This window comes from Benincasa hispida, chromosome 4, assembly GCF_009727055.1.
Source record: "Benincasa hispida cultivar B227 chromosome 4, ASM972705v1, whole genome shotgun sequence".
Classification (NCBI taxonomy): domain Eukaryota; kingdom Viridiplantae; phylum Streptophyta; class Magnoliopsida; order Cucurbitales; family Cucurbitaceae; genus Benincasa; species Benincasa hispida.
The window spans coordinates 6,435,719-6,507,125 of NC_052352.1; the positions used below are offsets into that span (position 1 = coordinate 6,435,719).

Genomic DNA, 71,407 nt, shown 5'->3' on the forward strand with positions numbered 1-71,407 from the left:
TAAAAACAAAAGATATTAATATTTCTTAAAAATAGAAAACCTCGGAAAATTCTAGTATTACAACGCTCTAGATACAATTTTTCATATTACCTTCCATTTATTGAATGTTTAAAAAATATATATTTAGAAATTACGTGGTTGCATAAAATAAAGTAATATATCATTAAATGACATGTGATATGTTGGATGAAAGGAGTATGTATTACGATTCTACTAATTCTTTTTTCAAAAATAAAATATTGCAAAACAAGAAAGTTATCAAATAACTAAATGCAAATAATTTTTTTTTATTTTCAGTAATAACTAGAGGTGTTCAAAAAACTCGATGACCCGAAAAAACTGATCAACCCAGTTGGGTTGGGTTGGTTCATGGATTCACCTAATATAACTCGAACCAACTCAAATTTATTATTAACTTTAAAATATATTTTTTATTACATATAACACAATTATTTATACATATATTGATTTTAATTTTATTTAATTTCAATATTTTTTTAATAATTTATTCTTCAACTAAAAGTAGTTTATTTGCACTTTAGAAATAAAATTTTCACTATATAAATTGAAATTGAATTATTAATCTTAATTCAATATATGAAAACAATTAAATAAGTTTTTTTACATATTTATGTTGTGCTTCTTTTTTTAACAAAATTTTAAACAAATGATCCGAATAACTGAATTTAGGTCTAAAAAGTTTCCATCCCAATTCAACCCAACCCATAAACATCCCTGATAATAACAACGTAAGAGATGTATAGTATAAATTTTAAAAAAAAAAAAAAAGAAGTTATTATTGCAAGTGAATATAAAATCATAATATATTTAAAGTATAGGTTATGATGAAGTTGGTTGTTGTGTATTGTTCGGTGTTTAATGTTGGGGAGAAGAAAAATAGCAACCACGAGATGAAGATGAACATCATTAATTTATTTCAACTTCCAACACTAATGATTAGGGTTGTTTTAATTTTGTCCTTTCTATATAATTTAACATAGGATGGACATCTTATCTGAAATTATATGTTCAAGTCCACCAACTCAATTAACTACTTTATTTTTTTCACAGTGGTCAATTGAAAGTTACCTCTCTTCATTTTTGGACCTCATAAAACTCAAATCAGAATTCTCAATTCAAATTCCAATACATTTCAATTGGAAGGGCTCTGGAGCATCTTTTCAATTCCAATTTGGATTTGAAAAATTTTACATTGAGATTTTTCAATTGGAGTCTACCACATTCAAAGAATCGAAAAAAATAAGCTTCATGTTATCACTTCGAAATTGACGACGATTTTATTTTTTTAAGTCGAGATGAATGATGAGGAGTAGGATAATCAGTATTAGTCAATATTTATTTAGGGGTTAATTTAGATCAATTAGTTTTCAATTAGAATATTTAGTTGGGGTTTTTTTCAAATATAAGAAAATGAAACAAATTTAGAAATATAGTAAAATTTCACTGTCTATCGCGATCTATCTAAGATAAACGGTGATATTTTGTTATTATTGGTAAATACTTTCAACAAATTTCACTGTCTATCGTGATCTATTTCAGACAAATTACAGTATCACAATTTCAATTTCTATTTTTTTTTTTTTTTCTTTATTAGTGAACATTCTGATTTGTACTTATTAGGAGAAAAAAATGAGAATATTATGGTATACTTGTGCATGACGTAAGCAATTAGGCATGACTTCAACACCCTACCACCTCATACATCATAATTCTTTACATAATTATCTTTGGAAAATACATTTTTAGCCCCAAAATTTTAAAATTTACATTTTAAATTTTTATACAAAATTATATAATTTATTCAAAAGCTCAATCATTGAACAATTCTACCAAAACTCATAAAATTTCAAGAAAAGGAAATTGTATATAAAAAGTAAGAATTATCACATTTATTCAACTTCAATGTAAAATTAGCAATATTTGTTCAAATTTAGGGTGCAGTCATGAGAATAAAAAAAATGATATTATTGTTCTCTAATCTTATATATCATCCCAAATTTTAAGGTTATGAATTTTCAAAAATTGATAGTTCGATCTTCTAGCACACGATCATTTAAAATTTAAAAATAATATGCACACCATTGTCGTCACATTATTAGGTCTTATTGACTAAAATCCACTCATTATTGTACTCATGGCAGTATCAATGCCGCAAGCTAAAGGCAATTTAATTTTAAAGTTTGAAAAAATAGTAAAGTTGCACCTTAGCTCTACATTTTAATATTTCTTTTTTGGAAAACAGTTTCTATATTTTAATTTACTTTCAATTTAGTCTTAATTTTAAAAAAAAATCAAAATCCCAAAACAAAGGAACTAAAAAACATACATATGAAGTATAAATTTAAATCCGTAAAGGTATATTTTGATTGACTTGAGAAAAAAAGTATTTTTCAAAAAACTCATTTTTATTTAAATATTTTTTATAAAAACTGATTAAAATATATTGAAAAATTATTTTATGGTTGTCAAATACTTCAATTTCTTTCAAAATGACTTATTTTTTAAAATATTTGAAAGTGTATTTCAGATACACACTAAGATTTAGAAAATAGTACGAATGTCTTAGTCATTTATTCATTTCTTTAATATTTTTAAATGTATTATTCTCTTATATCTAAACTAATTTACTAACCATTCCAATCAATTAGTAAAAGACTAACATTTACCAAAATAAATATAGCTAAACTGATATAAAATATGTACTATCAATCTTAATGTCTAGTGTTTGAACCCCACCTCTATATTTGAGTATTTTAAAAAATAACAAGTTATTGCCAAAACAAGCGTAACTCAAAATATTAGTGCTTATAAACATAATTAAAAAAACAAAAACAAAAACAAAAACAAAAATTAAGGGGTATTTGGAATAAGGAGTTGGTTATTATAGTCATAGTTATTATAGTTTGGTTAATTTGTATTTGGAAGGAAGATTATTTTAGGTTGGATTATAATAGTATATGTTTAAAGTATAAGCTATTTTATTTTGAAAATGGAATAATAAACACTGTAGCAAAGAATAAAAAAATGATAAATGTAAAATAGTAAAAATTGTAACAAATAAGAGATGGTTATTATAATCTTAAGATAGTCCTTACCCCAAATGTGCCATAATTAGTTATCCAACAAGACATTTTATTAATCATTTCTTTAACGTTAGATATTTTATCCAACATAATATAAAAATTTGAATAGTCTGTATATGCACATTAAACATTGAAAGCTTAAATGAAGTTTTTTTTTGTACGAAAGACATATTCAGATTACCTCACCTCTCACAAATGTATGAAATCTAACATTCTATCTACGTCATATTATGTTACAGCATTTTACAACGTGTCGCATTAGGATGACCATGTCTACCATTGTCCAATGGTTATCTCTATCATGATCATTCATTTTTTCTAATTCGATATGTTATAAAATGTAGTAAAATGTTGACATAAATAGAAGGTTAGATTTTGTGCGTTTATGAGAAGTGAGTCGTCAATCATAAAGACATTCGGAAATGGGTCTTTCGTTTAGAAAAAATAAAATAAAATAAAATACTCAGCTTGAAAAGGTTTTAAGTTATGTTGGAGGGTATTATAGTTGAAATGAAATGAAGAGGATGAAATTCAGATGGGCTAAAAAGAGGGAGATTATAGAGAAAAGCAATGCACGTGGTGCGAAGAGAAGGTATGGGAAGAGGGTAAAATAATGAGACAACTTTCACTGTATCATCTCTCTCTCTCAAACTGTGGCTGTGGCCTTAGTTAGGCTCACCCGCATTAATCAATCTGGTTTTGTTTCCTTTGGTTTGTGCCACTTTCTTTACCTTCCTTTCCTTTCCCACTTCCATTATTATTCATCTAATCTAGCACAACCTTTGAGAGTTACACACACAGAGAGCGAGAGGCGGCCAAACGAGGATTATAACCCTTGTGAAGGTCCCTCTCATTCTTCTTCATTTTTCTCCTCTCTTTGCCTTTCCCTCTTCTGGGTTTGCTTTTTTATGCTCCCTCGCCCAGCCTGCTGTCTCATTTCGATGCCCCATTTTGGATCTTCTAGAATCTGTGAGTTTCCTTTTACTTCTTGTTCTATTCAGCTCCCATTTCTCTGTTTTTTGTGTTTTTGTGATGTCTGTGACCTGGGTTTGATTTCTTTATCTGTGTGGTTGTTGAATTGTTGGGTTTTCTCGGTTGATAAGATTTCAGGGTGAGTGAATGTTTAAGAACTTCATTTCTCTGTTTTTGGTGTTTTTGTGATATTTGTGGCCTGGGTTTGATTTCTTTATTTGTGTGGTTGTTGAATTGTTGGGTTTTCTCGGTTGATAAGATTTCAGGGTGAATAATTAAGAACTTGTGGGGTTTTTTTTTTTCAGAGGCAGGCTTCCAAACTGTTTAATTGTTTGTTTTGTGTTTTTGTTACTGAATCTGTGAATTTTCCTCCTCGGGTTGTTTTGTCTTGATTTGTAATGTTTGGGGTCTGTAAACGCCTTTGCAGAAAACATGGTTTCCTGTTTTGTTGATCTTTGAAAATGGACTTGACTATTAATGTTGTCCACTTTGGAGTTCCCTTTTCTTCGTTGGTTAATTGTCATTCAGATCTGAATTTCATGTTACCAATTTTTTCCCTCCCTTTAATCGATAACTGTTACTGTTCAATTCCAAAATTGAAGAATGTGCTGCAGGTTCTACCAACTGCCTAGTGATTGATTGTTTTTCTTTTATTGATTTCCGGAGTCATTTTCTCATTGCAAATCTTTCATAGATATTTCTCTCTTTAAGTTGAAGAACCTAGTTTTGTTACTTTATTGGGATGTTGTCTTCGTCCATTGATAGCCAAGGGGGAGTTTGTATCGACTAGTTCAAGGTTACGTAATCTGTACACGGGTTGATTTGAAAGAAAACAATTCTATTATCAGTTTGATTTTGAAAATAGTGAAGCACAATGTGGTTTCCTTCATATTGTCAACAATATGAAACTCCTAGCTTTTAGGAATGCTTTTAAAAAAGGTTTGAGAACTTAGATGCAACTTTATTTTCTAATTCCATATATAGAGATTTTTTAACTAAAACCATTAAGCATATAAGCTGTTCCTGTTCAGATCTATTTAGATACTGTATACTGAAATGAAAACCCTTAATTGTTCAATTTACTGGCCTCCTCTAGTGTAATGGGAGAAGGGAACTAGCATATCTTCTCAATATGGTAAAGAATTAGAAGTATTAAATGAATGAGGATGTCATGATGACCATGGGCTACCTGGCTATATTTTTTTTAAAAAAAATATCATGTAAAAGAGAATCAGGCTAACGTCATCACTTAAATGTTATTCTAAATAAGAAAAAGAATGTTTTTAAACTCAACTTCCAATCATTAGTTAATTCGCTAAAAGTCTACTGCAAAAATGGATTCCTCAACTTTTGTTTTGTTTTGTATCTAAGACAGTTCCAACCAGCTCCTGCTAGCTTGTTTAAGTTTTGTTACCCTTTGCTGCACTTCTTTATTCTATTGAGCACTCAAATAGTCCTAATATTCTGCAGACTCAATGGACTTGTAAGTTTTTGGGTGTCCTATCTCATTCATGGCATGGTGATTGAGTTGGATAGAGAATATTCACATAAAGTTGAAATTTGCATAGTTTTTGTTCTCCCTCCAAAGCTTAGGTTTGAACCCGTATGGTCATTTCTGAACCACATGTATCTGTTGGACTGAGCTATATCTATGTTGGCACAATTCAGGCATATGATTTTTGTATGATATAGGAGTAATTTGGATTGGAGAGTTCTTCACTTAAATATGAATAGTCTTTATCATCACTTGAATGTCACGAGTAAAAATTTGATTGCAAAACCTAAGGTTTGTTATTACAAATCATCTTTCGTCACAAACCCAAGGATCGAGGGTTCATAACTTTAATGAAATTGGAAGCTCCTTTTTCTGCGATGTATAAAATATCCTGCAAGTTTTTAGACAATCAAATGTTGGGCTGTTAGTTGATTAGGTGTTATTCTGAGTTTTGGTTTTGATGCATGCTGAGGGGTCAAGGGATTTTCTGAGGATAATATCATGAATATGTCATTTTCTTTGTACATCCTCATATTGGTTATTTATTCAGCTTCTGTCTCTGTAACAGATTGCAGAGGGGCATCAACCAAATTCTGGTTTTTTCTTTGACAAAAAAATGAAAATGAAGCTTGGATCCAAGAAATGGAAATCAATTGCCCCTCGTTTGAAAGGAAAATCACCATCTCCCTCTTTTTGTCTGTTTTCCAAAGCTAAGTCAGTTAACTATGGTCCAGGCAAAACACCAGTTTATCTAAACGTGTACGATTTAACCCCTATGAATGGTTATGTCTATTGGGCAGGCCTTGGTATCTTTCACTCTGGCGTAGAAGGTAATGTCACAAACTTCTCTTTTGCAACTACAAAACCAGTTGTGATCTGAAATTAGAAACTTAGTAATGCACCTTGTGATCTTATTCCTTTCTGAGAGTGACATGTATGCATTGTGCAGTCCATGGTGTAGAATATGCATTTGGAGCTCATGACTATCCGACCAGTGGCGTTTTTGAAGTCCAGCCTCGACAATGCCCAGGCTTTAAGTTCAGGAGGTCAATATTGATTGGCACAACCTGCCTTGATCCTCGTGAAGTCAGAGAGTTCATGGAGCAACGCTCTTCAAGCTACTATGGGGATACATATCACCTAATTGTCAAGAACTGCAATCATTTCTGCAGGGACGTCTGTCATCAGTTGACTGGAAAATCAATTCCAAAATGGGTAAATCGACTGGCTAAAATAGGTACCTTTCTATCTCATTCCCTCTTTAAAGTGATTTTCCAGCTGAAACTGATCATGTAAATGTTCATTCTATCGACTTGATTCAAAAAAAAAAAAAAAATCAGCTACACCACAATTTTCATTAGATATAAGAACCTAACATCTAACATATACTGTTGTAATACATCCATTGTCAAAAGTTCTTTAATCTCTGATTGGCTTGATTGGCTAGCTTCCATCATCCTACTGATTTATTTTGCAAGTTTAGTCAGTAACCGTCTTCAAACTGCCACATCCATTGTGGTATCATACTATCATGACATTTGGGTTAAATTAAATCGAATGTAAAGAGTGGTTTTTCATATTCACCAAAAGATTGACTAAAAGGGATCAACATTACAGGTTCCATTTGTAATTGCATACTTCCAGAATCCCTTAGAATATCCGCCGTAAGACACGATCCCGCATACCCTCCATACGAGACCGAGAAGACAAAGCTGAGGAATGCCTTCAGTTGCTTGTCTTCTATATCATCGCGGCAAAAGCAGCTGTCTTCAACTTCATTATTTTTACAGTCACCATTAAAAGGCTGGGAGTTGAAAAAATCCAGCAGTGAACCCTCATGCCTCAAAGGATAGGTGAGAAATATTTGTTTGTTCTAGATATCTTTTCTTGGAAAGAGAAGGGATTTTATCTTTTCGATTTCACATAATTTGTTGAGAGATGCTTGCTGAGTAGATGCAGGCAAAATCTCTGTTAGATGACAAAACCTACTATAGCCTTGCAGTGTAAATGTATGTCGATTTCTGGATCGTACCAATGAATGGTCCGTTACCATGCTGGTCTCTTGTCATTTCAATCCCCTCCCAACAACCAAAAAAAAAAAACCCAACAAAAATTTAATGGCAAATTACGAAAATCACCCTTAGAGTATGACAGTAATTACAATTATACCTTCAAACTTTCAATCGTAAAAATTGAGCATTCAAATTTATGTAAGCATTAAAATTGGATCCTCGAACTTATATAATCATAAAAAAAAAAAAAATTTGTAATAATTATATAGGTTTGAAGGATCAGTTTTTATTATTTGGGATTCAATTTTTACCACTATTGAAAATTTGAGAGTAATTGTAACTATCATCATATTTTAGAAATGATTTCTGTATATGCCCAAAATTTAATGTCTAAACTTAGAAAATTATAGCTAGGTCACTTTGAAATCATGGTTAGTTGGCTAATTTGGTATAGTATGATAGACATCTAGAAGAAGATGGACAAATAAAACAAAATAGAATGGCATGAGGAAGGATTCCATATGTTAGGTGTTATTTTATTTGTTTAGTTGTCCCCTTTCTTTTTTGTCATTTGTCTACTATATATTACCATTATTTGTTTAATAGACATATCATGTCATCATTCTATTCTAGTTGATAGGAGTGCTGTATAGAGTATTAATTTAATGTAAATGGTGTAATTGAATATTTTATTAAACAAGTTTTAATACTAAACAAACAAAATCCTAAACTAGTAATGAGAGAGAGACAGAGAAACCTAGGTTGGCTTAATGGTTGGCTTAATGGTCAATAAAGGCCATGAAAATAATAAAGGGGTTTAGAAGAAATAGGTTCATTGTCACTTACCTCAAGTGTAATGGCCAAATTTTTTAGACAACAAATGTAGTAGGGTTAGGTTATTACGTGACTCCAGTCATGATGTGTGTTAGCTAGCCCAAAACTCGTAGACAATGAATTTAAATTGATTACTTTTGAAGTTGTTTAGTGTTTAAACTAATATAATTATTAGTTTGATATTTGAATGATACAATCATCAAAGTTTAGAGATATAAATTTTAAAATTCTCCTTCATACGTGAAATAAAATTTTATAAAATTATCAATTTACACTTCTAAACTTTGGATGTCGTATCAATTACGCTCTTGAACTAATAACTATATTAGATTAAATCTTAAATTTTGTTTAAGTACACTCTCCAAAACATTCCATTTGGAAAAATATCTTATGAACTCTTATAATCGTATCAATTAAACATCAATGTATAAATTTAAAATCTCAATAAGACTCTCGTAAGTGTCTATGCATCAATTCTAACAATCCATTTTATAAAACCAATATTTGATGAAGTTTACACGTACAAATTGATATGTTGGTGATTTTCAAAAGTAATTATAACGAGTGATCTAAATTAAATTTTTATGGAAATTTCAGAGTTTAATTATTACAAATTATAGGTTTCAGAAGATATTTATTTAAAGCTTTATGATATAAATGGATATTTCCTCTTAATATTTTAAAGGGAGAAGAATCTCGTGTACCCACTGTATTGCTCAGCCAATCTGATTGAAAGCAGAACCTCACGAGTCACAAGCATCCCAAGACAAAGGTGAGAAAAATCCAAGGCAAGTGTGTTCTTTCGTCCAACTGTCTAGTCCTTTTCAGTTGCAAGACAAATTATAGAGAAACATTTGAGAACATGGGTATGGAATTTATAGTATGGTCATGGAGAAATAGCGAAGAAACATAAAATTGAATCTTATGAATAACCAATTTAACCAATTTGAGCATAGCTTAGTGATTTAGACGCATCTTCCACTCTTAAAAACGCAGTTCGTGATATAAAACGAAACAAAATGAAAAGAGGAAGTCGGCATGAGATACAGGGGAAGGAAAGAGGAATTCCAAGAGATCTCGATTAAGTTAAACTTGGCTCAATTTTCAACCTATGATTTCCTTTACTATCACTACATTTTGGTAAATAACAACATAGAATTCATGATAGAGAATGTTTATATAGAAAAAGTTAACTGAATCAAACACGGTGTCTCTAATGGAGTAAAGGGTCAAAACCCGACAACGATATTTCGCACAGGCAGCAGCATTTCATGATCATAAACCACCCTTTGTCTTGTGACAGAAGCTCAGCCTGCAGGATGTCAATGACTCTCAAGCAAATTTTGGTGAGATTCACACGTGAACTGAATCCTCAGCAAAACTAGAAACCCTAAATTTGATGAGAGATGAGACCCACACGTATGCACACAAGCTACTCAGCAAAATTGAAGTTCCCAAAAAGAATCATACAAAGAAGTTTATTTGAGACGATATTAGTTAATGAATGCTTGCACATGGTGGTGGTGGTGGTGATGGTGTTTTCCATATAATTATCATCTACAAGAATTTACAGAAGATGACATCCCAAATTAGCATTGGCGTGGTATACCTGCAGGAACACCAAAGAGATACCTCAGAATTCAAATTAATAGGCTGTTTACGCTTTTGCTTTCTCAAGGCAATTTGTCAACTCTTTCAAATTTTCATTCCCAAAATAAAAATTTTAGTCCAGGCATCAACATGTTACATCATGCTCAGACAAACACAGAAACTCGCCATCACACTAATAAGTAAAAACTCTACTCGAATATTATGTTTGTTATATAAAGTACAGGCCAAGAAACGCACTCTCTAGTAGTATCTAGTATAGATGGGTGGGTGCGTAACTTCCCCCCATCGTAACAGTGCATAAACCTGGACAAAACTAAAACTAAACTCGAACTAGTTAATTCAGTCGTCTTTCTGATGCAAAACACTACGGATGTTATTATTACCATTCAGAGCAGCAAGATAAACACGCTTCTCTGGGAGCCCAATATCCGAAAGCATCATATTTCCCTGCAGATAAAAACAGCCGCCATAACTTATCCAGCACATCACGCTCGAATAGGGTGCAAAATAGTTTGAGCTCTGAAAATTTTGGTTGCATAGGAAACTCATCTTGCGAGAACAATTAACTAGAAAGATCTCAAAGTTTTTCTCGTTGTCCTTGTTGCCTTTTGAGAGGGCATGTTTAAGATCTCCGATCACTCTCCTAAATGAATATAGTATAGTGCCAAAGAAGAAAGCATACCTCTTTCGCCATCAATCTTCTGATATTATTAGCATATAGCTTCGGATCATCCTTTTCTTCTGCTGATGGGACGTAGACAGGCAATCTTATTACCTCCATGTGATTTACAAATTGACAGAGAAGAAGTAAAAAATGACGGCCCTGCCAATAAGAATTCAAATATATTTTAAACTAGGATCCTGAAACCTCTACAAATATCAGAAGTGGTAGCCACGGATGAGTTGGTTTCATAAGTAATGATCATCAGAATGTAAGCCATATGAGAAACTTCAGAATCAGAATATTTAACGCACATACTCAAAATGAATTATAGCGTTTAAGAAAATACTACTGCACAACCCGATTGGATGATGTATGACTTCCATTTAGCAAATTCTCCTTAACAAAATTTTAAGAGGAAATCTTGAAAGGGCAAATATGATAAAATAGAAAGCCTTACTCCTGTTATTGATTCCCAGGCCAAACTAAATCTCTGATACGGATATCTTAAAATATATGGAAGGACAGGAGCTTTCGACAAAAAGGCACCCGTTTTGAATGGCAGGAGATACTCCCCATTGGTAGTTGTTCCTTCTGTAAAAGTAAATAATAACATATTAAACGACTTGGACAATAAACAAACACAAGCACAAATTCCTAATTAGTCCTCAGCTATCACAATAGCCATTCTCACTAATAAATTTATGATGTTCACATTCTTTTATTGCTATATACAAAACATGAAAATTTTTAGGTCAAAATACCATTGTGGCCCCGAAAATTTAGGTAGTTCATGTACTTCTAATTGTTTTTTTCCTTATAAGAAGTGTACTTTTAAGTGTTCAAATTTAGTTACTATACGTTCAATAAGGGGATTTTTGTACAGATGGCCCGAATTGGGAGGGAAAAAATGAGACTTGTCCCGCTTTGTGAAAATGAGGTTTTTTTGGTCCTTTGCTAACGTCAAATTCGGGTGAAATTACCAGAGCAAAACCCTCCCGCACGCAAATTGGCTCTCTCGCTCCCTTGCTTGACCTCTCGCTCGCTCTTCTCACGATCTCGCTCTCCTCTCATATAGGGAGGGGGAAAAACTGGAGGTAATTTTGTAAAATTGCTTGAGGATGATGTAAGCAAGAGGTCAAAATCTTAGGTTTTAAAAAGTGAGGCATTTTTCATTTTGGGCCTCAAAAATGGGTCAGCTGTACAGTTTTCTCTTCAATAAGCCTTAAAATTAGTCAATAACCCTAATATTATTGTCAACTTTTCAACAAAAAAGTTTAAGTTGTATTAGTCTTCCCTCTACATATTTTGAAAACATATTCACATTGTGTCTTTTTTTGCATTGAAATTGTTGGGTTGTATGTTATAAAACTCACAGTTTGTCATGTTAAACATATTTTATTATCAATAAAGATGTTATTGACGTTTATTCAATAAAATTGTTATTGAATATGTGAATTGCACTTGTCAAGTCTAAATCCAATAAACTAAAGATTCATGACTATTATATGAATACATGAACTTCATGTGGAGACGTAAGAGTGGATCAAGTTCAGTAAATAGCCAAAATGGTCTATAGTATACGAATAAGACTGGGTACCTGATGCAGCCCATTCTATAGTTGTTACAATTTGTTGTAAAGTGCTACAAACGAAATAATCCTGATCTGTTCACGTATTGACATGAGGAGCGGGGGCATCATATGCAATGAGTTTGCATAAGATCGGACAAAGAATTAAGTCAATCTTACTTTATAACGTTGTTTACTGTTTAAGACCGACTATTTCAAAGCGATAACCTAGGTAACTTGACCTTAATCCTGAATTAACTATGAACTCTTGTTTATTCAGGATTATCTTTAGATTTACATGGTTGAGTGTTGACTCAACAGCATCGGCTCAATAAGCCTCCCATTTCAGAGGTAAGACCGGGCAAATAGCTGGGGACATAGAATGCAAGACGGAATTCTCTCCTACCCGCGTTTAGGGATAGTAGAGAGGTTATTCCCCTTAAGTGTTGACTCCAAGTCTTGAACAAGAAACCCCACCCTCTCATTGGCCCGAGAGGGACTCGGTTTAATGATTGGATCACAAAACCAATTGTTTATTAGAGAATCAATGGGACTTAAGGAGCAAGATGTAATCTCGGGGATAAAACAGCTTATAACCCAGCCATTATTACGAACAAGCAGTGAAGGGTTGACTTACTTATCATGGTTATATCAAATGGACACATAATATATCTACCATGAGGGGAGTGCAACAACAGACTATAGTGGACAATCCTGTTAGTTAACGAATATTGATTAACTAGGTTAAAGAGTTTGACCGGTTAGTCTCGGATCGTTGGAGCCCATGATCTGTAGGTCCATCGGGTCTCCTTGTTAGTTCAATACAGACAAAATTGAAGAACTAGGTGAAGTAAGAATTTGAAATGTTCAAATTCGAGCATTAGGAAAAATTGTATTTTATATGAGATATAATTTACGATTAAATAATTTATTTATTAATTATTTTTTAGAATATTCTCGAACATTAGCATGAAAGTGTTTTTTAAACTTGATCAAAATTAGGTATTAAAAATAATTTAATATGTGATATTAAATTTTTTTAAAATATTTTCTAAATTATGAAAATGTTTTTTCATAAAAGTCTGTTTTATTTATATTAAAATTAGTTAGTAGAAAAATCTAATTGTTGGATTTTCCCACTAAGTGGACTTTGAAGTGGCACTTCCAAAGCTTAACACGTAAAGATTACATGCTAGTGGATTTTGAGGTAGAAGACATGCAAAATATGATTTTGCATGTAATTTATCTTTAAATAGTTTGGTTTTTGAAACGTGGAAAAACTAATGCTTCTTCGACTTTTCACTTGACTCTTCCACCAAAATCTCTTTACTATCCACTTTTCTAGAGTGAAATTCCCTTGTCTTCACTAACAAAACGGTCCCACCACCGTGTTCTTCAACCGAAGAAAAGCAAGAATGTACCGTTGGTGGTGTCAATCGAGTACGGAGAGGAAGATTGCAGTGAATTCTACAAAGGTTTATTTTCTAACCCTTTATGCATGCTTATTCTAGTTTTATGTAATAAGAACGTTATAGATCCTTGCTTCCGCTGTGCTTGCTGTTTTTTATGTTCCATCAGAAATTTGAAATTACTATTATTATTTAACCAAATACAATTTAATTATATTTACATCTACCTTGCTCACTAATTTTACATGTCAAATCTCTAAATGAAACCTCCCGATGACTCATTCCAAAAAAGAAACTTAAGATGCCAAAAGAATGAGGCTTCTCCCAGCATTTTTATCCCCTTCTGTACAAGCACAACAACTATAGCCAAACCTTTGACTGAAAAGCTCAAAAAAGCTTTCCCCTCCTCTTCCCAATTTTCCTTTTTCTTAAAGAAACTAATGATTCTTGTATAGTGGCCATTGAGCTTACTGGTGATCATGTTTAGCAGACAATAAGGTCCTTGTTTTCAAGCATGACCTTGACAGAGTTGTACAGTTTTGGAGGCCTTGGTTCTACTAAATGAATTCTTAGGTGCATCCCTCGTGCAATTATCTGTCATCATCAAGGGAAAACCAAGACACAACATTCTTCCTTCAATTGCATTGGAGGTAGAGGTCATCCCTCGTGCAGATTCTCATTTCCAATTAGCTTATGACACTTTTTAGGAGGCTACGGGTCTATAAAAAAGCCTCTCTAAAACAAAGCTCACTGGCATAAATTGTTCCAAATAAATCCTTCCCTACATATCTGGTTGCATTGGTGATTGGTAGGAGAAGTGGTACTATTCTTATCGAGACTTTCCTCTAAATGACAACCCTTTGCAAAGCTGTTTGGAACTTGATCATTACAAGAATTCATTGCAAGCTTGATAGGTAGAAGGAAACTCTTCCATCGCAATGGAGGTACCCTCACCCTCATCCAAGCCATAATCCTACCAAACGTCCCTTCTCAAAAAGCCAAGCATTGACCCTAAGAAACTATTGGGAAGGAGTTGCAGATAATGGTGGCTTCCTTTTTATTTTTTGGCTCCAAGGTGGCCTCCCTATCTCTCAATGGTGCCTCAAAATTGGAAATATTGAAAACAAGAATTTGGCTCACTTCTCTAAATGCTCCGTCACAAAATTATTTCTCTAAAGTATAGTAGTGATCAAATGGTAGCAGTTCTTTCTCCCCCAACACTAAATATAGAGGCCCTCCAAAATAAGATTAGGAAGATAGTTGGTGGGCTCCTGCTATTTTTCAGTGTCTTCCCCAAGATTTGGGGCAGAATCATAGCCTTAGAAGAAACTTTACAATCTTGTAGTTAAAAAATGGATCCCTCTCAAGAACCTTTTGGCAGATTTCTCCCTCTCCTTCTCAGATGATAGCTGGTTCTGAAATCAACATTTCAGGCACATGCACCTCCTTTAGCAAGTCTGTGATCTTGTCTATCTCACTTCGATAAGGATCTCTCCATTCTCAGCTCAAATCACTGCAAAGCTATTTCAAGACAAGATTCATAGAAAGATGTCTGACTCTCTATGCAGATTGCAGAATCTCAACACCACCTCATTCACTTTCCTCAAAGCTTGGAACTTCTGGAAAGCTATTTATTTTGGAAGGGCATCCATTTAAAAAGGAAGTCAATATTCTATAACTTACTTTCACCAAAGTTCTTTTGTCATCCTTGTGACTGTAGAAACGGCAGAGTTTGTCGAGACAGAGATTTCTTTTGGTTTCGGTAACAACTCTGTTTATACTTTTTACACTAGTTGGAAGAAGTTTTTGCACCTTCCCTAGTGAGGGCTCTCCCCTGGTTGTTCTGTGTCATTTGGTCGATTAAATTGTTTCATATTGACAAAAAATAACAATAAACAAAGATTAGTTTACTGGGCTTAATATTAAAATAATAATAATGTTATTTTCTGATTTCTACATATAAATTAGTTGTCAAATTATTATTATTTTTTAATAGTTATTAGTTAGGTAAATTTTGTACCTGGCTTAAATAACAAAGCCAGAGTCCTGAACTATCAAGTGAGACAAGTTCAAGCACCGTGATTCTATTAAAATAAAGGGGCACACAACAATCAGGAAGAAACACAATAACAGAAAACGTGGTCAAGAGCACATTAAGAGACCTGGAAAAAGCATCATCATGGGAGCAGAGCTATTCTTCACAGCTTCTCGAATTCTTTCACTCACAACACCTATAACCAACACTGTGATTAATATCTGGAGGCCAGATTCAGAATTACAGATGAACATTAGTTAAGAGCCATTTTGTGGGACTAGTGTTCTTGAATGAACTATTACGCTAAAATCATGCAGCACTGGGGATTTACAGTAAGATTGTGCAAAAAATGACGGATTCCAACATTGTCTTAAAACACTTAACGAACTCAAATCTACAACTAGAATGCCAATGGTATGAGCATCTCGAAATAAGTTTCAGAAAGCAACAACAATCAAAGGAAAATGTCATAGATGATTGAGAGATGGAAGCATGAGGTACCTGAAACACCCTTAGATTCAGATGTCTTTGACTCCCGTTGAACATAGACACAGCCAAGGCATTTGCTGTCACAAAAAACCAACAGCTAAACTTAAGATATATAGAACATCAAACAGGTTCAGGGATAAAATTGGTTTTCCCCTTAAATTTTAAAGATAAACCTTCAATAAAAGTTTGGCTTTTGGAACAAAATAATCATAATAGTAAATCGATTCAAGATGTACCAAAAAAAGAAGAAAAGCAAAACTAACCTGATAATACCAACTAGAGGAAGTTTAGCCACTGATCTCTTCAGCCAAAACAAGAAAAAGAAGAAAAATCAAGGATCAGAAAAGGCAGACCTAAAGATGAGCTATACTGTAAAGTCATATTGGCCCGGACCAAAAACTGTCACAGATAGTCAGGATAATAATGACAGAGTGTGTTTGAACAAACCTTAGCAACGAAGCTTGGAAAGGAAGAAGACATATGATACAAAATATCCAAATATGATACATGGTTGCTGATAATAGCCCCGGGTCTTTCAGACTCTCGAGACTTCTCTTGCCCCTCATTCTAAAAATCAAACAAGAGGAAATAGCAAATACCAGTGAACACAAGAACAAACTCAAAGATGCAGAGATTAAGATACCTAAGAACTAAAACAAACAAGAAAGCAGAACAGAACAATGGCCGAGTCTGAACTTAGAAAACATAGCAGAAATTAAAGCCCACCTCGTCAGTTGACTTGTCCTCGTTAGGCGGGATTCGATAAACTTCCGAAATCCAATAAAACCCTAACACGAATAACATGGCTCTAGACAGAAATCTTCCGGTCCAAACAATCACGGACCTCCTCCATCCTACCATATGCGCGTAGTCCTCCTGCTCGTCCGTCTCCCTATTCGGATCGTGAAATAACGTACAAAGTCTGCAAATCGTGTAATAGAGAACCAGCAAACTCATCCCAACAACCACCCGTATAGGAACGATTGTAACGAGTGCCATTGCGAGCAGCACCTTCTCCATCCACGGAAGCTCCCCTCGGCCCATGGTGCCGTAAACATCTTGTCGGACAAATGGAGCATATTTCTGGTGGAGATCGTCGGAATCGTCGTCGGCGACGGCGGCAGACTCGGGGTTCAACAGTGGGCGATCGTCTTTGGCAGAGGACTCGTCGGATGCGTTGGATTCAGGCGGGTCGAACCTCAATTGTTGGAGCTCAGACGCCATTTCCCTCCTCCACGAACACCAAATCGAGTCGTTAAAGCTTTTCTTTGCTTTTGCTAAGCTCCTCCAGAGCTTCCAGACTAAGATCGCGTTGTCACGATCACGACAATTTTCTTTTTCTTCATTATATTTTTTAAATTTTAAATATGTTTATTTGATAAAGTTTTAAACGGAAAAGATTAGATTTGCGTAATTTTAACTTCGATTAATATAATTATAACTTTTTGTTTTCGATTGCGATGTCTCGTTTATCTGATTAAATAGAAAATATATATATTATTTTCATTAAAATAACTAATTTTTTTTGGATTGTTTTCATTAAAGAAAATAAACAATTTATTTAAAAAATAGCAAAATATTACTGCATATGAGAGATACTAATAAACGATATATTTAAAAAAAAATTGACGATTTTGTTACTTAAAACAAACCTTTATTGATTTAATATGTTTTGACAAGTATATGTTGTATCAAAGCAGGCAATTGACAAAATAGTGTAGCAAAGTGTAACTCGTGTATTTTTATTTGCTTTTGTCTTGTGTTATAATTAACATGGACTTAGCTCAAATTCAAGTAATTGGAACCCACAATCTCTATTATTGAAAAATATATATTGCATCAAATAATCAACCTACAATTAACTAGCGAGTAGATAATCTCATTAATTTTAATTTTTTTTAATGCAATAAATATAGAAGTGGAATCATAAAACTTCAACCTAACATTATTATCTTAGTCTTTGGGATATAGTAATGTTGGTACATTTTTTTTTATTAATAATATTAGTGGTAGAAACTAACTAAAATCATAGTTTAAAGTTAAAAATGTAATTAAAAGTTTCAAAGTTTAGTGACATAATATATAATTTAAATGATCGGAAATTTTAGTGACTAAATAAAGAGATTTTTTTTTCTAAGGAAGAAACAGAAACAGATGCTAAGGATATAGTTTAAACTACAAGTTTAATCAAACTAAAAATAACTTTAAATTTTAACTATTTAGTAAATTTATAGATAATATTGTTGTCCTTTTGTAGTTAAAAAGGAGTCAGTTTTCAAGTTTATTTGGTTATTCGAAATATATATAATAGTGTGAAATAAATTTAACTTGTAATTTTAATTTTGTATAAGATAATTTAGTAGATTTTTCAGTTTTTGTATCTAAAAGTATCATTGATTTATTTAACACTTTTTATTTATTAAATACAAAATTAAAAATTTAGAATCTATAGGATTTAAATTTATATCGATCAGTTAGTTTCTAAAATTTTGAATAAAGTAAAAATTTTATTAAATGTAAAATTAAACATCCAAATTGTGAAGCTGAATTGGTAATTAAACAAATATTTATAATTATAAATTATAAATGAATCAACGGTTTATATCGAGGAATCGTGATCTTACTGGAAAAGTTATTAATTGGTGTAATAAATAGTTTCAAATCACGTGGCTACTGTTATGAGTTTCGATTTAGTGCAGAGATATCCACCCTTAGAATGTAAGCCTGACGTTTTTCTAGCCGTTTGATTGTAATCGTGCCGACCAAAATGATTAGTGACCGGTTTTATCTTCAGAAGGTATTTATTTATTTTAGGACAAATTGCAAAAAGTATAGTAGTAGCTGTATACAGCTTTAAACTTTTAAACTTTTAGTTGTATCCGGATGGAAATAAAGAAAATTCGAAGTTAATCTCTAAATTTTTAGTTCCAAAAATTGGACTTCTCAATTTCAAAAGTCTTAAAATTGGACTCTCAATTTTTCAATAATTATATAAATTGGACCCAAAGATGATCAATACTAAACTCTCGAGCTTATATAATTATGTAATTTTGATGGTCTAATTTTAACACTTGTATAAGTTTGAGAACTTAATTTTTAAAAATTAAAAGTTTAAAGGTATAATTGCAACTACACATATTTTAGGATAGAGGTGTTTAAAAAATTCAAACAATCCGAACATCCAACCCAAGTTATAAGGATTGGCTTGGGTTGAGTTAGTTTTGTTCTTAGATTAGGTTGAGATGAATTTTTTATATTTTGGTTGGGTTGGGTTAGATCTTGGATTGGTCAAGTAAAAACTGGAGTTGAAGCAACCCAACCTGAAACATATATATATATATATATATTTATATATGTATTTCTCCTTACTTAAAGTTTGACTATTTTGGGTTAATGAATTTATGAATTTTTAATATTTTTTTAAAAAAATTGTTATGATATTTGTATTTGTCTAAAATTTGTAATAAATATGACAGATATTTGGTCTTTTAACATTTGAATTATATGAAATTTTAGTTATTAATCACATGTTGTAGATAATTTTATGTATTTTTCCAACTCAAATTTTAAGGATTGGGTTGAAGATTTTGTTGGGGTCTTTAGGGTTTCCAACCCAACCACCCTATTTTTTGCGTTTGTCCAAAAAATATCTTCAACCTAATTTAACCCATGACACTTTCACTTCAGAGATGATTTTTGTAATTTATCCTTAATTTAATTGAAATAAATTGCAGGGAGAATGATGCTTTTAAAATTGGGGTATTAAATTTCATATCAACACGTCGTTTCCATTGATATTAGTATCATCTTTCATAAAAGTGAATAGGTCACTTATCACTAAAGTAAGCATTTTATCAATAATAATTATTTATAAAAAATGTTAATTATTTCTAAAGTGAGCTTTTTTAAAAATAAAAAAAAAATTATAATTGGTATAACCTTTATCTTCTCAATCTCTTATCTTCATACTATAAAAGAACCATGTGTTTACTTTTTATTTTTATTTTTATTTTTTTGTTAAGCAATTCCATAGGAACATTTTCACTGCTTCATTAAAAAAGAGACAAAATATAAGAAGCTTTAACTTATTTAAAAGTGTAAAACATGGCTATTTGTTACTTTTAAATATCTTTTAAATTTTTTATTCATGCTATTCGTTTGTTAATATTTGTCAGTGTTGATATTTTATTTACATTTCTATAAAATTGAGATTTAATATTTATGACATTGTTTAAAATACTCTTGACTTTTTTATTTTTTTTTTCTTTTCGTTGTTTAATCCAAAAAAATGCATTTTTCTAATTTTGTTTTTTTTGACCCAAATTTGACGCTTTGGATTAATTATTTGGAGAAGTCACTATAATGTGGTCAATAGTTTTGAACTATTAGATGTACAATAAAGAAGCTATAAAAGTACCTCAAAATTGTACCCTATATTTATGAGAATGCAAATTTCTAAAATGCATGATTAGATTGCGACGATTTCGTTAAATAATTTTTCTTTCTTAAATGGCAACTACACAATTGGCATACCACATTTTGCAAGTTTTGAAGGATGGTGAGAAAATTGTGGGCTATTTTATTTGTTGTAAAATCTTATTTTGGGTTTACATCGGATGTTTTCTAAACTACTTTTCAGAACCACATTTGGGATATGTTCAAAAAAAAAATTTTGGAAGTAACTTTTGTTATGGACAAAATCATTCTAAAATATGTCTTCAATAATTCAAAATCAAATTATCGATTAGTTTTACAATTTTAAACATGTTTTTCATATTTTTGAGTGATTTTAAAAATAACAAAAGGTGATTTAAATAATCTCAAAATGTCTGCTAAGTTCAGTGCTTTAAATTCACAACCCATTCATGAAAACAAACTAATAGCTTGGTGCTTGTGACATTATACAATTGATTGGAGAGCTGAACTGCTCAGCAGGATATCCCATGCAAGAAGTTGGAAATGAACAAAAACTGAGACCAAGGAATCCCCAATCCCATTCAACGCTCAAATTTCAGCAAAATTCAAAATTTGAAAAGATGAAAGATCATTGGAATGTGAAGTGAAAGAAACCAGAATGAAGAGGCAGAAAAATACCAAATGATAATCATAGATTAGAGGCAGAGGTTAGAATTGTTTTGTTACACATTGCTCTGATCTTCTGGCTCAGAAAAATTCATGGATGGCAATAAAGAAGTTGATGTTAAGAAACCCCAATAGCAAGACAGTTTCTATCAATCTAACCAAAACCATATGCATTGGGTTGAATTGTAAAAGTTATTGAGTTTAATTTGGATTAGGATGGATATAACATCTTAAAAATTGATTTGGACTTGAAACAAATCTAACCCATCATCTAACTAGAATAATCTGATTCAAAGGAATTGACAAATGGAGCCATTGAAGTAGATTCAAACAAATTCTTTAACTTAATCTAAACATGAACACTCTGGTAGAACATTTGCACAAGGAAACAACATAATCTCTGATCATCATAAAGCCGCAGCTACCATACCACCATAATCAATTGAAGAAAACAGAGACCTATGGTCAAGGATTATTGTAATGGTAATGGTTATGGAAACCAATGAACTGAACTCTAACAAGCTTCAAGCTAATAATGTGGGAGAAGACTAACGATAATCATCATTTTACATTGATAGTTTAGGATCAAAATTCCTGTCTTGTGCTTATTATTCTTGAGATATATAGTATGTGGCTCTGTGCTATGAATGTTTTCAAATGAACAGAAAATTTAGCCTAGTAAAATTGAAAGCTATTTTCAGCATGATATCCAATTCTTATGAGTGCTAATCAATGCCGAGAGAAGCCCAGCACAAGAAATTAGAAGAGGACCTGAAAACCGGCCGTGCCCATCATGAATGTCCGCCACCGCCATGAATCCATCGGCAAAATCTTGAACAATCGAAAGCTTCTTCATCAACATTTTCGCACGCAACTTCTTCATCTTCTCTTCTTCTTCACGATGTCCATTCCCCCTAGTGGCCGCAATCTCAGTACTCGCTTTCAAACACGCCTCATCTTCAAGAATACGATTCAAATCCCTCAATTTCAACGAAATACTCCCGATATAGCCGATCAATTCCGCCCACGCACTGATCTTCTGCAAGAGACTCGAGTGTCGTTTGTCAATCAAACCAGATTTAGCTAACCAAATGAACTGTTCGACAAAGTAATAAAACCCTTCTCCGCCATACGCAAGGAGGGCGAGCAGAAGTTCTTGATTAGATTCGAAATGCGAATTTCTTAAGGCGTTGAGGTCCTGGACGAACTTGCCGAGACGGAAGGCCTTGCGACTAACGCCGACGCTGGACTCGAAGCTCTTGAGACGGTGGGTGAGAGGATGAGATTCGGAGAGAGCGGAAGAGGAGAGGATGATTTTGGTGGTGTACCTAGAGATTTTCAAGAGCTTGTCGACGCCGTCTCGCTTTGCGAGGTAAGCTTCGAGATGATTGAAGAAGTCTCTTTGTTTCTCGGTGGACGACGGTGGAGCTTTGGAAGCCATGGCGGTGGTAGCGGCGGAGAGAAAGGAAGCGGGTTGTTCCCCAAATTGACCGGAGACTGGAGATTATTTTGACAAAGGGTGTAGCGAGATAAAAATCAACATCGTTACTGAAACGACCGCGTTTTGGAATTTGTGATTTTTGGTTTAGTATAATTATGTGTGCCATGAGATTCGGCAAGATGACGGGACAAAGTCAGAGAAAATGAAAATTATTAAAATAACAAGAGAATTTGAAGGAGAGTGGTTTGAAAGTGTTTTTTCCCCCAAATTTTTAATTAAATAGAACAACTATTCCCCAAAACAAATCTTTGATTTAGTTTACATTAATGTTTTAATTTAATTTTTAATTAAAAAGATTCTAAAGGATTAGTAAGGCAATGCGTAACTATTAGATTTTTTTTGTTTTTATTTTTAAAAATTAAACTTATATCACCTACATTTCTTGATATGATCTACACCTTACACCGCTAAATTCTTAACTAAACTCTAAAAACAAAACAAAAACATTTTGAAAGCAATTTTTTTAGTTCTCAAAATTTGGCTTGATTTTTTAGATCATTGATAAAAAAATAAATAATAAAAGAAGAAACTTGGAGATGGAAGTAGTGTCCATAGGCTCAATTTTTAAAAACAAAAACAAAAAATAAATTGTTACCAAACTGAACCTAAATGAACTGAATTTTCAATAGTATAACAAAGAGTAATATTTGGTCTATAATGTTTTGGGTAGTTGCAGATTTAAAATTTTATGTTTATAAGACTAGAAGTTTAGTCAATAAATTTTTAGATTTATTGAGGGACAAGTCCCACGTGGATTCACCTATGTTTGAATGTATCTTCTTGCAACTCACCTCAACCACAAAATGGAAACATAAATTCAAAAATATTTTTTTTTTAAAAAAAAAAAAAGAATTTATTATATAGTAAATTGTGGTTGAACAACTTAAAAGATGAATATCGAGATGGATTGTAATTATTTTTCTACAAAAAATAGAGATAAAGGAGATTTAAACTTACGATTACAAAAGATAAAGTATTACTCTACTTAAAGCGTGTCACTTTTTTTTTCCTTTTTTTGGAAGGACTTTAAGTGTGTCACTTTTTCTAGAACAAATGGCTCAAATATTTTAAGCCTCAAAGGGCAAAGAAGACAAATTACATTCAGATTCAGCTATGGGAAGAAAACAAATGGGAAAATATTTCAACCAAATAGAATATTCATGCTCTTTCTTCGCAAATTCTGCTACAAAATCAGCTAGGACATTTGCAAGAACGGGGAGCGAACGAGAACACCGAGTAGGAAAATCTATCTGGAGAGATCGAATCTCTTCAATACAACAGTTGATTTCGGCTACAGCAGATGATTTCTCTTGAAGAAGATTTACCACAAACATGCAATCGGATTCGATGATGATGTTTTGGATTTTTAAAGAGATTGTGAGTTTTAGTTCTTCCTTAATTGCTAGAGTTTCAACTATGGGGCATCTGAAATATTCTGAGTATTAATTGTTGATATTGCTATGATTGAGCTATCGGACGATCCTATAACAACTCCTAAACGGGTTAGAGAGAAAGCAGAAGACCCGTGTTAATTTTTGAAGCTGTTTGGAGGTGGAGGGCACCATAACTTTGGTATACTTCGATCTTCTAAATTTCTACATGCTTTAGTTTGTTTAAAAAAAATTGTATGGCTTCCATGAAACAACTATGATAGTTGATGATCAAGGCACCTTTAATAGGGGAGGGTAGATGAAGATCTTTAAGAATATTGTTTCGATCATTTCTGATGGCCCAGCAAGATATAGCAATTATTTGTAGCTTGCTCGAGCATGTATTAGAAAGGACATACCATCTGTCAATAAAACTATTATTGAAATCCTCGTTTAGGGCATTCTCTTTCAGAAAATGTTGCCAAACATCTCTAGCTCTTTCGCAGGAGAAAACAATGTGGTCAATAGTTTCTTTCTGTTTTCTGCAAACATGGCAAAAAGGTAAGATGTCCAATCCTTTTCTTTCTTTTTTTATCAAATTAACTCTGGTTGGAAGTATTTTTTTAAGTGCCCGATAAAGTGTTTTATTTTTTTTAAGGAACCTTAAGCTTTCAAATCTTCTCCATATTATTTTCACGGGTGATATATCGACCCGACCCTCTAGGACTCAAGTTAGGTCATTACTAAATACACTGCATGCATGGAACTTAAAACGACACCCTTTAAATGGTGAAATAAATGTTAAATAAATAAGTTGAATTCAAAAGACCTTCATTAAATTCAATACAGACTATAAGGTATCCATAAATCATAAATGATAATTAATAGGTCTGAAAACAAATCTTAATAGTAAGTTTCAAACATCAAATTGAATGTTGAAAAACAGGAAAAGAAATCTAAATATCATGAGCGGAAGCATAAAACTGGTCTCAGTGGCTTGATCACAAATTCTGCTTGTCAAATCGCCGGTGCATCTTTACCTTTACCTGAAACAACTACATGAGAAAGGATGAGTAAAAAATACTCAATAAGTAACCCCACTACTGGGGTCAAGCTAGGCATCTATGTCTTTTAGATGTCTACCTCTGGTGGAAACATATAAACTTCTCTAGTCTTCATAGGACATATACATACATGAAAAACTGATTTTTATCCTACTTTAGTTAAATATGCCCATTACCTCTTGTAAGTCCCATAGGACTCACAACCTCTAGTGAATCCCAAAGGAGACACAACCTCTGGTGAATCCAAAAGGAAACACAACCTCTGGTGAATCCTGAAGGATAACACCACCTCTAGTGAATCCCGAAGGAAACACAACATCTGGTGAATCCCGAAGGATAACACCACCTCTAGTGAATCCCGAAGGAAACACAACCTCTGGTGAATCCCGAAGGATAACACCACCTCTAGTGAGTCCCGAAGGAAACACAACATCTAGTGGGCATCTAACTAATCAGTAAGGACACTATCACAATTTCAACACTATCACAATTTCAACATTACAAGTATCACAACATGGTTCTATAACATACATATACACCTCAACATCATTGCTCTATAACATACATATATGCCTCAATATTCTCATATCAAATACGACCTCATGGATTCAAGTATCATCTCATACTAGCATTCAAGTATCTACATGCACAAATAAATCTTTTAGATCCTCAAATAAGAACATACATCGGTTATACTATACTATCCGTCTATTATGCTATCGTTCTGTCATAATATTCACCTATCATGCTAGCATATCTAGTGTCTGGCCCATGGGAAGTTCCAGTAATAAGATTACTTACCTCAAATTTGGTCACAAATTAATCCAAGAAATTAACCTTCTTACAACTCTTGGAAAACTTTGAATCCACCCTATAACATATATTCCAAATATTAATTTAGCACCCCAAGTCCAAAAATAATAAATCCAAAGTTTTAAACTCCTCTTTGGGGGCTAAATCCAATTAACCAAACTAAACCAAATGTCCTCAAATTTAACTTACCAAAGTCGTGGCTTGACCCCAAAACAAATTCCAAAACTCAAACCAACAGGCCAATCCGAACATAATTTGAACCCAAAATTAATAACTTAATTTTTTTTAATATATATAAGTACTTTTACCCTAGAAGACACCCAACGCAACTACTCACCCAAACTTAACAATTTATGTCAAAAATTGGTCTCTTCCTCAACGTCCCACAATCTTCTGAATTTCACTTCTGAAAGTCCAATCATAAAGGATTTTAACCAACATGATTTCAAAACAGAACAACACACAAAACTTCAAGGAAAATACCTAAAACTAAAGTCTAACCCAAAACAGATCTGACGACAACCACGACGGCAGTAGAGGCTAGGTGGCGCACGGCTGGAGACGGCATTTTAGATGTGGCTTCACCGATGGGAAGTTGGTTGGGCACGACAGACGGACGCAGCTGGCCGACTCATAGCGCTTCAGATCTGGCAGGTCTGACAACTTCACGATCCAGGCACGAATGGAAGGTACGATCTCCGGCAGTCGAAGGGCTTCGACGTGTGGGGACAAGGCTCGGATGACTGGGCGGAGGGGAGGTGAAGGGGAGGCGGTGCGTGGAGCGCTGAACGACTGGAGGCGGTGGGTCGCGGAGGGGAGTTCGGTGTGCGGCTGAATACGAGCGAGGGGGCTTTCAGCGAGGAAGAAAGCGTGAGGGGGAGGGGGGCGTTCGGCGAGGAAGAAAGGGAAATAAAAAGAGGAAGAAAAATAAAAGAAAAGGAAAGAAAAGGAAAAAATATAATATAATAAAATAAAATATTTACTTTATTTTATTTTATTTTTTCCTATTACATTTTATTCTATTAAATTCTTTTCCCCCCAAATCTTCAAAATCAACCCTTTCTCTTCCAATTTGAAATTAATTCCCGACATTAATCTCAAATTAAATTATATGCCATAAAAGTCCAATTTCCAAAATTTCTCCTTATTTAAACCATTAAATCGAAACACCCTTTACTCGGTAATTAAATTTTCATAATCCAATTAAATTTCCAAAATTCCAAAAATGTTATCAAATAAAACAAAATATGTAAATTACATTAATAATAAAAATTTCGGGTGTTACATTCTTCCCTCCTTAAAGAACTTTCGTCCTCGAAAGTTCATTCCTGAAAGAGCTCCGGGTACTGGGCTCTCATCTCATCATCTCATTCCCAAGTAGCCTCCTTGAACTGATGATTCTACCACAGGACTTTTACAAATGTAATCTCCCTGCGGCGCAATGTCTTTACCTCTCTGGTGAGGATCTCTACAATTTCTCCTCGTAGTTCAAGTTGTCATTCAACTGCAAGGGCTCAAAGTCAACTACATGGGACGGGTCTATCACATACTCAAATTCCAGGTCCTTACGTCTCACATCGGCATAGCTCTTTTGTCTGTTCTGAGTTGTTTGCATACGAGCTCTGATCTTTTGTATTGCCTTATTCATGGTCTGCACTATTCAGGTCCTAAGAATTTCCTCTCTCCTACCTCCTCCCAACACACAGGAGACCTACAACTCTTTCATATAGGGCCTCAAATGGTGACATCCTAATAGTGGACTAGTAGCTGTTATTATAAGCAAACTCCATTAAATGCAAGTGAATATCCCAGTTTCCTGAAAACTCTATGGCACAGGCATGCAACATATCTTCCAATATCTGATTCAATTGCTCTGTCTGCCCATCAGTCTATGGGTGAAAAACTGTATTGAAATCCAACCGGCTCCTTAAAGCTGCTTGAAGACTCTTCCAGAAGTTAGACGTGAAATGAGGGTCTCTGTCCGACACAATGGACATAGACATTTCGTGCAATCTCACCACCTTCTTCATGTATATCTATGCCTACTTATTTACTGAAAAGGTGCACTTTCCAGGTATGAAATGTGTTAATTTTGTAAGTCTGTCTACCACAACCCAAATTATAGTGAAATCTTTGACTGTCTGTGGCAACCTCACAATGAAGTCCGTAGACACATGCTTCCATTTCCATCCTGGCACACTCAATGGTTGTAACAAGCCTGCTGGTTTCTGTCTCGGGGTTTTCACTTGCTGGCACATCAAGCACTTACTGAAGAACTTTGCAATCTCTCTTTTCATATCATTCCACTAGTAATAATGTTTCAAGTCATGATACATCTTGGTGTTATCGAGATGAATCGAAAATAAAGAACTGTGAGCCTCTAACAACAACTCATTCTTAATATCATTATCTGCTGGCACGTATAAACATCTCTGATAGAGGAGACCACCTTTCGTTGATACCGAAAATTCGCCATCCTGGCCTGACTCCACCCTACGAACTCTCTCTTCTAGATAAGGGTCATATCGCCGCACATCAATAATCCTCTGTCTTATACTCAATCGCACTGACAACTGTGTTAATTGTGTCGTGACCTTCCCCACTACCATTGCAATCTCTGCTCGCTCTAACTCCATGCACAAATGAGTCTGTCTAGTAATGAGAGCTATTGAATAAGCCACCTTTCTGCTTAGAGCATCTGCCACTACATTTGCCTTTCCTGGGTGGTACCAAATTTCACAATCGTAATCCTTTACCAGCTCTAACCACCTTTTTTGCCTCATGTTCAACTTCTTCTGAGTGAAAAATTACTTTAAACTCTTGTGATTAGTGAAGATCTGTATCTTCTCTCAATATAAGTAGTCCCTTCATATATTGAGAGCGAAAACCACTGCTATTAATTCCAAGTCGTGTGTGGGATAATTCTGTTCATGCTTTTTTTACTAACATGAAGCGTAAGCAACTGCTTTGCCCTGCTGCATCAATACGCATCTCAAACTCTTCTTGGACACGTCACCGTAAGTGAAAAAACCACATGACCCATTTGGTACTATAAGAACTGGGCCTAAAACCAACCTTTGCTTGAGATCTTGGAAACTTCTCTCACAAGCCTTATTCCAAATGAAAGGGGCTCCCTTCCGGGTCAACTGAGTCAAGGGGACGGCTATGCGAGAGAAGTCCTTTACAAATCGTCTATAGTAGCCTGCTAGCCCCAGGAAACTATGCACCTCACTGACTGTGGTTGGACGAGCCCAACTCGTATCTGCCTCAATCTTTGCAGGATCCACAGAGACTCCTTCTTTCGATACTACATACCCTAGAAAGGACACCTGCCTCAACCAAAACTCACATTTAGAAAACTTAGCATACAACTTATTGGCCCTTAACATCTCCAAAAATTTCTGCAAATGCTCCTCATGTTCAGCCTCTGTCTTGGAATAAACCAAAATGTCATCAATAAAAGCAATCACAAAGGTGTCAAGGAATTCCTTGAACACCCTATTCATTGTATCCATAACACTGTTGGGGCATTCATCAGACCGAACAACATCACTATGAACTCATAATGCCCATACCTCGAACAAAAAGTTTCCTTGGGTATGTCACTCTCCTTTATTCTCAGCTGATGGTATCCTCATTAGAGATCAATCTTTGAGAACACCGTAGCTCCCTACAACTGGTCGAACAAGTCATCAATCCTGGGGAGGGGATATTTATTTTTTACAATAACCTTGTTCAACTCTTTGTAATCAATGCACAGACGTAACGATCCATCCTTCTTTTTCACAAACAAAACAGGTGCACCCCATGGTGACACACTAGGGCATATGAAACCCTTGTCCAAGATTGATGACTTGTGAACCCTGAACCCCAATTTCTCTACTTGAGTATGTTCCCTACTGAGACCAGTATGGTGAGTAGGTTGACATGGAAACTATTGTGTAATTGTAGAGAAAAGGGTGAAAAATTAGAAGAAAAGTGTGAATTTGAAAACTTGACTCTTGGGAAAAGCTTGAAAAATTGCTAAGTATAACCCATGCGTTGGAAGCAAGAAAATTGACTAAGTGTTGTCCATGTGTTGGCCTTGATCATTTAGAGGTTATTTGGGGCGTTGAAGGAAGCCAAAGTGTGGCCAAGAATAACGCATGCAGCAGCCTCAGGTTGCACATCTAAGGGCGCTGGACGTTGGACACGATAGTATGTGTGTATGCGGCCGAAGGAAATGCGTTGATAGAGCGGTGATGCATGCGGTGCAAGGGCATGTGGTGATGCGGTGAGAGGCATGCAGCGATAGGGGCATGCAGTGCTACGCGACGGTATGCGGTAACACTATGCATTAGTGATATGCTATGCGTTGGACATCCGAGGGCTTGTGGGTGCATAGGACAAGCTAGTAGTATACGTTCAAAGAGTGTTGGTCATTATCCTAGTTGAGCGCATAGAACAAAGGTAAGCCATGCGAAAGGAAAGGATATGCAGCCAAAGATGAGCTTTGCGAGCATCTAGCATATGTGACTAAATTGTGTCGATTAGATGCACAAGGTAAGATTAAATGGATGCATGCGCCGGTTGATGGTGTTCGGACATAGGAAGGTTGCGGCATTTGGATGGGCACATGTGTGGCTAGATGACCGCATATAAAGTTGGATGAATACATATGAGGGAGGATGGACGCATTCAAGGTCGTCATCTAGACATGTGGCTTGTTAGGAGGAAATCTTAAACCTTAAGCAAATAAGGTGGATGCATAAGAAGACATGCAAAATTGAGGGCTATGCGTTGTTAAAAGGGGAGCAAGACACCTTGGCTTGTGCTGACGCAAGGTTGTGTTGATGGTGTGAGGAAAAGACACTTGGACATGCGACCAAGTAGAAGGTGTCAGCCTTAGAGAAATCTTAGACGCCTATAAATAGGGCCAAGGACTTCAAATGAGAACTCAAAATCTCTTCAGAGGAAATAAAGAATAGTGTATTGGGAGGAGAATATGCGTTGATAGCAATCTATGCGTTGATCATAAAACTTCAAAAAGGAGACGCATTTAGACAGTGAAGTTTGGAAATAACGTCAATTTGAGACGAGAAGTTCTCCCAATATACTTGTGCGTTTGGAGTGATTTCAAAGCCACCTGAAAGCTCCGCAAGTCTAGTTTTCAGGGTAGGGCTTCCGAAAAAAAAGTTCCAAGGGATCGGGATGGAAACTGAGAAAAAGACAGAAGGGTCAAGCTGTCGGGTAAGCTTGGGCCAGTCTTGAAGGTTTTGTGATTCCGGCCAAACCACGAAAAGTTATGAGGTAAGATTTTAAGGTAAGCTTCTTGAGAAATTGTAGAGCATGTTTACAGAAGAAAGTATCACGAGATAAGTCTTAGAACTATGAGTAATCTAAGCTTTAAATTGAATCTGGATTTTAGGGGTTCAAAAAGAAGCTGAGGTAAACAAAGAACTTCAAGAGAGAAAAGTTCCTAAACGATCAAGGTCAGTGACTAAAATATTTGACTAAATATTTACAATGTTTTAAAGAAACCATGTTTTAAAGAAAGATTATTCTCATGCCAGCTAGTTTTACAGAGTGATTTCCAAGCAAACCATGAGTTATGTTTTAAACGTGTGCATGTATGAAAAGTTTATTGAAAAGTTATTTATGTGTGTTTAAATATTGCGTTAGTATCTTTAAAGACTGTTTTCTATGCATTATGCTTTACATGCTTTAAAGATAAAGTCATTTATGATTAGTTCTACTTGAAACGCGATACCGAAGGACAGTTGAGAAGGTATCCGAGCAGCTCGATACTGAATGACAAGTTTAGAGAAGGTATCTGAGTAGAAGTACCCAAAAATATGACGGTACTTAGTATGGCCCCGTGCACGTAGGGAGTTAAAGTTAGAGATTGAGCAAAAGAATTCTCTCTTAACTAGCATTGATGTTGGGATTTAACCACAACAGGGTTATTCTCAACTAAGAAATAGTTTTAATGTTTTCTGATAAAAATAACTTTATATGTTTTATACTTGGAAAATGTTTATACAGCAGTACAAGGTTGCTGTAGAAGTTTATATTTCAGTTTAATCTCTTTATTGAGACTATTGCATGAGAATCGGTTATCTTTCTTAAGTCACTCACTGGGCTAACAAGCTCACCTCGTTTTCAAATGTTTTCCTTTCCCCCAGGTAGCGGTTAAATCCTCAGAAGATAGCTCTACATCTGCTCTGCCACTTCAGGACAAAGATATTATAACCCGTCTGTTAGGTGGCTACTGTAAATATTGTACACATGTTACAGTTGCTCATATAGGGACTATGGTTTTGGGCATCGAGACTTGTGAAACTAGTAATGTAATTACTCTAAATATGTTGTGTTTTTTATTAATAAATTTTGGCCATAGAGGCATTCGCTGTATATGAATTTATATATTGGTATCAGAGTTATTTTTTGCTAGATTTAGTAGGCAGTAAATGTCAACAAAAGGGTTGATAACTGTTGCAGTCATATCCTTTCCTAGGCTCAGAGAGTAGACCTTAAGTTCCCTCAACTCTGTTGGTGCCATCCTATATGGAGCCTTTGAAATAGAGGTTGTGTCTAACTTCAACTCAATAGAAAAATCTATCTTCCGCTGCGGGGGCAGTCCGGGAAGATTCTTTGAAAAAACAGCTGGAAAATTTCTTAATACTGGCTCTGAAGTCAAGGTGACTTCAGCCTCTGTAGTGTCAACCACACTGGCCATAAAGCCCCAGGCTCCTTGGTCAAACAGTCTACTGGCCTTCAATGCTGAAATCACTTTGGGTAGGACCACAGTCCCAACCCAACTTAAAATTGGCTCCTATAGGAGGGTTAAAGATGACCTCCTTACGGGAGCAATCTATGCTGGCATGATTAGCAGTTAACCAATCCATGCCCAATATCACATCAAAATCACGCATATCTAAAATTATCAATGTCACATCTAATGCATGATTTGCTATCTCTACCTGACATGCCTTTATCTTTTTAGTAGCTAACATGATCTCTCCTGATGGAGTGGAAATAGACAGTGCCAAGAGCAAAGGTTCTGACTCTAACATGGCATGCTTTACAAATATGGAGGATATAAACGAATGCAAAGAGCCACAGTAAAAAAAAACTAAAGCATAGTGCCCAAAAATGGGAAGCGTACCTGTCATCATTGTACCTGACTTCTGAACCTCGCGCCAAGTGGTAGAAAACACTTTACTCTGCTGCTGCTGACGACTCTGGCCTCCCTGAAACAAGCTTATGGGCTGGCCCCTGAGTTCGAGCACGTTCCTCCTTAGGCATTTCTCTGACATATGCCCCTTCTTACCACATCGAAAACAAACCCCAGAGCCGGCTAGGCAACGTCCCCAGTGTTGCCTACCACAAATAGTACAGATCGACTTATCTTCCTTGACAGTCACAACTTGAGAGCCCTGTTGTCCCCATTGACGTGGAGCATTAACTGTGTTCTGGTTCCTTTATTGGTGCTCAAAAGCCCTTGGTTCAGCCTTCCTTTTCTAACCTGCAGATGTCCCAATCCCGAGCAACTTCCTGTACTTTTCTCTCGCCTGGGAGTCAGCATCAATCCTCACGGTGGCCCACAGTGTTGCAGCATATGTCTTGAGGTCGAAGGCATGTACCATACCTCGTAGTCCACTCCTTAGACCCTAGATGATTCTCTCTGTCCTCACTGCCTCGGTGGCTACTAGTTCAGGAGCAAAGTGAGACAGCTTATTAAATTCCTGCTCATATTCCTCTACCGACATAACTCACTGTTTCAAGTTCAAGAACTCTGCCTGCTTATCGTACTGGGTGTTGGCCGAAAAATACTTCTCATAAAAATCCTCATTTAACTGCTCCTAGGTTGCAAGTTCCCCACCAATATTAATTATTTTCTCTACTGAACGCCACCAAATTTCTGCGTTGCCAGTCAACATGAAAACTGCACATTGGAGCTTATGCTCTTTCGGGCACCTCATAAAATGAAAAACCGTTTCAATCAATGACAACCACATCTCTGCTTTAGTGGGATCCCCTAACGATCCATCAAAGGAGCGAAGGTCAAACTTCCTGAAATCCTTGAAATGCTTAGCCTTAAGAGACAGGTCCTGCATGTCTCTATTCTGCGGGGGTCTGCTGTAACTGCTCAGGTGGTACCTGTTCCTCCTGAACCTGGTTCTGTGTAGTCTGTCCTGCCATCGTGTTACGAATCAGCTCCTGCAGTTTTTCCATTAGGGAGGATGCAATGACTTCACTAATTATTGCTTCCATTGCCTTCTCATCGACTTGGGTCATAGGTGGATTCTGAGCTATTGGGACAGTCTGGCTACTCTTTGCTCCCTCTTCCTGCACCCTTAGAGGGGGAGGATCCTGAACTCGTGGATGTTGCACTTAGGGTCCTGAACCCTTCTTCTAACAGTCTTTCTTGCTCTAAGTTTAGGTGCCATATCTTGTCATGAACTCATAAATTAGTTTTCTACCTCTGGGTCTTTCTCAGAAAACATGCTACTAAAACATTACATCAATAATCTCATATATGTACTCTGAACTTTCATTAGTAAGACATACCTGGAGATGACGAGGAATCCGTTACTGGGCCATAGAGATTACCTAGACTTACGTAGTAAGTCAGTCTTCAAAACCCAAAATGTGGGCTCTGATACCAACCGTAATGATCTGACCCCCTAGGACTCAAGTTAGGCCGTTACTAAACACATGCATGCACGAAACTTAAAATGACACCCTTTTATAGTGAAATAAATGCTAAATAAATAAGTTGAACTCAAAAGATCTTCATTAAATTCATATATTAAAAACAGACTATAGGGTACCCATAAATCATAAATGATAATTAATAGGTCTAAAAATAAATCTTAATAGTAAGTTTCAAACATCGAATTGAAAGTTGAAAAACAGAAACAGAAATCTAAATATCATGAGCGGAAGCACAAAACTGGTCCCAGTGACTCGATTACGAATTCCGCTTGTCAATTGTCGGTGCATCTCTACCTTTACCTGAAATAACAACATGAGAAATGATGAGTATAAAATACTCAGTAAGTAAACTCACTACTGGGGTCAGGCTAGGCATCTATGTTCTCTAGATGCCTACCTCTGATGGAAACATATAAACTTCTCTAGTCCTCGTGGGACACATACATACATGAAAAACTGATTTTTATCCTACTGTAGTTAAGTATGCCCACTACCTCTAGTAAGTCCCATAGGACCCACAACCTCTGGTGAATCTCGAAGGAAACACAATCTCTGGTGGATCCCAAAGGAAACCACCACCTCTAGTGGATCCCGAAGGAAACACTACCTCTGGTAAATCCCGAAGGAAACACAACCTCTGGTGAATCCCGAAGGAAACACAACCTCTAGTGAATCCCGAAGGATAACACCACCTCTAATGAATCCCAAAGGAGACGCAACCTCTAGTGAATCCCGAAGGAAACACAACCTCTGGTGAATCCCGAAGGATAACACCACCTCTAATGAATCCCAAAGGAGACGCAACCTCTGGTGAATCCTGAAAGATAACTGTTGGGGTTGATGCCCTAAAGTCTCATGTCCTGTAGTTTGTAAACTATTTGTACGAACGCTTGTGTTGTATAATATATGATATTTACTTCACATTTTGATTTTGTTCAATTTTATGTTTTATTTGCTTTACCACAAACCAATAAACATAAAATCCCTAGTTATCTGTATGTAACTTAAGCATGTATGTGGTGACATACAAGTGGATCATGTCTTGAGTGATAACCAAAATGGTCTGTAGTATATAGATATAGGAGGGAAACCTTATCCTGGTAACGTTATGGATACGACCCGCTTTTTGAAATGGTCATAAGTGTTGTGACTTGTCACAGATGGTCTGATCCTGATCATCCATGTAGGGGACATGTGAGCGGGGGCGTCCTATACAAAGAATTTGTATAAGACCTGACCATGAAGTGTTAACGTCTCGTTATCTAACACCATTCATGACAGAGACTTCACTTCACTAGGATGAGGAAATAAATAAAAAATGTGGAAAACAAGACAGGGATTCTCTACAATGACACTGTAGACCAATTGAAAGGGATGTAGCGCAGCTTGGTAGCGCGTTTGTTTTGGGTAACAAAATGTCACGGGTTCAAATCCTGTCATCCCTCCTATTACTTATCCTGAACAGAACGAGGAATCATGACCTCAATCCTGAGTGAGTTGGGAACTCCTGCCATTGAGGACGATCTTTTGATTTGTATGGGTGCGAGTGCCAGGTCGCCGATTCAAACCTACCATTTTTGGGATTCGCTGATTTTGGAACTGGGAACTCAGCTACACGAGATGGAATTCACTCCTTCCCCGAAGTAGGGGCAAGTAGATAGATAGCTTCCTTAAGGGTTGATTCCAAGGCTCGAACGATGTGGCGCCCCACACCTTCTCTGACCCAAGAGGTGTTCACACATAGTTGAACCTGTTGTATTCATTAGAGAAATCAATGGTACTTAAGGAGTGAGATATAACTACAGGGGCAAAATGGTAAACTGGCCCAGTTGTATTCACGAGCATCTATGAAGGATCACGTACTCATGATTGGTTATATCCGATAGACACAAAAATATATCTGTGGTAAGAAGAGTTCAGCTGTTTGGTCTTTAGTGGAATGTCTGGCAGTTAACGGATGGTGGATCTCGTGGCTAAAGAGTTTAGTCAGCTATTCACGTACCATTGAAGCTTCGAGTCATAGGTCCATTAGGTACCTTGGGTAGCTTGGATAAAGTCAAGAATCAGTGTTTGGGTCAGTTTGAAATGTTCAAATTGACAAGAAAGAGTTCAATTATATATGATAATTGGACTGGTTAATTATATATGATATAATTGACTAAATGTATGAGATACGTTATTTTGGAGAAAATTAGATATAAATATGATTTATATCAAGTGAAGGAGAAATTACTATAGTAGATATGTGATATCAAACTATAGGGTAAGAATATAATATGATTATATTCATTAATTATTAAATTGGTTAATTATATGATAATTGGCTGAAAACTTCTCTCGGTCGTGTGTTAGTGGCAGAATCCGAAGTCGGTTATTGTAACTGAAAAATAAAATGATTTTTTTTTTATTTTGCAAAAAGTTCGAAAAATTCGCAATCGGTGTGGAAACGTAAACGAGCGCCTAGTTTGAGAGCCTATACGATAGTTGCTCATCTAAACGATCGCACGCCTGTCCTTAAACGATTGCTTACCTTTCCTAAACGATCGCATAACGTGCCGCGTTTCTAAACGATCGTCTAACTTTTATTAAACAATCGCTTAGTAAAACCTACACGGTCGTGTAGCTTCTTCTAAACGATAAGCACCCTTGCTATACGATAGTTCTTTCTCTCCCACTTGCTTATCGTTTACACGATTTGTCTTTTCTTCGACCTTTACTAAATTCACCAAAGACCACACTTTGGATTTTCACTCTGAGAGTACCAAGGGCTCCAACTAGTGGTGTCGTCCCTGTTGCTTTCTTGTTCGTGACTGTTCGTGCTGTTACTGTTCGTGTAGACGATCATGCTATCACAGTCGACTGTTATGCTGGGCGATACAGTACGTAGAGGCTCTGAGAGTACCAAACAGATCTGACGACACCTAAAACTAAAGTCTAACCCAAAACAGATCTGACGACAACCACGATGACGGTAGGGGCTGGAAGGCGCACGGCTGGAAACGGCATTTCAGATCTGGCTTCACCGGCGGGAAGTTGGTTGGGCATGGCAGATGGACGCGGCTGGCCAACTCACAGCGCTTCAGATCTAGCAGGTCCAACAGCTTCACGACCCAGGCACGAATGGCAGGTACGGATATGCGGCAGCCGAAGGGCTTCGGCGTGTTGGGACGAGGCTCAAATGACTAGGTGGGGGGGAGGCAGCGCGTGGAGCGCTGAGCGACTGGAGGCGATGGGTCGCGAAGGGGAGTTCAGCGTGTGGTTGAATACGAGCGAGGGTGGCTTTCGGCGAGGAAGAAAGCGTGAGGGAGAGGGGGGCGTTCGGTGAGGAAGAAAGGGAAATAAAAAGAGGAAGAAAAATAAAAGGAAAGGAAAGGAAAGGAAAGGAAAGGAAAAAATATAATATAATAAAATAAAATATTTACTTTATTTTATTTTTTTCCTATTACATTTTATTCTATTAAATTCCTTTCCACTAAATCTCCAAAAGCAACCCTTCCCCTTCCAGTTTGAAATTAATTCCTGACATTAATCTCAAATTAAATTATATGCCATAAAAGTCCAATTTCCAAATTCCTTCTTTATTAAACTATTAAATCTTTCGTAATCCAATTAAATTTCCAAAATTCCAAAAATGTAATTGAATAAACAAAATACTGCAAGTCTGCTTTGACAAAATTTAGATTTTTTATACCTAGAAACCACTTTTATCTTGATGCCAGATTATTTTATCTTCCATCCTTAAGTTCAAAGGAACTCTACTGATAATCTTACAATCTTTAATAGTGGTGTTTTTTAAGAGTAAATTAATGTTCCATTCACCTTGTAGGGTAATAAAATCGACAATTTTTGCCTCTTCAAAATTTGTATAAGGACATCTTGGTTTAAAAGTTGATTCTCTAGGTAACCACAAGTCTTGGAACATTTTTGTAGAGGCCCCATTAGCAATTATGAATCGCAGACCTTCCTTGAGTAGTGAGCAACCCTAGTGGATGCTTCTCCATAAGTATGAGGGATTTTTCCCAATATCAGCCTCAAGAATTGTATTGTCTCTAAAATATAGGCTTTTAAGGACCTTGGAAACGCGCAGGTTATTGTTTGCAAGGATTTTGTTTAGCTACTAAAGCTCTATTGAATCCTTCTAGGCCCCCAAAACTCAAGCCACCTAGGGCCTTTGAGAGGCAGAGGTCAGCCCATTTGATCCAGTGTTTTTTATTTTTTGAAAAGTTCCTTGTGATTTCGTAACATAGTTGTTTTTGTAATTTGAAGATACTCATTCCATAGGTCGGGATGGCTTGGGCAACACTTTTAATAAGAATTTCTTTGCTTCCAATTGAAATGTAATTCCTTTACCATCCTTGTAGAGTTTTCCATATCTTGTCAATTAAAAACTGGAAACCTTTACACTTGCTTCTTGAAAGAAAAGATGGAAGCCCCAAATAATGGCCCAAATTTTTTACTATTGGAATTTCCAATATACTACTAAGGAACGTGGTTCTATCCTCATTGACATTTGGGGATACAAGAATTCTAGACTTTGAAAAGTTAATGCGAGCCCTTATTGCTGCTTCAAATGCCTTCAAAATACTCTTTAAATGAGAGAATTCCATTGGCCCTACAAAAGATTAAACTATCATCTGCTTGAGACATACAAGGACACCTGGTGAGGTTTTCCTTGAGAAATAAGGAGTTGAGTAGAGTTGAGGGACCTTAGGTATGGTGAAATAGGATCTCCCTGTCTTAAACCTCTGTTCAGGGTAAAGCATTCACTAGCTTCACCATTTACTTGAATAACAAAATTAGTAGAAGAAACGTGCACCATGTTCTTATATATATATAGATGAGTGAATATTAAGCTTAATATATATATATATATATATATATAGATGGTTTCACCATTTAAGTGTGTCACTTTTGACATAGCTTTGTACGTGAAAATTCACATATTTGAATATTAAGCTTAGACGATTGTTATTATATATATTTAGATGTATATAAATTGAAAAAAAGAAACGTGCACCATTCTTTGGATTATGACGACTACCGAAAACGTGGAAAATAATAATATATTATTGCTTTCACATTCAGTCCACTGGATCTTGGATTTTGACCATTGGTAAACATACATTTTTATTTTATATAAAATTCAAATACATGTTTCGTGTGTTCGACATCGATGTGAATGGTGATCGATATTTTCATTATATCGTAAAAAAATTTATATAACATAAGAAATAAGCAACAAAATGTCACTAAAGTAAAATATAATATAAATTATAGATATCTTAACTTGTTTAAAAATCACAAAAAATTGAAATCGATATATTATTGATATTTCCATCAAAATTTTCATAAAATTAAGACTTCAATATTTATGCCGACATCGACATTTAAAATCTTGGATATACGTGTCATTTATTAACTAAATACATTTATGAGAATGATTTTTAAATGGTTAAAATTACTATTTTTCTAATGTTCAAAATCTATATGAACATGCCTTTAATCTTTAAAAGTCAATTTAATGTTAATGTGATTTTAATTATTTGAAATTAATCCTAAGCATGGTATAAGTCAAAGTGATAGTCAACCTTCAAAGGGGGAAAAAACAAGAATTAACCTAGGTATAAGTTGAATATTAAATATAAAATCCATACTTTATGATGGTTGTATTTATTTAGGGCATGTTTGAACTAGATAAAAAAAAATTGTTTTTAAAAAGGTCATTTTGATTTAAACCTTTTAAAAAAATTGTTTAGAATACATTTTGTATGTGTTCCAAAAGTTATTTTAAACTATCTTTAAATACTTCAATTTTTTTCTAAAATGATTTATTATCAAAATTAAACACTTAAACAACCAAACACACCCTTAGCCACTAAAATTTAAGAGGTTGAATTATATTCTTAACTTTTTTTTTTTTTTTTAAAGAAAGTAGATGAATCAAACCTACGACCTTCTAAGTATATGTATAAACCAAATGACTATATACAATTATAACCTAATTTGTCAAAGTGAGCATCACTTAACTGACGTAAAATGTGTACCACCGATAAAAATTTCACTCAATTTTCAATAATAATTTCTTAGAGGGTGCTTGTTTCAATGGTAAGGCTTGTGATGGGTTAGACATCCTAAGCTCAACCCTTGTTTGGGACAAGAGTATAAGAAGTCGCTTCTACACTATTTCCCATAGTTTTGAATAGTAAACACTATTCAAATCCATGGGGTTACACTTTTTTTTCCTAATTTAATTAAGGAGGTTTGTCGGCCAACTTTCGAACACCACATTCGACAACTGTTGCCGATCAACTCCGACTACCACCCTTAATGACCGTTGCCAGCCACCTTTGATTGCCACTTCTAGTGACCTATCGGCGAACTTTCGGCCACCGATTTTGGTCAAATTTTGACCACCGGCGGCCAACTTCAACCGCCACCTCCGACGACCATCGTCAGACACATCCAGCAACCCTATCGGCGAACCTTCGACACCAATTCTGGCAAAACTTCTACTGCCACGGGCTAGCTTTGGAAAACATTAACAAAAACGCTTTTAATATATAACAAACGAAAGAAACTTATATATAAAAATGTGTTTAAATAAAAATGAATTCTTGAAAAACAATTTTTTCTAATTCATTCCACAGACCACAATTTAATTACAATAATATTTTTTAAAACATACTTTCTCTTTCTTCTAATTCTTTTTTCATGGAAAGTTTTTTCAATTATTATGATTTATTAGATTATCTTTTCTTTTTTTTAATTCTCTCTTCTGTGTATATGTTTTCCTTATTTTAAGAGATTTCATTTATTTTTTCTAGAAAAAATTTTACATATAGAAAAAATGTCAAACTATTTACAAAAATAGCAAAAAAAACATTGATAGATATAGATAAACTTCGTCTATCACAAAGTATCAATAATAGATTTCTATTTTGGAATTCTTTTTTTCTATTTCTCCTAGTTGTAAATCGATCACTACAAGTAACATCTCTTATATGCTTCTTTTTGTATTATTATTATTATTATTGTATAGACACATTTTTAATAAAAATAAAATAGTAAGGAGGGTTAAAAGTAAATTGAACTAGATTTTATGTAAAATAAATAACTCAGTAGACTGCAATTGCATAATTAAATATATTTATTTAAACTATATAGGTAGAAAACTCTAATTTAAATTAGTAAATACTACAAAAGTCTATATAACATTGTATTTCAAAATCTAGTAAAATCAAAATATCAAATTATTAAAACAATAAATTAAACAAAATTATAATTTTAGTCAAATCTCTATTTCAAAATTCAAAAAACAAATATTCTTATAAACTTTTTAGATTATTTTAAACTTAACTATATTAAAATAATTAAGATACAAATTTAAACTAATCTAAAATTTAGCCACATATTAAATATAAGAAAATAATTCATAATCTCAAAATTTATAAATTTGTTATTCATTCCCAAGTTATCTAAGCTTGCACTCCAAATGCAGACTTCTTAAATTTAGACTTCCAAAACCTGCACTCTAAACACGATTTTCTTAAATCCATTCCACCTAAACCTCCCAAGCTTAACATTTCAAGTTTAGCATTCCAAATCTGGACACCAAACGTCCCCTTATGGTTTCTCTTCTTATTATGATAAGACAAACATCGATTAATTTAGTTAACATTATCTATTAATGATGAAAAGTCGAATAGCACAGCATCACAATTTATTTAAAAGAAAAGTTGATGTCACTATTTTCTTCTACTATTTCAAATTTTATTGTGCTAATATTTGTCTAACAAACATGTTCGATGGATATAAATTGACAAAAAATATTTGGATGCATCTCGAACTGCACACATCTTTGTGTATTTTGTGTATTTTATCGAAGTGTCTAATTACAAACATTTTATCGTGCTAACATTTGTCTTTCAGATTTCGGATTGAAGGGTATACATGGAGATCAATATATGTTGCACCCAAGTATTGAACCTATAACCAATAATAAGAATTGAAAATTCACTAGCACACTTGGATTATTTTAACGTTTGAACACGAAAAGAGAAGTTGAATTTAATTTGAACATAATCATGTTCAAACTGTTGATCAACATGCCCACGTGAGAAATTATGTGGTCTGCAAGCTAGAAAGTAATGTTCAAGAAGACAACCCATGCGCAGTGGGTTTGAATATGTAGCCAAGAGATGCAAGGACAAAACTTTCTCGTCTTTTATTACATTGCCAAATGTATTTATTAAAAGTGTGTGGTTGAACATGGAGCTTGTCGGACATTGCCATAAGCACAATCAACCAGCTCTCATGGCCCCCCATTTTCAGTTCCATCCAATGGCAAAACGCAGGCAAATGGTTGAATTGAATTGAAACAGAGTTTGAATGAGGAAAAACAGAGCAATATGTGTGCATTTTCAGTGTTTTTAAAGATGATAATATATCAACAACCCCTTCTCATCATATGTTACATCTATCTACATAGTAATTGCTGACTTGAAACATCTTAGAAACTCGGGATTTCCTAAAACATGCACTGTAATGTAATATAACAACAAACTAGGAAAATCATTGCCTGAAATGAAGTGAATGAAGCTCCCTCCCTCAAAGACAGACACTGTATAAAGTAGAGTTTTTAACTTATAATATTGAATGGAATGAGCCAGGCCATGCCATTTTCAGATAGACCATGAATCAATCAAAAGAGGGTTTCTTACTATTGTTATGTTTGTAGACCATTTCTTCTTCCATTTAGCTCCGAGCCTTACTGCTACCAAGTGTGAGCTCTAAATCCTCCAATCCGACATCGTGGATCTTCTCCCCTTCCCAAGGCTTAACCTTGTAGCCCAAGAACTCAAATTCATTTCCTCTTCCATTTTCTTTGATGAAACCACCATGTAGAGCATGTTGGTCAGCAGGTTTCACAAGATTGAACGTGGGAGATGTTGGCATTGTCGATGCAGAAGGCGCATAGGCACGGAGAAGTGCCCATTGACTAGAATCATTGGTAGATGATTCAGATTCGTCACATTTGTGAATCGTGGCGGGAGTATGGATCTGAGGGCGAGTCGGGCTAGCTGGAGCAGATACTGCAAAGAAAGGGTAATTCAAGGAGGACAAGGATTCTTTAGCAGTGACTTCCCAATTGGGGAATGGCTGTGGAGTCCTTGAGGCTGGGGATGAAAGGGGAGGGGTCACAGGAGCACTATTTGAGATTCTTAGAGGAGGAAGCGATATGGGAATCGCTTGGCGAAGATAAGGAATGAGGTTCGACGGATTGTTGGCGTCGAAGTGGGATGGGCTCGGGAAGGAGGAGGAGGAGGGACTGACTTGGTAGGATCCCATAGGACTGGGGAATGAAGATGACAATGGGCTTGGATTTTGGGAAGAGTAAGGGGTGATTTTGGTTGAATTGCCAACAATATCAATTGGGGGCGGCTTGCATCCCTGCAGTAAGATAAAGCACAAAATCATATATCATTTGATTTCTAGGGCACAACCAAAGCAGAATTGATCAAAATACATTAAGCTCCTCAGCTCGATTTAGTTCACAAACTAAAATCAAGTCAATTACAACAATAAATTCGCATGGCGAAGCAATTGAAACGAATCGATCGATTCTCCAGATCGATCCCAGTGGCGAAGAGAACAGATCAAATTCAAACCCAACAAAGACAACAACTAGTACATTAATCATTTCATTCAGATCTACTAAACCATTTGAAAATCAACATTCCAATTAACAAGAAAAATGAGAAAAGAAGATCAATTGAAGAGAGAGAAGGCGGAAACTGACCTTCCGATAAGTGGTTCCGTCATCTTCGACAGTCCAACCAGCTTCAGCACAGAGGGCCTTAAGGACCTCGTTATTGTCGCAGTGTTTAGGCAAATTGAAGTTGCCCTGAGCCCTAAGTCCAGAGTAAATCTTAGCAGCGATGGCTCTCCTCCGACGCTCTCTGGTCCGATTATTCTCCCGTTCCCTCCAAGACGGCTTCCGCCGGCAATTGGAGGCAGAAGTGGCGCCGTCGGAGGTCATAATCCGCGATCGGCGGAGATAATGGCGTGGGGAGAGTGAGTCTGGCGGGAAATGGAAAACGGGAGTGGGGGTTTGGATTATTGGAAGAAGTGGCGAAGGAGTTTGGGTATTAAAGTGGACGGAAGAAATGGAGAATTTTCAGGGTGGGAAAAGAAGATAAAGAAGAAGACGACGACGACTACGGTTTGATTATCTCTGTCCTTTGACTTTGGGGCCCGCATGATTGAAACGGTGGGCCCTCGGGATCGGACGGTGATTAAAACTCCACGTAAGACAACCACTAACACGCGTGATGAGTTTTTTTTTTTTTTTTTTTTTTTGCAAATTTATACGTAAATAATTGCTTTAGTTACAAATTTGGTCCTATAGTTTGTAAAAAAAATAAAATTGAATCCTTATACTTTTAAGGATTATAATTTAGTCTTTCTCGTGTGATAAAATTTTATAAGTATTCTCCATAGTTGGGTAAAATCTTCATACATATTCCTTACTTAGTGACAGATCCGAAACTTATGTCGTTAATAAGCCTCAAACTTGATAAAAAAAAAAATTTGTAGATACCGAACTACTTTTATTACTACTGAAACGTAACAACAGTGGTAAGTCCGAGTCGATCTACAGGGATGCGATTTGTTTCATTAAGTTAATTTTCTAAGTAGAGTAGTAAATGGGAGGTTCTGGCGTGGAAGAGATAAAACGTGCGAAATTAAAATAAAATGGTAAATGTAATCTAGAATAGGAGTCTATCTAATTTCTAGAGCAAGAGAGAGAATTCTATGCATTTCTATCATGGAAATCGATAATTAAACGAACGCTCAATTCTATGCATGTACAACTATCAAATCGATTCGACTTAACTAATCTCTACAAAGGCCGACAATCAATTAAATCAAAATCAATCAAGCGTCCTAATTATCAATTAAGGTCGAAAATACCATACCCTAATTAAACTATATGCTCTCAATTATATTGGGTTCTTAACGATCATATAGAATTAGAAAAATATATGCATTAAGAATAAGGATTCAATCGCGTTGATTAAAAATCAAGAAAAACCATATTCAATTAACCAATTTATTTTTCAAATATGGATTAAATATACAATGCCAAAATTCAAGGACAGTCTATAAATCTCAAGCATACACATTCAATCCAACGATTACAACAAAAAAATAATAATAATAATAAATAATAACCTAAAGACACTAAATTCTGAAGGGAAAAGAAGAAAAATGAAGGTTAACTTCGGCCTCCATCAAATTCAGCCCCAAAATTCAGCATATCCTGACCTAAAGACGAAGAGAGGTATTTATAGAAGTCATCGCAGCGTTGCAATGCTGGGAAGAGCGTTGCAATCTTGGCGTTGTGCAAACTTATGTTACAAGTAGCATTGCAACGTTGCACATTCTGCCTTATAGCGCCAGACAAGCATTGCAATTCTGGGACAGTGGCATTTTCATAATTTCTACTCCTTTGAAGCCCAGATGCTCAAAACACCTCCAAATTGCTTCAAATTAACCTCGTTCAGCTTAATTCTACAAAATAGAATCCAATAACGAGTCCAAACTAAGCTAGGAATAATAGCTATTTTTTAGAGCTATCAAACACCTCCAACTTCATTCTTACTCGTCCCGAACAAGGTAGAAACACACAATAAACACAAAAAGATTAACGGTAGCATTTTTTACAAACCCGAAACTTATGTCGTTAATAAGCCTCAAACTTGATCAAAAGAAAATTTGTAAATACCGAATTACTCCTATTACTACTGAAACGTAACAACAGTGGTAAATCCGAGTCGATCCGCAAGGAAGCGCGATTTGTTTTGTTAAGTTAATTTTCTAACTAGAGCGGTAAATGGGGGATTTTTGTGTGGAAGAGATAAATCAATCCAGCATCCTAATTATTAATTAAGGTCGAAAAGATCATGCCCTAATTAAATTATATGCTTTTAATTCTACTGGGTTTTTAGTGATCATATAGAATTAGAAAAATATATGCATTAAGAACAAAGATTCAATCGCGTCGATTAAAAGTCAGGAAAAGTCATATTCAATTAACAAGTTTAGTCTTCAAATCTAAAATAAACATGCAATGCAAAGATTCAAGATCAACCTATAAACCTAAACATGCACATTCAACCATTACTACTGGGGTAAAATCAAGCATAGACGAACTACGAGGAAACGTGCGAGCTTGAAATTAACTAGCGGAGATATGCAATCATGATAGAGTTGTCGGTCCAACACACAAATGCAAATATAAATTCATCAAGATTCAAAGAAAAACATAGAATTGAAGAACATCACAATTTAATTACATAAAACTCAAGAAATTAGACATAGGTTTCTTGCTCAAAGAAAATTAGATAGAAGTTACTCTTAATTTGTAGAAAAATCCGAGATACACATTTGATCCATTGATTACAACCTAAAACAAAAAGAAAAACTAACCTAAGGATACTAAATTCTAAAGGGAAAAGAAGAATAATGAAGATCAACCTCGCCCTCCATCAATTCAACTCCTAAAAGTTAGCATATTTTGACCTAAACATGAAGGGAGGTATTTATAGAAATCATCGCAGTGTTGCAACACTGCACATTCTGCCTTATAGCGCCAGGCTAGCGTTGCAACTTTGCAGAGCGTCGTCAGGCAAGCGTTGCAACTCTGTGACAGTGACATTTTCGTAATTTCTGCTCCTTTGAAGCATGAATGCTCAAATTACCTCCAAATTGCTTGAAATTAACCCCGTTCTTCACTAAATGATTAATTTTACCTCTTGATTCTTGATTGCTCGGTACCTACAAAATAATACAATAAACACATAAAATCCAACAACGAGCTCAAATTAAGCTAGAAGATATAGCTCTTTTTTAGAGTTATCACTTAGTCATGAGTGTTTTATCAAATCATAAAAACTAAATTCTAATTATAAACTATAAATACTAAATTGTATCTTTTTTCGAACTAAGGACCAAATTCACAATTTAACATAAATAATTAATATATGTCAAGTTATACCTTTGAACTTTGAGGTTGCATTAATTAAAATTTTAAACTAATAATTAGATTAATTTAAGTTTGAACTTACATAAATGTATCAATTTATACGGTCCATTATATTTTGTTTTGGTAAACATCATGTGTACCAATTTGGACTCTAAATCAAGATTAACTTTGAAAATCTTTCATGAACCAATTGTAATTGTCGACTTTTCTAAATCCAATATTTGAAGTAATCTACACACATCTAAGAATTTCACATTTACAATTTTCAAAAGTTTCTTAATAAGTTGATTTATCCACTTGTGACAATTTAAAAGTTTAATTGAAACAATTATAAGTCTCATACAATATCTATTGAATCATTATATAAATTGATAAACTTACAAAATTTGAGGATTTAAATAGATACAATTATTAGTTCAAAGTTTTATAGGATAGAATTTTAGGTATAAATTGATATTAAAATAAGGTGGGGGAAAGGGATTTCTATTAAGCAAACCGAACAGGCATGTCTTTGTGGGCCTCAAACAAAAGCCGCAAAGAGAGGGCATCTGAAAGGGGAAAAGACAAGGGAATGGCCATGGCAAGCAAATTATATCTTTTAATCTCCTATTTGAGCGGTTTTTAATTATTGGTTTTCTCCATTTACGCTTAGGGGAAAATATGCATTTTTATATTAATTTTGAGTTTAATTTTTATTTGCTTCCTACATTTCAAAATATCATAGAGTTTAATCTCCATGTTATCTTTCGGTTTCTTCTATGCACACGCGAACCAAGCTTGTTCTCTTTCGGTTTCTTCTTCAAGTTATCATGTGAACCAAGTTGAAGACTGGATTGCAACAACATAAGGATTTTGGAATGTTGAGTAAAGTTTTAACAATAAAAATACTCTAATACGATTTGCTTTTACTTCATTAAAAATAATCAAATACACGTCTAATACACTTTATCATTCAATAATTTATTATTTATTGAATACTCTATTATTTTTTTACCAAAAAAAAAACTTCAAATAATAATAACAACGAAAACTATCGCTATTAGTATTAAATCAAATCAAGTGTCAATCCGAACATAACCTGATTGTAATTGAATACTCAAGATTATAGTGTTACAATAAATGTGTTCACCCATGAATAAAATAGAAACTTCACTGCAATGCGCTGTCCACAAGTTAAGAGGGAAGTGAGAGGCGAATAATGCTGGTCTCTCTATGGGGAGCACGTAAATTCGTTCAGGCTCATAGCAATCAATAATAATCTGGCAAAGGATCAAAGCATGTAGCCGCCCCTTTTGACTTTTGAAAATGATACATTAATCAAAAAGATCTCAGCAGGAAGGAGAGTTGCAGAGCTCACATGGCAAGCATAGCATGGCTATATCCTTGTGAAGTATTGTGATTCCTGGAAGTGAAGGGGTTCGTTACCCCAAGAAAGGCATCCAGGATTCATCTCTCGAGCAAAAAGTTCGATGCAGCGACCAGGCTTTGGCCCCGGAACATACTCCTGCAGAAGCTCTGGATGGAAAGCAGAATGGTGGAACAGATAAGGGGTATACATCCAGTAGAGGAATCCAAAATTTCATTCCATGTGAGTTTAAGTTTCAGAGGACTTTTGAAGAAAGAAAGCATTGTTCAAAGTGATACCTGCAATTGGTGGCTTCCTCGAGTAATCACCAGGAATGCTAATGATGACCTGATCTTTAGGTAAGGTTTGCTTCAAACTTTTCAGGTCTTCAAAATCCTTTACTCAGAAGTATTTTAAAGAAGTCAACAATAAATAAAGGTTTAGAGTGTTGAAAAGTTCGAACTAATCAGCATTAATCACTGGACAAAACTTACCTGCTTAAACTAACCACATACCAAAATTTTTTGTTATAATGTATTTAAGTTAGAAATATGCGATTAAATTATAAATTCAGTTTATGTGTTTTTATGAAGTATATTTTTAATTAGTGACTATGGTAAAGAATATCACTACGATGCCCAGCATGTTCATCAAGTAGATTTTGACTGAGTTGGTGCTACTTAACAGACAAGTAGACAAACTATCAGGTGTTTATTTTACATTAGCATTCTATTCATGACCAAGTACAGTACAAAATTCATATTAATTCTTAAAAATATTTAGGAACTAAATCCATTTTAATTCAACTAAAGTATATAAATTACATTCTTTTTCTTCTCTTGGTGGGCACAGCATACAAAGATGTTTCCTGTAGGTAGGTAAGTTATTTCCTTAATCAATTCAGATGCTTTTTTTCTTCCTAATCAGCCATTATCTTGATACCTCACCATAACAACAGCCCAAGAGAAGGCATTCATACGGCCTGTGATGGAAGAGATCTAGATCACTTATCAACGAAGCATCTGCTTTGACCTGTAAAATGCAGGTAGGTATAAAAGGTCAGAACAACTTGGTGAGAGATGGGGAAGGAGAGCTCGGACCTTCAACCAGTAATAAGTGGAAATATGTACGACTCCCCATGCAGGAAACAATTCCAGATCAATAAAACGATGGAACTTTTCTCTGTTTGTCACCCACAAGGCGACCAGTGCTCCTTTGCTATGAGACAGTTTCTTAATAGGCAGAGATAAGAAATATCGGTTTGGCAATGTAGGATACCTATTGTGGTTAAATAGAAATGCATTAATTGTCCAAACATACACATGTTCAACAATAGTGGCAAGAAGGTACGGCAAAACCAATTGAGGATGAATGGCAACAATGAGGTTGTGACAATAAACATATAGTGAAAGTGAAAAGGACAGTAAATTTGTTTTTCCAATAGGATGGTCCCGGAACTATTGACAATATACCAGTTTTAGTCACATATTAACTAGAGATTACAAACTTCAATAATGCTCGGCACGGCAAACATAATCAATTTTAACAGATTTTAACATCTGGACAGAATGAATATTCTGATGAAAATTGCATGAAAATAAAAATGTCAATTTTTAATATATTTACTTAAACAGCAAACATTTTTTAATTTTCTTAAGGTCAACCTGTGATTTACCGTTACAAGGTCAATTCAGTAGGCAGTAAGTTATCAAGAAAATACGACCATTATTGTCAGTAATTTGTCAACAACAATAGGGATATGCTGACCGATGATCTATATTTAATTGGTTTGACTTTTACATTTAGAAATCAAATCTTTACGGTTCTAAATAATTGGATTACTGCATCTTGGTTTAATGTAGACTAATTTCTCATTATCTTTTTCCTTGTGGACCCATTAAAGCAAACAACCGTAACCCCCCCACCCCCCGGTAACATCCTTCCACAGAAGTACATCTGAAATTATCCCCAACTGTGATTAGAACACCAAGAGCATCTTTGCACTTCAAAACTCTAAATGCATAGGAAGCCTTAACTAATCTGAAAAACGCTGGGTGACTTTAAAATGATATGGAAATGAATAAGATGAATGAGCTATAGCATACTTCGATTTTTGTTGAGCACTTCCATTTTCCCATGGTGGATCGATCACAATAAGACTGAAGCCAGAGATAGCTTTAGCTGCATAGCAACCAAATACACAATCAGACATTTCCAATGAGAAGATAATACAAAGTTTCCATGAGTGTGTGTGTGTGTGTACATAACTAATATTCCTAAACCAATATTAAGCCCCACAAGTAGTTCCTCTACATAAATCCTTAACATGGGAGGAAGAGGATGATATCTGATGGCAAAACTAGGCAAGAACAATAGCATTGTAATAGAATAAGGGACGGAAGATTTAAGTGATAAAGACCACATGTTTAAAACAGAAGAACCTCAACCAACTCCCCTTTTAATGGGATTTTTTTATGCGCTCGTTATTCTCACTTTTCTCAATAAAAGCTCGGTTTCTTATTTATTATTTTTTAAAATAGATGCATGATGATAAGTTAACTAAAGATCAACTGAATTTACTGTCTTTTTCTATTTACTGTCAAATAAGTAACTAAAGATTTTCTGTCAACTAAGTACGAAAGTCAATGATTTTACTATAATAAATTGCATAAATGAAATGCTTAATCATTTGGAAATTAGACGTAAAACTAGAAGTCTAAAACATGAAGACATGCGGACCTTACCAGGAATAAGGTTGTGAACCTGCCTCAAATCAGACTTGTACATGGAAACAATAGAAACAGTTTCATGTAAGACCAACTTGGTACTAAACCTAACAAATCTTAGAAACAAAGGCATCTGAAATATCCCAAATGACAGAAGTACAAAACAGTGCTCATCTGAAAACATTCGGAGGTTCTTTATGAAAACTAATGATTGGTTTGATTGGAAGAGAAGGCGAGATCAAAACAAAAAACAGAAATCATCAATATTGTTTGGATAACCAATAACACTTCTCAAGAACACCAAAAAGTAATGAAAAACGAAAACCTTCATTAATAAATGGCCCAAGAAATCAGAAATAGAAAAATGTTGACAAGGTCGCCACCATACCATGTAGAAACAACTTTCACGAGGCAATATATATTGATGATCGAGAAATTCAGCTTCCACCTCATCAGATGTCTCATTGACAACCAGGTTATTGAATAAAGGAACTACTCTGTGCTTGAAAGAGGATCCTGAAGCAGAAGGGGAGTACATAAATTGTCAGGAATTTGCCAGCACCACTAAAGAAGGCAGTGGGTGGAGCCAAAAACACTGGAATATTAGTTTGTCAAAGTTATTTGCCCCCTTCTGAAAACTTTTGGCTACACATCCAACAAGGATAATGTTAGCACACAATTCAAAAAATGTCATATTCACACAACGCAGGAACTTAGCCAAAAGTTTACCAGGTTAATATTGAAACTTCAGACTGACCAAGACATAAAAACCACTAAGCAAGAACCAAATTTTTACCAGCATGGAGTAGCTACTATGAGTTGGAAGTAGATGAAATAAAATTACGTCCTAACAAAAAGAGTAATCCAAAATGTAATAATAGCATGAATCATATAAATGCAAAATGCCTTCCCCTTAATTGACCAACCTCCAACTTCACTCGACTGATTGGACTCGGGGACTTTAAGAGTTATCTCATATAAAGGCGCTTGCCAAATCTGTCCGTGTTCAATCAATGATAGTTGATCACTGGAAAATTCTAACCCTTCGCTTTCCGCCGAAGAACCAACTTCACGGTTTAAACTGCTCATTTCCCTCAACAGATCAGTAGCTTGCAATAACGACTCGTGTGCCTTCAGTAACAATGGCTTTGCCACCTGCAGCACGTGAACACCACAAAATATTTACCACCGCAGAAACATTGACAATCATCTTATACAATGTAATGAAATCAAATTACAAATATAGAAACCTGGTGTTTCCTTTTCAAAAAGAAAAATATAGAAACCTGGTGGCGTTGATCGGCAGCACGTTCTTTCTCATTTAAACAGCGGAGTTTCTTTTCCTTCCTCTTTCTCTTCTTTGCATGCGATAAACAATCCTTGTTCTCTAATCCCTTACTTTCGTAATCGAAGAATCGTGAGTAGTAACCAGCAGGAGAAACCCTAAACCGTGAGTACGAACGATTCAAAACACGAACTGGGTCTACGAAAATGAATTTAGAATCCCCGAATCGATGAATTCCAGACTCCAAAAATACAGAGAGTTCATCCTTCGCTAAGCGATCCTCCATTTTCACAAAGTCTCACTGTCAACCGTCACTGACTACTGCCCAGAGTCGCGCGGAGAGTCTTTCCTCCGTATGCCCACCGACAGTGAACCGAACCGGACGACGTGCACTGGTCGAACACTAAGCCGACCGATTGACGGTCCAGCCAGACCCTCGCATGTACGGAAAAAAGAAGGTTCTGGAACAAACTAGAATGGTTCCAGGAGGTTCCCGACCTCTGGATGACACGTCATCGTTTTTAATGTTCTTTTAGTTCTTTTTTTTCTTCATATTTTGAAAAAGAACAGATAGAGCCGGTTGTCGGTCAATTGTGACCTAATATCGCGGGGGCTTTGCTTTGCTTTGCTATGGTTATTTTGGGTAATTTGGTTTGGTTTTGCGTAGCCTCGTGAACTCGAATTAACGATTTTACCCCTGCCCGCGTGGTTATCGCGTTAATACTTTATACTTTTAAAAGACGTTTGGGATAGAGGTTTCGAATGGTAAGCCTACAATGTTAAGTCCGTAGATTAGGTTGGAATAGTTTGAGTTAAAATTGTGGTTGAAGTACAGATTTTTTTAAGTCTGGATTTAAGAAAAGTGCAAAGTATAGATTTATAAATTTTGAGTTTGGAAAATATTTTCATGTATTTAATCCGTAGTTAGATTTTAGATTAGTTCAAACTTGTCATTTTAATTATTTTAATATAGTTAAGTTTTTAATAATTAAAAAATTTAGAAAAACATTTGTTTTTAAAATTTTGAAATATAGATTTGACTAAAATTATAATTTTATTTGATTTATTGTTTTGTAATTTGATATCTTGATTTTATTAGGTTTTGAAATAAAATGTTATATAGACACTTGTCTCTTTTACTAATTTAAATTGGGATTTTCTACATATAATTTAAATAAATATACTTAATTATGCAAAAATCTAGTTCAATTTACTTTTAATCCCTTCTTACTATTTTTTTTTTTATCAAAAAATGTGTATATAATAAAAAGAAGAAAAGCATATGTAGTGATCGATTTACCGCTAAGAGAAATAGAAAAAAATAAAATAAAATAAAGGAAATCTCCCGAAATAAATGAAACATATAAACAAAGGAATGAGAATGAATTAAAAAAAGATAATATAATAATAATAATAATTAAAAAGAAAAAATTCCAGATGAAAAAAATAATAATAAAAGAAATAATTTATTTTAAAAATATTATTATCATTAAACTAATGGCCTATTTGGAATGAATTAGACTTTTTTTTTTATTTAAACACTATTGATTTAAAATAAAAATACATGTATTTGACAACTATTTCTTATAAGTATTTTTATATGTAAGTTTGTTTGATTTGTTATATACTGAAAATATTTTTATTAATGTTTTCCAAAGTTGATCGATGGTAGCCGAAGTTTGGCCAGAGTCGGTAGTTGAAAGTTCACCAGCAGGGGTCGTCGATGGTGGTCGTCGAAGTTGGCCGACAGCAATCACCAGAGGTGGTGTCCAAAGTTAGCCGACGGCAGTCGAAGTTTGACTAGAGTCGACAGTCGGAAGTCCATCGATAGGGTCGTCAGAAGTGGTGACCGATGATGGTCGGTGTTGGCCTATAGCGACCACCAGAGATGATGTCTGGAACTTGGTCGACCAACTTTCTAAACTAAATTAGGAAAAAAAAATGTAACCCATGAGTTTGAATAGTAAACACTATTCAAATCCCATGGAAATAGGGTAGGAAGCCTTAGTTTTCTAAACCCTTGTTTTAAACAAGGGTTGGACTTAGATGCCTAACCTATGCCGAGTCCAATATGTAAAACAAACGCCCTTTGAGAATTATTTTTAAATATATATTTTTTTAATATTTAAAATGGTCCCTTTATTTTATTTGTTCAGTGATTATGATTTTAGTTTAGTATTTAAAAAACCTAAATACTAACTAAACACATTATATTAAATATTAACGTTGGAAATTTGGATTCTCACTTCACTCACTCAAATCTATATGTTGTTAAAATTAAACAGTATTTTCAAAACCTTCAATTGATTTTATAGTTGGTAAGAAATCTAAACGATATTTTCTATGTAATTAAAACCTCTGTTTGGTAAGGTTTTTGTTCTTGAAAATTGAGCCTAAAAACACTATTTTCATCTCAAAATTCCTTTATTTGTTATCTACTGTTTAAAATTTTAAAAATTAAAAAAAAGTCGTTTTCAATAAGTTATTTTTATTTTGAAATTTAATTAGGAATTCAATTGTTGTATATGAAAAAGATGCAAATCAAAGTAAAAAAAAAATATGGATAAAATATACTCAATTACTTAATTTTTTAAAATTAAAGGATTATCGAATATGATTTTATAGTTCAATTTCTTTTATGTACGACATTTTTTTCGAATAGTCAATATCCAAGTTGAATAAGTGTATTAAAAGTTTTGTTTTAAATATTATCATACTTTTAAAACTTCTAAAAGTAAACAGACCTCTATTTTAAAATATAAAAGTGAAATTCAAACATAGGAGGCATGTATATTCAATCAAAACCAACCAAATGAAATAAAGTAAAGTGGTAATTTGACATATCAAATCCTATAATTAAGAAGCTATACCCAATAAGAAGCTCTAAGTAGTTTTTAACTTGTTTAACCAATATAATTATCAATGCATGCATTAAATCTTTTGTCCTTGATGCATTGAAATTTTCAATCAAATCATTCCATACAGAATTTGTAAACAATTGTTAGTGAAAATTAATGTACCAATATATTATTCTTTTATTAATATATTTAAATACATGGACATATAACTCAAATACTATTTAATACACGAAATCTCGTTGTTCCTTACTAACAAATTTTTACCTGTCAATTAAAAAAATTATATTTTTCTAAGTGACACCACGTATTTAAATATGTTAATAAACAAAATTTAATGACCAGATGGCTTAACGTTAGCAAATCTCTTATTAAAAAAAAATTAAATGTATGAATAGTAAAATTGATAGATTTAAAAGATTAAAGACTAAATTCAGAAAAAAGTATAAAGATTGTAAACTATTTATATATGGTCTTTATTTTATGTACTTTAGAAGGAGAAACTCTTTCTTTCAATCATTCTATACTTTATATTATTATTATTATTATTATTTTGTTCCATTTCTATTCTTTTTCTTTGTTCTTTTGAGAGAAAAATGTGAGAAATTCAGGCCATCAAAGCCACGAGGTCAAAATCAAACCTTAGGTTTGTTTTGTTAGAGTCATCCCAACTTGGTCAACACAATTGAAAATTCTTTAAGGTTAATATATACATAGAAGGAAAATTTTGGGTACAGCCCGTCTATGTAATCCAAATTGCACTCAACGAAAAAAATGACACGTGGTCATTTTTTATTTTTTTAATATTTGTTTCTATTTTAAAATAACATTAAAGCATTACTTTATACCCCTATTTGAACTTTATTATTACCCATATTTTGAATATTTATACAATCTCTAGTTTGATATTAAACTGGTGGATATGTCCCCACATTAGGGGATTATTTATTTGATGAAAAGCAATAGGGTATGCTTTATTAATTGCAAGTCAAACTCTATTAATATTTAATTTTCCACCTCCATCTAACAAATTTTCAAGCTATAGATCAATTAATTGTATCAAATGAGAATAGATAGATGGTAATTGATAAAATAGTTCCTTTTTTTATTAAGATGAAATGTCTAAGAAATAGTTACTAAAAGTACTTCCTCTATATTATTTAATTTATCTTAATTTTAAAAATATATTTTTTATTATTAATTTATTCGTAAAAGTAGTTGCTAATTTGGGGCCAAAATCAGCTCACAATGATCCACTCATTGCCAATAGAGTGGTATTTCATATAATCTCCAAAAAAAAACAAAAAAACAAAAAAACAAAAAACAAAGTTAAAAAATAATATGATAATAAAAATCAAGGATTGTGCCTTTGTGTGCATGGTTGTACTTATACACAAACTTGTCTCATTTGCAATGGTCTAATAAATCTCAAATCATAGTGTAAAATTGGATGCTAAAATATATAAATTAAGACATCAACTTAATATATTGCACCAATTTTTGTACAAGAGTCTTATAGCAAAGGGGACTGAATTTTTTATATTAAAAAAATATAGCAGATATCTTATTCACTAAACTATGTTCCAATTGACAGTATTACACATACACCTGAAGTTGATGATAAGAAAACTAAGTCATATAGTATTTTCCTATGTAATTATATTTTTCTTAATCTTAAAACTTAAAATTAAAAAAAAAAAAAATCATAGATTACTGTAGTTATCTCCATTAGAATCTCGATCTCCTAATGAAACGTTTGCAAATTTAGCAACGATAATATAAAAAAATATATTTTTATCACTATATTTTTTTTTTATAATAAATACATTTGGTCTATGAATTTTTACAATATATGCGGGGTCTTTAAATTTTGAGAAGCGTGTTTGATTAAAAGTAAAAATAATAATGGTAAATATAACATCTCTCTTCATAGACCCTAAAAAAATATCTCCTCATTTATTGAATTACACCAAATTAATATTTTTTACGCATCAAATATAATGACAGAGGATACAAAATAATATAATAAACCATAATATTAACAAACTAACAAAACTAAATCTAACTCCACAACTGATTACAAATTGAACTAAAAAAACAACGATCACAAAAATGTTTGTGAGGTTGTGGAGTTGTAGAGATGAAACTCATAGAGTAATATTTCGTATTATGATGGCATGGAATTTATTTCATATTGCTACAATATTAGAGATTTTTCATAATACCTCTATTCATTATTTATCATAAAAGTGATAAATAAATTAATAATTTGTTTAATGACGTGTCAAATGACTTATGAGAGTAATTGGACTAATTTTTCCTCTCCTCGTACCCTTTTTCGGCATCATACTCAACACTTATTGTCCTTGACCTCTCTTCTTCTTCTATCATTGAAATGGGATAATACGAAGATCGAGAAACAAATGATGTACATCCAAATTTAAAATTAAAAAAATAATAATAAAAAAAACCACATAAAGACATATTTCACGGTAGAATTTTGTTACTTAAATTATTTTCTAGGTCCCACTTGGTAATTATTTCGTTTTTTATTTTTTATATTTTAAAATTAAGCCTACTTACTCTCTATTTCTTATGTTAATTTGCATATTTTTTAAATACTTGAATTATTGACCAAATTCTAAAATCAAGAATTTTTTTTTTGTTTTCAAAATTTGATTTGATTTTTTAATCTGTCGGTAAAAAAATTACTTTCTTTGATAAAAATAGATAACAAAATAAGAAATTTAGAAGTGTAAATAATATTTATAGACCTAATTTTAAAAAATAAAAACAAAAAATAACACGGAGGTATAGTCTTTACCACTATGTTTGGTTTTTTTTTTCCTCCGCTTGTAAATTATGAAATACGTCGTGGATATTCCTTAATTTTGGTGAGTTATGGAAAGGAGAGAATCGTTTTTTTTTTTTTTTAATTATTGTTTTATTATTTGTTACCTTTTACAATTTCATGACACATTAAAATAATAAAAATAATATTCCGTTGGCGTAGATTTATGGCAAATGCAAAAACTTTCAAGTCGTGCACTTTTTAAACCTATTTCTCAAACTTTAAGATGATAAGAAAATTATAGGATAATTAGAATAGTGTAGTTTAATATTTGTTTAGTTATTAATATAGATTTATTAATATTTAATTAATATTTTAAATTTAATTAGTTAATTGTTTGATTTCTTTGTAAGACTATAAATAGTCACTTTAAGATTTATAATAATAGGCTTTCGAACAACTTTGAATATAGAATATTGGTTTCTTTCGAGAGAGTCTCCCTTTTCTTGCTCGAGACAGAAGATGGCTTGAACTGGCATTGTAAAGATATATAGCCAATAGAAAGAAGGATTCTCAAGAGTCTCTCATCCTTAAGAATGTTTAGTTATGAATTTGATCTAAATACATCTATGGTAAGATTTAAAAAATTATCTTTTAAAAATTCATTAAATAAATACACTATTATTTAAAATATAGAGGATCAAAAGTTTTTTTTTTTCCACGATAATATATAATAAAATCATAACATTGTCTTTAATATTTTACATAATTTATTTAACAAAATCTTGCCCATTAGCAGTAGGGACAAAAGAAATAAAGTTATGCAATGTGAATGACCAAGACAAAGCAATTGAAAAGTAATATTTTTCCACTAATACCATTTCCAATCTCTTTTATATTATTGTACAAAACAACATTAATATACAGTTGAAACGAGTATAGTTCAACTAGCATGGTGTTCTTTTCTCAACTTCAATGTTAAAGATTTCATTTTTTATAAAGAAAGTATAGTCACTAAACCTTGTCTAATAATTTTGTAAGCATTTAACGACGTGTGACAAATTTCTCAATTATAAAAATTATTTTATAGATCTCTATAGTTTCCCTTTATTTTATTTTTGATTTTTTTATTTAATTTATTGTTCTCCAGAATTATGTTTATTTTCTTCCAAATTTTTTTGGCTGAAATGTTCATCTTCGTAAATATACATATAAAAACTATCAAACAAATTTTAAAGGAAAAATGTGTTTTTTCTTTTAACTAAGACCCTATTTGATAGCGAATTTGTTTTTAGTTTTTCAATTTTTGAAAAATGGAATAAAGGAATTTATAAGTATAAGCAAGAATGGTATTTATAATCTTAATTTTCAAAAATTTAAAACAAAAGTTGTTGGAAATAACCCCATAGGAAAAGTTAGGGGACGGGAAGTTTTGTCTCACATTGATAGTTTTAGAATTGCCTATATGATATAAATACCTGTATTCTAAATGAGAGCCCAAAGTGTGTTGGTAGTGGAAGTATAACTCTTTCACCATATGCGTGTTGTCGCCGTAATCGCTTACACAAAAAATAACTAAATTTTTATTACTTATTTATTTAATTATTTTATTAATATTTTTATTGACCATTCGTTTTTGCCCATTTATGAACGTTGTACACGTTCATCTGACCATTCATTGTCTTTTCTCCTCTACTATTTAACACATATCAGACCTAAGAGATGAGACACACAACTAAATTTTCTTCTTCTGTTTTCTTATAATTGTTCTTTTGTTCTAAGCAACCTTCTCACTGATTATAGTCTATTTCTTAATGACTACATGTCTGAATGTGGAGGCTGCGTTAACCTTGGAGAGCAACCGACATAGCGATTAGAATCGAGGTTATGCCGTAATTGTTTTTCAGGGTAGTAGTTTCTCCACAATGCAACAACCCTTCCTGACATATGTTATAATAATCTAAAAATAATTATCCAGATGTCGGTCAAGAATGGTAAGGTTCTCCCCGATTTGTCCAAGCTTGAACCACTTAACGGAGCAAATTATCACCACCGGTCTCATAAATTATTGATCTTATTTGAGCAGTTGGAGATTGATTATATCCTCACCATAGAAGCGCATACTAATATAAAAAATGTGACCACTCTCTGATCTAAATTCCTTCAAACAACCCCTTGATGTTTCTTATCAATCAAAGCAGTCCTCTGTGATTGATCCTGCTAAGTACGAGGAAGAGAACAAAATAGTTTGTGGCCATATGTTGAATTATATGACAGATTCGATGTTCGATTTATTCGTGGTACAAAAGTCAATAAATGTAATTTGGAGTACGTTGGAGTCCCGATATGGAGGAGATGATGCTGGTCGCAAGAAGTACGTCGTTGGTAAATGACTACGATTTCAGATGACGAATGAGAAACCAGTAGTGGAGCAGATACATGGATGTGAAATTTTTGTGGTCAACATTTTGATCGATGGTATGAAAATGTGTGAGGTTCTCCAAGTAAATGTACTGTTTGAGAAATTTTTCCATCATAGAGTGACTACAGAAATCATCTGAAACACAAAAGGAAAGATATGACACTCTAGGAGCTGATCAATCACATGCGCACGGAAGAAGCCGACAGGCTAAAAGTAAGCTAATTTCTAAAAATATAAATTCAGTTAATGCTAACGGTTGAATCTTCTGTTGTCAACAAAGGCAAATCCAAAAATCATAAGAAGTAGTTTAGAAAAAAATAATTCTTATAGAAAAATGGACGTCACAAAACTGTTGCTGGGAAGATTGAAAATAAAAAATTGATTTTCTATGTGTGTGGGAAACTTCGGCACAAATCCTATCAATGCGGTCAAAGGAAAGGAAGATTAAATCAGCAACCCACGCCACAAGCTAATCTTGTTGAACAAGATGGCGTAATTGTTGTTGTTATGGAAGCAAACATGGTGGAAAACAAAATTGGCTAGATACTTGACATTGGAGCTTCGAGACATTTCTACTCAAATCGAGAGCTCTTCCATGACTACGAAGGCACTACTGATGAAGAATGTGTGTTCATGGGTAACTCTGCCACGACATGAGTGCTTGGAAAAGGGAAGGTTCTTTTAAAATTAACCTTTGGAATAACTTTATCTTAAGTAATATATTGTATGTAACTTCCTTATGTAGGAACTTGGTATCTAGGAGTCTATTGGATCGGGTTGGGCTTAAAGTTGTCCTCACAAAAAATGGAGACTTTGTTGATAAGTGATATCTTGTAGATGGTCTTTTTGTATTGAATATTGTCCTTGTTGCAAATACGATGAATGCAAGTGCTTCTAATTTTGCTTACATAGTCAAGTCTCTTGATATGTGGTATCGTAGACTAGATCATATGAATATTGCATCGATTAAGAAACTTAAGGATTTAAAATTGATCAATGCTTTGAAACACATGAAATTAGTAAATGTCATGTTTGTGTAGAAACAAAGTTTTTTAATATACCTTTTAAACCTGTCACGTCTAGAAGTATAAAATTACTAGAACTGATTCACTTCGATTTAGTTGATTTCAAAAACACCACAAGTAGATGTGGAAAAAATTACTACGTTTCTTTTGTTGATGGTTTTTCTAGATATACTAAAATATATATTTTAAAGACAAAAGATGAAGCTGGTGGTATGTTTTTGAAATATAAGGCAGAAGTAGATAATCAATTAGATAAGGAGATTAAAATGTTAAGGTCAGATAGTTGTGGTGAATACAATGATAAATACCTTATTTAGAGGTGGTGAGTACAATGATGCATGATATGTTATGTTTTGGATTGTATGATAACATGTGGGAGAATCTATGTTTTATGCTTGTTTTATTCTTAACAGAGTATCTTACAATAAACTGAATAAGACACCTTACGAACTCTGAAAAGGATATGCACCTAATATCTCCCACCTGAAGGTGTGGGGATGTTTAGCTAAGATACCATATCCTGCACTCAAGAAACCTACAATAGGATCTAAAACTTTTGATTGTGTGTTTATTGGTTATGCTCGATATAGTGTTGCATATAGATTAATGTGCTTGAATGATAGATCCGTATGTGAATATAGGGATGTACAATTATTTGAGCATGTTTTTTCATTTAAAAAGGGAAACACTAATTCTATTAAAACGTCTAATTGTGAGAATATATTTGTTTCTATGCCTTCCTCGTCTAATAGTATGCATGAAACAAAAAATAATACAGCTTTTGGTAGTATGCTTGAAACTGTAGATGTTAGCACTATGACAGAATAGGTGATATAGAACCTAAAAGAAGTAAGAGAAAGGGAATTGGAAAAAAATTTGGTCCTAATTTGTTAACTACCTTTTTAATTGAGAGGCCTGATATTGATTGCCAGTTTGCATATATGTATTTAATATATGAGAATCCTAAAACTTACCAATAAGCCTTAAGTTCTGTAGTCTATAACTCATGGAAGGAAACCATTAAGAGTGAACTGGATTCTCTAATTGTGAACCAATTTTGGAACTTAGTAGATCTTCTAGAAGGAAGTAGACCTATTAAATGTAAGTGGATTATCAAAAAGAAGACGAGGCCATATGGTTTAGTTTAAAGATACAAGACTAGATTGATATTAGTAATGTATACACTAAAACAAGGTATTGACCACTTTGATACATTTTCTCCTATAACAAAAATAGCTACAATTAGAGCCTTGATTGCACTAGCTGCTATCCACGGACTTCTAATTCATCAAATGGATGTAAAAACAACATTCCTCAATGGTGATATAGAAGAGAAATCTATATGGTACAACCTGAAGGCTTTACGGTTACTGGTTAGGAAAACAAAGTATGTAAATTGGAAAATAAAGTATTCTAGATGAGATCCCAAAGTGTGTTGGTCGTGGAAGTATAACATTTTCACCACATGCACGCCGCCTGGTTGGGCGGGCGGGTTCGAATAATTGCTTACACGAAAAAAAAAAACTAATTTTTGTATGACTTATTTATTTAATTTTTTAAATAAATAATTTTATTAATATTTTTGTTGATCGTTCATTTTTGCCCGTTTATGAACGTTGTATCGACGTTCATCTGACCGTTCATGTTTTTCTGACCATTCATTTCCTCTTTTCCTCTGTTATTTAACACATATTAGACTTGAGAAATGAGACACACAACTAAATTTTCTTCTCTTGTTTTATTCTAATTGGTATTTTGTTATGAGGAACCTTCTCATTGATTCTAGGTCATTTTTCGGTGAGTGCATGTCTGAATTCGGAGGCTGCATTAACCTTGGGAGCAACCGACATAGCGATTAGCATCGAGGTATTGTCATAATTGATTTTAGGGCAATGGTTTTTCTACGGCGCAACAACCTTTCGTGACATCTGTTCTAACAAAAGCGTTATCAAATGGACTTAATTTTATTAGTTTTCAAAATAAAAGTGATGTTTAAAATAGAGAAAGAAAAAAACAAAATGGTCTTTCAATTTGGTCTCATATAGGCATTTCATATATGTTTTAATTTTCTTTTTATTAAAGAAAAATCATAGATACGAAATTGAAACATCCTAAAATCCAAACACCCGATTAGCAAAATTTTGTAATTTTGTAATTTTGTAATTTTAAAAAGCTAAAAGAAATACAAATTAATTTGGGTGGATAAAAGTAACATAAACACTCTGCCGAAGCATACGTGGCAAGAGAGACGTGATGCTTTTCCCTTCCTTAACAACGGGCAGGAAGGGCAGGACGAGAAGTGAGAACTATAAGTCTATAGAAGGTCGAAATTACTAAAGTAGGCAGTAACGGGCAGGATGGGCAGGACGGGCAGAGGGTCCACCCACCGGAGGGTCTCAACTCTGCAGCGACTGAGCTAAGGGCGATGACGAAGCCCATCGTGAATCAACTCCTTGAGTTTGACCACCATTACTATTTTCACTCATAAACTCTTAACTGTGTGCTCAATACTACAGGGATTAGCGTAACCATGGTTGGGTTTTAACGCCCATTGCTAGCACTATAAATACCCCCATTCTCCCTCGCTTTTCGGACTACAGACGCGATTAAGCAAAGGAAACCAGTAGACTTTCGGCGACTCCCGTCTCCTGGCTCTCTGGTCGACGATTTTCCAGGTTAGAATTCTCTGATCCGTCCCCATTTTCTGGATGATTGTATTATTATCTGCAATTCTCTCAATTCTATACTTGGTTGAAGATTCTGCTTGATTCTTCGTTGCATTTCATGTTTGGATGGTGATGATTGAAGGATCGAGTGAAAGGAAGGGTTTATTTCTTGTAGTTGAGTGATGGGTTTGTTTCTGTCTACCTGTATGATCGAAATTATGTAATGTTTATGTGGATGAGATCATTGATCGGCTAATTCATTGATGATTTTTTAACGATGTTTGATATGGGTTTTATGAACTGTTGCCATATCCAGGTTTCCCGTTGGTTAATATTGGGTTTGAATTTTCCAGTACTATGGTTTTCATTCGAAGGGTGTTGGTTTCTTTTTTTCTTCAGTGGAACTTTCTGTTATATTGAGCTGTGTTCTGAAAGCGTTTGCCTTCATGTTGTCATCCACCTTCATCAAGTGTTGGATCTTGGATGGAAACATTCATATCAGTTCTGTTTTGTTTTTTCTCATCCTACAGCTTGTTGCAGCTATTTTTCTTTTCTCAATTGACAGAGTGATATTTGGACCTTCTTTTTTCCTTCTCTTGTTTCTTTTCTTTACTGATGAATCAATATACAAGTGCTGCTTGGATTTGAATTCGCAAGGGGAAATTCAATGTTTGTAATACTTAGTATCAGTTCCAGTGACTTAATGTTGCTAAAAAGCTTCTATATTTCTATTTTGATCACTCTTTTCTCTCTTAATTTTCCATTTTTGTCTATGATTAAATCATGTTTTTCATGAAGAGATGCGCCGAACTTGTATGGAGTTGCATACCAGTGTGGCTTGATCATTTGTGCATCATCATTTGATTTTTTTTTTTTTTATAAAAAATATATTTATATGTGTATATTTGCTTATAGATGATCAACTCATAGTCAAAATTGGATTGATTTGCTTCGAAATTTACTTGAGTTTTTTATGGTAGTCTTCTGGAACAGCTCTAGACAAAATTAGACCAGACTCCTGTTTTCTCCTTGGTATTTGTTACCATGACTCCTTCACCAGTCACCTCTTCGGCTATACTTGACTTATTTTCTACTGACAAGGAGATTTTTTTAGCATTAAGAAGAATATTGAGCGGAGGCCCTTTTCCAGCAAATGTTTATGATCTAAATCCTTGCCTGTTTAAACCTGAGAATTTACCAGGTAAGTCTTATGTCTTCCTTGTCACAAGAATTCATGTTTTTAATTTCCTTAGCTTTCTTGAGGACTGCAGTTTTGGGAGGACTGGATATGATGGTGTCTTCAAGTGTCTAGGCCTCTTGAAGTGCTTTGGGTTGAACATTGTAATTTTTGGTTTACATCATATAACAATATCAATGTTAGTTCCTTCATTTTTCAAAAAATTGGATCCTATCACAAATTTTTGTGTCATAGTAAAGAATTTTTTTGGAACAAGAAACAGTGTCAAAGTAAAGAATTAGAAATTTACAGTGTAAGATGAGGTTGTCTTAGATTCAATGAAGCTTAAGGTACCTTTTATGTCCACATGAAGTTTGGTATCACGATGCGTGCAATGGGAATGCTGACACAAGTTTTGGTCCCTGGAAGCCGAAAGGTGGAGATTGTAAACTGTATTCAGATTCTTCTTTCACTGGATGGAGAACAACTTATGAATATTATGAAGGTCAGGCACCTCATGAGTGTAAAACTGCCTGGGTTATGCAGAAGTACTGGATGAGTCAGACAGACCTGAACGAAAACAGCAAGCAAAAGGTATATCCTGCCATCTTTTTGCCAAAAAGTTTATAAGCTGACATTTCCCTTTAAATTTTTTTCCTACCCAACCTGCCAGTCAATTGCTTGTTTGGTTGGGCAACATACAGGAAACCAGCTCACTTTGCAAAGTCTTTCTTGGAGATGCACAATTTCAAAACCATGAAAAGATTCAGAAAATTGAGTTATCTATTATTCTCAATTCAAAACCCAACAACTTAAATCATCAGTTGGTTGTTCCAGATGGTTCGACTTCAAATGATATGGCAAATGGGTCCACGAGCAAGTCTGAGGTAGTAGTCATTGTACCCCCCCTGTATTTGATGCATGCTGATGACCATGCATCTCTTCCTAAAAGTTGATATGAGACTGGATTTGTATGTTTGGTGTTCTCTTGTTTACCCTGTTTTTACTGCCACTGGAAACTGATTGCTCCCATATATTCTCTATTTCCTTCTCTACTTGGTATAGAGTTGCAAATGGTGTCTTTATTTTCAGTTAATGACAATTGATGTTTTGTAGATGAGTGAAGATGACAAGATGGTAGAATTGGCAGTTGCAGGAAAACCCCATGGTGATTTAGAAGAGATCCTTGCTGTGATGAATGATCTTTCTGAAGGCAACTACTTGGAGTTGCTGGATTTAGATAACCCAACATCTCCATCAAGTTCTGAAAATTCTAGTTGCTTGACCATGTCATCGGATGAAGACTTTGATATGATGGCTGTACTATGTGACATAGAGCGTGACATCAACCATGACAGGGCACAAAGAAATGCTGCCTGCATCCGCACCTCCGCGCCCTCCAGAATAAAGGAGGAGGTGGTGCATCAAGGGGCTTCAGGTTTGTCAATTTATTTTTCTCATCCTCCTATTGATTTCTATTTATGAATCGTTCATTCTAATCACCATTCCCCATATAATTCTATATATAAATTCTTTTATTTAAAATTGAATTACATTATTTTTATTTTTGTAATTTAAATAATATACATAAATTTGAAAATTTGAAAATATAGTTATATTACTTACATTATAGAATATCAAATAAAAATAGTGATTAGTAGTGATTAGAAGAAACGTCTAACACCTTCCATGTTATGCACTCCTACAAATCAAGAGTAATCTGTTTAGAATTTGAAGGCAGAACAGAACATTCTGCTACATGGTTACTGAATCGTTGTGGGATATGCTTTTCTACCAACAGCCGTAGAGAAAATTATTCATGAATAGTCATTGAATGTCCCAGCTTCTAACGTTTCTCCTGATAAGTGACCCCCAATAATAGCCTCTCACCTGCATACTCAAGTTGTTATTTAGACCAAAAAAATGTAAAATTTTCATCATTGTTTCAAGTTTTCAACCATAATTCACAGTCACGAAATTGTACTCGTGCAAACACGTATATATTTCTCCTGTTTACGAAAATATGCAGATCCGTAACTATTTAAGTGTACACAGAATCTCTTGTGAGCATCAAAAGAAGCCACTCGCCAGCAAAAGAAAATCCCAAAATCGATTCTACAGCGTCCGGTTCAGGGCACAGAGAACCAGAATTGAGACTTCCAAGGCAAAGTGAGAAAGAAGGCTACAGATTGAAAGGTGCATCGAGTTCTCACAACAAGAAGATCTCAAATGGTCAAGAAACAGCTGTGGATGGAGGTAAGAAGAAAAAGAAGAAAGCAGTTGGGAGAATGAAGAAGATTCAGAAAAAGTATCTTTGCTTCATTCCATTTTAGATCTTATGAATCATCTTACACTTAGAATTATCTCACACTATAGCACAGTGCAGCTAAGAGTAAGTTAATAATGGAAATAGAGTAACAGTGGCTTTGGATAAGAATTATTGTGTTTGATTAAGTTTGGTTCTTGCATGTATAGTGTAAAGTTAGAACAGGGGTTCTAAAGATGAGATGTCTTGTAGTTGATATGACTTCTTTCTTAGAAGACATAACATTTAAAGTCTTTGACTTGACTTCATTTATTAACTTACTGAAGTCAATGTAATTGTAGAGGGCTACTCACTTTTGAGTACCCAGCCCACCATTATAATGAATTCATTGTGTTTTTTATATATATATATATTTTTTTGGTAATTGTTGTTTTAATATGAGTTTTTTTTTTTAGAAGTATTTTTTTAGAAACATGAAATTCACTTGGATCGTGTAAAATTGTAATCGGTATAAATATCTTGTATATTGAATATTCTGCCAAGTTCACCCTATTTCTTTATTTTAGTTCAACATGAATAGAAAATTGAAACCACTAGTCCTTAGTATGAGAAATTTAATACAATGATTTGTACAAGTATTTATGTATCCTATGAACTATTGAAGATTATATATTTTTGGATTCACCATCACAACCAATGAATTATTAAGGTGCAGTCCAAATATGAAGAGACATAAATATAGGGATTGTGTGGGAATGTTTATTTATTATTATGCCTAAGTTTAATAAGAAGGGAAATGTGAGTATATTTGTTTTTTTCCTTAGTTTATAATTATGCTTCAAATGTAACGTTTATAAGCAAAGTGACTCGTTTTTACATGCCCAAGGATTTTTTTTTTTTAAAAAAAAAGCCCTTTGTTTTTTCCTTACATTTCCATTTTTTTAGTTCGCCAATTTAGAGGGAGGATCAATTGGGTTAGAATCATGAAAACAAAAAAAAAATAATAACAATAATACCCTACTCAGTTGGTCTTTTGATGACAACCAAAATACGTATATTAGAATTTGAAAATAACGATTAATTACTTATTAAATGAGTTGATCAATGTAATTCTAACCTGTGACTCATATTTTGTTAAGTTATTAATCGTAATTATAGTCCAACACATAAGAAAAAAAAAATATTTCGGAAAATTATATAATATTTTCATACGGAAATTTATGCAGCGAATTGAAGGAAAGGCGAGGCAACTTCAAGAATGGGCTGGTTGAATTGTAGTGGGCTGGGCCGACCCAAACCTGCCGAAGCCCATAACATTGACGGTACGGGATTGTGTTTTTCTTTTTTCTTTTTTGTTTTGTTTGTTTGTTTTTTTAACCCGAAAGTATCATGTTTGACCTAAGGTGTGTGTGGAAACTATATTTGAGATGTGATGATTTATGAATAATATAAGTACTCTAAAAAAGATATTTTTTTAATGTCGTGTGTATGCATTTTTTTCCAACGTAAATCCTGCTCGACATATATAAAGTTTGTATTTCAACTTTGTTTGATTTTCTCATCTCATGTAGTGTTAATAAAAAAATATATATTTCTCTCTTCATTATTTATAATGTTTGTAATCCAAGTCTAAGACAATGCAAATTCAAATAAAGCAAAAATTGAATCAACAAGTATAAATTTTAAAAATAATAAACGAAATCATGCTCAAACGAAGGCGTTTGGTTTCAAGTTTTAAATTCGACATTAGCCAATAATCAATATACTTAGGCAGTACTCGAGTTAAGATTTATAATATTTCACATGTTTGTAATTACAAAATTTGAAGCTTTAAAGTGGAATTAAACAGATTAATTTGCATGGATGGATTATAAAACTTTTACAAATAGGATTGTTTCTTTGCTAGACATTGGATTCCGTTCAACAACTTGACTTTCAGTTTCTCCTTTTGAATTAATCCAAAACCATATGTTATAATATATATAAACACACCACTGTCCTGGCATTATTTTTCTGTCCCCATTTTATTTGGGAAATTTCTGTCACACAAATTACTGTCTTGATGTACCGTAAAAAAATGTTAAAGATTCTTCTATTTTCATCTCTACATTTTTAAGCTTTAGTTCACATATTCTCGACAAAACTTAAAATTAATTTGTGTAAACTTATTGTTCATATTTTTTCCCCAAAAATAATTTTTATTAGCATTTCCTTCATGGATCTTGAAAAATATACGTTATTTACTAATCATTTCGTTTTTTATTTTTAGTTTTTTAAAATCAAGTCTATATCCTTTCCATTTTTTGCAACGATTTGTATTTTTAAGTACAATTGTTGAATTCTTATCCAAATTCAAAAAATAACAAGTTTCTAAAAGTTACTTTTTTTAGTTTTTCAAAATTTGACTTAGTTTTTTTATTCTTATAAAAATGAAATAACAAATGAACAAATTTAAAAATGAAAATAGTAGCTATAGATTAAATTTTCAAAATTAAAAATCCAAAACAAAATAGATGGGAGTATAGTTACATGGTATATTTTAACCAATTTAAATAAGATTTAATTTTAGATAACCAAATTTGAGATTTATGGATGGTACATATACTAAATTTAAGAGAGCATGTAGATTAAAAGAAACTGAAATTAACCATAGGGTATACATGTGTTGGGTTGAGGGTGTTTTCGAACTAAAACAAAAAATTTAGGTTCGTTGGGTTGGCAACCCAAAAAATCTAAATGAAGTTTCTAACCCAACCGAACCCTTAAAATTCGGGTTGGGTTGTCGGGTTGTAATTTGTTTTTTTTTCTTTTTAATTAAAAATATGTAAATTTATATACAACTCATGATTAATAACTAAAATATAATAAAATTCAAATGCTAAATACTAAATATCTAAGATATTTATTGCAAACTTTAAATAAAGACAAATATCATAACAATTTTAAAAGAAAAGTATTTAAAATTTACAATTTAATCAATATAAAGTAATCAAAATTTAAATAAATAGAAATATGTAGAGTATATTTTATTTTTATATATAAAACTCGGGTTAGGCTCGGTCAACCCAAATTTTTTTAG

The 71,407-nt window shown here is 33.9% G+C and overlaps 6 protein-coding genes and 1 long non-coding RNA gene across 11 annotated transcripts; 3 read left to right on the top strand and 4 right to left on the bottom strand.

The window, feature by feature from the left end:
* The first annotated feature begins 3,703 nt into the window (after positions 1–3,703).
* On the top strand, positions 3,704–7,631 carry LOC120074992 (deSI-like protein At4g17486). The gene is made up of 4 exons (XM_039028121.1): positions 3,704–4,073; positions 6,140–6,401; positions 6,521–6,808; positions 7,189–7,631. The coding sequence occupies exons 2-4, from the start codon at positions 6,188–6,190 to the stop codon at positions 7,422–7,424; spliced, it is 738 nt and encodes a 245-aa protein (XP_038884049.1). The 5' UTR covers positions 3,704–4,073; positions 6,140–6,187; the 3' UTR covers positions 7,425–7,631.
* Positions 7,632–9,498: 1,867 nt separating this feature from the next.
* Positions 9,499–17,532, bottom strand: LOC120075753 (lysophospholipid acyltransferase LPEAT1). Of its 3 annotated transcripts, XM_039029400.1 has the most exons (9): positions 16,919–17,531; positions 16,640–16,759; positions 16,456–16,493; positions 16,205–16,269; positions 15,831–15,899; positions 11,150–11,283; positions 10,711–10,851; positions 10,412–10,475; positions 9,499–10,026 (listed from the first exon to the last, which is right to left on the bottom strand). In XM_039029400.1, exons 1-9 carry the CDS (start codon positions 17,414–17,416, stop codon positions 10,007–10,009), a joined length of 1,149 nt encoding a protein of 382 aa, XP_038885328.1. In that variant the 5' UTR covers positions 17,417–17,531; the 3' UTR covers positions 9,499–10,006. The 3 variants fall into 3 exon arrangements, with proteins under 3 accessions (XP_038885328.1, XP_038885327.1, XP_038885329.1); XM_039029399.1 differs by lacking the exon at positions 9,499–10,026 and having other exon boundaries at positions 10,099–10,475; XM_039029401.1 differs by lacking the exons at positions 9,499–10,026; positions 15,831–15,899 and having other exon boundaries at positions 10,099–10,475; positions 16,919–17,532.
* Positions 17,533–21,595: 4,063 nt separating this feature from the next.
* On the bottom strand, positions 21,596–22,853 carry LOC120075802 (peroxisomal membrane protein 11A). Its single transcript, XM_039029477.1, has one exon. It carries the CDS (start codon positions 22,713–22,715, stop codon positions 21,972–21,974), a length of 744 nt encoding a protein of 247 aa, XP_038885405.1. The 5' UTR covers positions 22,716–22,853; the 3' UTR covers positions 21,596–21,971.
* A 1,014-nt stretch (positions 22,854–23,867) lies between these two features.
* Positions 23,868–32,456, top strand: LOC120075413. The gene is made up of 3 exons (XR_005481332.1): positions 23,868–24,347; positions 24,652–24,706; positions 32,187–32,456. It is a non-coding gene; the product is annotated as an uncharacterized LOC120075413 (long non-coding RNA).
* A 10,465-nt stretch (positions 32,457–42,921) lies between these two features.
* On the bottom strand, positions 42,922–44,908 carry LOC120075412 (protein BRASSINAZOLE-RESISTANT 1-like). The gene is made up of 2 exons (XM_039028790.1): positions 44,522–44,908; positions 42,922–44,172 (listed from the first exon to the last, which is right to left on the bottom strand). Exons 1-2 carry the CDS (start codon positions 44,759–44,761, stop codon positions 43,477–43,479), a joined length of 936 nt encoding a protein of 311 aa, XP_038884718.1. The 5' UTR covers positions 44,762–44,908; the 3' UTR covers positions 42,922–43,476.
* A 3,922-nt stretch (positions 44,909–48,830) lies between these two features.
* On the bottom strand, positions 48,831–53,555 carry LOC120075647 (methyltransferase-like protein 2). 2 transcript variants are annotated; one of them, XM_039029231.1, is made up of 9 exons: positions 53,128–53,555; positions 52,768–52,996; positions 52,230–52,357; positions 51,860–51,893; positions 51,221–51,296; positions 50,216–50,393; positions 50,058–50,147; positions 49,415–49,511; positions 48,831–49,285 (listed from the first exon to the last, which is right to left on the bottom strand). In XM_039029231.1, exons 1-9 carry the CDS (start codon positions 53,410–53,412, stop codon positions 49,146–49,148), a joined length of 1,257 nt encoding a protein of 418 aa, XP_038885159.1. In that variant the 5' UTR covers positions 53,413–53,555; the 3' UTR covers positions 48,831–49,145. The 2 variants fall into 2 exon arrangements, 1 of the variants encoding a protein (XP_038885159.1); XR_005481377.1 differs by having other exon boundaries at positions 49,258–49,285; positions 49,940–50,147; positions 53,128–53,549.
* An 11,181-nt stretch (positions 53,556–64,736) lies between these two features.
* On the top strand, positions 64,737–68,711 carry LOC120075408 (NAC domain-containing protein 83-like). Of its 2 annotated transcripts, none has more exons than XM_039028785.1 (6): positions 64,737–64,894; positions 65,866–66,086; positions 66,436–66,656; positions 66,767–66,952; positions 67,179–67,500; positions 68,118–68,711. In XM_039028785.1, the coding sequence occupies exons 2-6, from the start codon at positions 65,930–65,932 to the stop codon at positions 68,393–68,395; spliced, it is 1,164 nt and encodes a 387-aa protein (XP_038884713.1). In that variant the 5' UTR covers positions 64,737–64,894; positions 65,866–65,929; the 3' UTR covers positions 68,396–68,711. The 2 variants fall into 2 exon arrangements, with proteins under 2 accessions (XP_038884713.1, XP_038884714.1); XM_039028786.1 differs by having other exon boundaries at positions 66,767–66,949.
* The last annotated feature ends 2,696 nt before the right edge of the window (positions 68,712–71,407 follow it).

Coding starts and splice junctions, on each gene's coding strand:
- LOC120075408 (XM_039028785.1), top strand. CDS start 65,930: ATGACTCCTTCACCAGTCACCTCTTCGGCTATACTTGACTTATTTTCT. Junction 66,087..66,435: donor TAAACCTGAGAATTTACCAG/GTAAGTCTTATG, acceptor GTCCACATGAAG/TTTGGTATCACGATGCGTGC. Junction 67,501..68,117: donor GGTGCATCAAGGGGCTTCAG/GTTTGTCAATTT, acceptor AAGTGTACACAG/AATCTCTTGTGAGCATCAAA.
- LOC120075647 (XM_039029231.1), bottom strand. CDS start 53,412: ATGGAGGATCGCTTAGCGAAGGATGAACTCTCTGTATTTTTGGAGTCT. Junction 50,394..51,220: donor AGTGCTCAACAAAAATCGAA/GTATGCTATAGC, acceptor TAACCACAATAG/GTATCCTACATTGCCAAACC. Junction 50,148..50,215: donor CCACTTATTACTGGTTGAAG/GTCCGAGCTCTC, acceptor TGCATTTTACAG/GTCAAAGCAGATGCTTCGTT.
- LOC120075802 (XM_039029477.1), bottom strand. CDS start 22,715: ATGGCTTCCAAAGCTCCACCGTCGTCCACCGAGAAACAAAGAGACTTC.
- LOC120074992 (XM_039028121.1), top strand. CDS start 6,188: ATGAAAATGAAGCTTGGATCCAAGAAATGGAAATCAATTGCCCCTCGT. Junction 6,402..6,520: donor CTTTCACTCTGGCGTAGAAG/GTAATGTCACAA, acceptor TGCATTGTGCAG/TCCATGGTGTAGAATATGCA. Junction 6,809..7,188: donor AAATCGACTGGCTAAAATAG/GTACCTTTCTAT, acceptor TCAACATTACAG/GTTCCATTTGTAATTGCATA.
- LOC120075412 (XM_039028790.1), bottom strand. CDS start 44,761: ATGACCTCCGACGGCGCCACTTCTGCCTCCAATTGCCGGCGGAAGCCG. Junction 44,173..44,521: donor ACGGAACCACTTATCGGAAG/GTCAGTTTCCGC, acceptor ATCTTACTGCAG/GGATGCAAGCCGCCCCCAAT.
- LOC120075753 (XM_039029399.1), bottom strand. CDS start 17,416: ATGGCGTCTGAGCTCCAACAATTGAGGTTCGACCCGCCTGAATCCAAC. Junction 16,270..16,455: donor CCTCTAGTTGGTATTATCAG/GTTAGTTTTGCT, acceptor TTTTTGTGACAG/CAAATGCCTTGGCTGTGTCT. Junction 10,852..11,149: donor CCTGGGAATCAATAACAGGA/GTAAGGCTTTCT, acceptor TCTTATTGGCAG/GGCCGTCATTTTTTACTTCT.